This window comes from Genypterus blacodes, unplaced genomic scaffold (genome assembly GCF_046128005.1).
Source record: "Genypterus blacodes isolate CSIRO-AG114 ecotype Tasmania unplaced genomic scaffold, CSIRO-AGI_Gbla_v1 ptg000028l_1, whole genome shotgun sequence".
NCBI classification, from domain to species: Eukaryota; Metazoa; Chordata; class Actinopteri; order Ophidiiformes; family Ophidiidae; genus Genypterus; species Genypterus blacodes.
The window spans coordinates 2,919,420-2,980,367 of NW_027466841.1; the positions used below are offsets into that span (position 1 = coordinate 2,919,420).

At 44.3% G+C, this 60,948-nt stretch overlaps 6 protein-coding genes across 7 annotated transcripts in view; all 6 read right to left on the bottom strand.

Moving 5' to 3' along the window:
* The window catches only part of pde4a (phosphodiesterase 4A, cAMP-specific), a 35,490-nt gene extending 27,254 nt beyond the window's left edge, over positions 1-8,236 (bottom strand). Inside the window, exon 1 of the mRNA XM_076143933.1 lies at positions 7,926-8,236. Coding sequence (XP_076000048.1) covers positions 7,926-8,221 — 296 coding nt within the window. The 5' untranslated portion in view covers positions 8,222-8,236. The remainder of the gene's footprint in view (positions 1-7,925) is intronic.
* A 10,486-nt stretch (positions 8,237-18,722) lies between these two features.
* On the bottom strand, positions 18,723-26,855 carry raver1 (ribonucleoprotein, PTB-binding 1). The gene is made up of 14 exons (XM_076144297.1): positions 26,496-26,855; positions 25,583-25,649; positions 24,616-25,085; positions 23,175-23,366; positions 22,959-23,079; positions 22,769-22,869; positions 22,107-22,185; positions 21,599-21,774; positions 21,458-21,515; positions 21,238-21,371; positions 20,952-21,023; positions 20,730-20,861; positions 20,552-20,620; positions 18,723-20,453 (listed from the first exon to the last, which is right to left on the bottom strand). The coding sequence occupies exons 1-14, from the start codon at positions 26,817-26,819 to the stop codon at positions 20,307-20,309; spliced, it is 2,142 nt and encodes a 713-aa protein (XP_076000412.1). The 5' UTR covers positions 26,820-26,855; the 3' UTR covers positions 18,723-20,306.
* A 332-nt stretch (positions 26,856-27,187) lies between these two features.
* On the bottom strand, positions 27,188-36,585 carry tyk2 (tyrosine kinase 2). 2 transcript variants are annotated; one of them, XM_076144065.1, is made up of 24 exons: positions 35,984-36,585; positions 35,454-35,656; positions 35,229-35,352; positions 35,004-35,136; positions 34,649-34,812; positions 34,180-34,564; positions 33,897-34,082; positions 32,951-33,108; positions 32,740-32,857; positions 32,428-32,611; positions 32,205-32,320; positions 31,938-32,108; positions 31,763-31,850; positions 31,428-31,555; positions 30,834-30,969; positions 30,306-30,457; positions 30,038-30,185; positions 29,859-29,944; positions 29,447-29,636; positions 29,086-29,204; positions 28,796-28,968; positions 28,577-28,694; positions 28,355-28,465; positions 27,188-28,265 (listed from the first exon to the last, which is right to left on the bottom strand). In XM_076144065.1, exons 1-24 carry the CDS (start codon positions 35,989-35,991, stop codon positions 28,122-28,124), a joined length of 3,543 nt encoding a protein of 1,180 aa, XP_076000180.1. In that variant the 5' UTR covers positions 35,992-36,585; the 3' UTR covers positions 27,188-28,121. The 2 variants fall into 2 exon arrangements, with proteins under 2 accessions (XP_076000180.1, XP_076000179.1); XM_076144064.1 differs by having other exon boundaries at positions 29,859-30,185.
* A 112-nt stretch (positions 36,586-36,697) lies between these two features.
* On the bottom strand, positions 36,698-40,019 carry LOC142993383 (hsp90 co-chaperone Cdc37-like). Its single transcript, XM_076144066.1, has 9 exons — positions 39,927-40,019; positions 39,633-39,755; positions 38,437-38,718; positions 38,133-38,238; positions 37,934-38,049; positions 37,692-37,814; positions 37,421-37,603; positions 37,274-37,345; positions 36,698-37,109 (listed from the first exon to the last, which is right to left on the bottom strand). Exons 2-9 carry the CDS (start codon positions 39,738-39,740, stop codon positions 36,969-36,971), a joined length of 1,131 nt encoding a protein of 376 aa, XP_076000181.1. The 5' UTR covers positions 39,741-39,755; positions 39,927-40,019; the 3' UTR covers positions 36,698-36,968.
* On the bottom strand, positions 39,716-41,305 carry cmc4 (C-x(9)-C motif containing 4 homolog (S. cerevisiae)). Its single transcript, XM_076144067.1, has 3 exons — positions 41,188-41,305; positions 41,021-41,080; positions 39,716-40,939 (listed from the first exon to the last, which is right to left on the bottom strand). Exons 2-3 carry the CDS (start codon positions 41,076-41,078, stop codon positions 40,794-40,796), a joined length of 204 nt encoding a protein of 67 aa, XP_076000182.1. The 5' UTR covers positions 41,079-41,080; positions 41,188-41,305; the 3' UTR covers positions 39,716-40,793.
* Positions 41,306-41,502: 197 nt separating this feature from the next.
* LOC142993570 (hemicentin-1) lies at positions 41,503-59,297 on the bottom strand. The gene is made up of 22 exons (XM_076144353.1): positions 59,083-59,297; positions 57,671-57,961; positions 57,263-57,586; positions 56,757-56,978; positions 56,018-56,248; positions 55,649-55,912; positions 53,471-53,737; positions 53,210-53,365; positions 52,221-52,433; positions 51,487-51,729; positions 50,589-50,790; positions 50,058-50,070; positions 48,473-48,650; positions 47,438-47,719; positions 46,673-46,999; positions 46,325-46,576; positions 45,901-46,061; positions 44,010-44,133; positions 42,911-43,177; positions 42,480-42,812; positions 42,052-42,306; positions 41,503-41,968 (listed from the first exon to the last, which is right to left on the bottom strand). The coding sequence occupies exons 1-22, from the start codon at positions 59,138-59,140 to the stop codon at positions 41,961-41,963; spliced, it is 4,671 nt and encodes a 1,556-aa protein (XP_076000468.1). The 5' UTR covers positions 59,141-59,297; the 3' UTR covers positions 41,503-41,960.
* Between the last annotated feature and the right edge of the window lie 1,651 nt (positions 59,298-60,948).

Sequence of the window (60,948 nt, forward strand, 5' to 3'; positions counted from 1 at the left end):
TAGCTGCACATGAATATGCAAGTGCACGCATGTAACATGGAGCGATAAGCCACTGCAGCGTCATCCTGCAGAGCTCAAATCTAAATATCAGTCCGTTTCAGTGAAAATCTCCTCCGCAGATTTTTGTGATTTGATGAAGATAATTAATGATTCTGCAAAGTTTCAGACCTTCAACTGCTTTTAAAATGTTATATTATCACAGCAGTGTGTCTGTCGTCTTGAAGTTTAAAACTCAGCTCCTGAAAAATTTGAACTTACAAGATTTCCTCCAGCAAACGCACACGACAGTGAATAATTGTGCAGCGGTTTGGTTTGCTGCTTTCTAAATGAATACCCAATGAAACATTTAGTGGCAAAATTAGAAAGCCCAGTGTGATTATTCTTTCGATAGCAACCACACTTTCCTCCGGTCCAACTCACACGGCACCAGTGGAGCTGAGTGAAGCAATGTGACGGTGCATGTGAACGTCTCCGAAGGGGCCCTACAGTGAAGGGAGCAGCGGGAAAGCTAAAAGGTTCCAAGGGAGCGGATCAGATTGGCTGAACCGTCCAATTTCCTGTTGAAAGAGAGCAGTTAACGCACAGGGAAGGAAAGAAGCTACAAGATGGAGCAGATAAGGGAGCGTCTCAGTGGTATTTATGCCAGTAGGGGGCAATGGAAAATGTCCAGACACAGGACAGGTTTAAGTTGAGCATGATGACTTTGAAGCTGAAGGGAACAAAAAATGTAATGTCCACATATGAGGACGCAGGGTCTCGGAAGGTTCAATTTCGGATTTATGTAACATACTGTGTGCTATGTACCAAGACTACTTTACAAAATGGTCTGCAAAGAGCCTGTATGGCCCTGGTGGCATTTGCAGGGAGTGAACAAGAGTGTGTAGTCCAGTGTGTCCTCTCACTCTCTGTCAGAAGTGAAACTGACAATCTGACAGTAATTTTGGGAGGGGATGAACTCCTGAGGCTGTGGGTCAGGAGATAAGTCTTCCACTGCGTTATCTCCAGCTGCATCGTGTCATCCCTTTCGTCGCTGATTTGTTTCGAAGTTTCTGATTTTGAACCGGGCTCTCCGCGTGCTCCCTGTGTACCTGGCATTTGTCTGGCACAGCGCGCTTCCCGCTCAGCAGGAGGTATTCTATTTGTTCTTCCTGCTGCAGTTTGCACACGAGGACCCCTGTGCTGACACGCGGCTGACGGCGGCTTGTCACTCAAGACAGATCACGACCCAGACAGCCGCCTGAAGCACATTCCTCCCCTCAAAGCATCACAGGGACGACTTTCATGACTCAAGTACCATTTTGAAGTACTTGAGTTCCATTCCACGCAATTTCAATTTCAATTTCAATTTCAATTTCAATTTTAATTTCAATTTCAACAGAGAACTTTTTTCGTATCATTTCATCAGAAATGCTGCACAACTGGGGGTATTGTCATTATTGAAGCATTAACATCTACTGGTTAATGTCAACGCATCCATAATTTAACACTCTTAACAGCGGCCATTCTTCACTGCGAGCTGCTAACACTCGCTTTGCTTTTCAATTCTGACTGTTACTTGTGCGTGGTGGTATTCGTACTCCAATAACGGATCTGAGTATTTGTTCCACCACTGTCCAGCAGCTTTATGGTCCCTCTCACCTACTCAGAGGCGACATGGACACAATAATCTTGTTCACACATTGCGAGAGAAGCTCACACAGAATGAGCATCACATTACAGTTCCCTCTCTCAGCAGCAAAGGAGTTTGTCTTAGGTGTGAAAGACTACCACTCATTTGAATACACCACGCATTCTGACATTTAATTCCTCCCCGACTCTCAGCGATGAAGTCTCTCTCTGTCTCTCTCGCTCAGTTTAAAGACGATGACTTCAACATAAAAAAGGCTTTTCCATTTAATGCTGCAGAAATCAGTTATTGGAACGGGGGGGAAATCTATTGTTATTATTATTATTACAATGTTAGAGTGTAGTAGGCAAGCTGTTCCCTTCCTGTTGTTCCCTTTTAGAGTACGAGACAAGTCAGGTTTTCCTTCCTCTTTAATTGCGGCTGATTGCCCGCCGCATGATGGAGGTGTTTGTGTGTGTCTGCTGTGCCCTTAAGGACGATGATTTTCAAGAGACAGCCGCAGCGTGAAGGATAACAAAAGCTGAAGAAAAAAAACAACGACTCGGGTGGATCGTAGCTTTAAGGAAGAAGAATACAGGAAGCGTGGAAGCTAGGGCCGCGCACTGTCAGTGGTGGGCAGTTCATTCCACTGCTGGGGATATGATGAGATTTGTGATTCAGATGTGGCTGTGCGAGCAAGCGATGATCTCAGCGGACAAAGGGAGGCAGAGCGGGATGGGATGATGGATTTATGTTTGGAGAAGCTGAGAGCTTAATGCAGCTGTAAGCAAGAATGAGGCTATGGGAGAGGATCCTAGAGGCTTCGGGGAACATGGGGAAGCACAAAGAGCAGAAATAGAGATGGAATCAATACTCCCCACTTAACACAGGGATGGAAACAACAACTAGAGGAATGAAGTGATCTGAGACACTGATATTAAAGGCTAAAAGGGGATTATTAACCAATCAGATAAGAGGAGATACCGACATGAGGATACTGACATGTTCAAAGATGGAAACACATTTAAGTTATTGTAGAAAAGGCAATTGAAAGGGCTGGAATAAAAATGCGACTTGATGTTGTATATATGGAAAGTAAGCATGCCGGGCGTCAGGAAGCTGTAGCTAACAGGTGGAGTCGTTGTGTTGAAAGTTGGATCTTTACCGTTATGGCTCATTTTGCTTCCTCTGGCCGGGAGCACTGCCCATCCACACTTTCCAAAAACAAATGGCGCATGTATCATCACTATAGACAGAAGAATTGGACTGAAATGAATTAAATGGCCGGCGCTGCCAAGGTTTCTAGTCTCTTCCCAAAGCACAATGACTGTGCCGGAGCGAGGGAGGCGGAGGAGCGGATGTGGTTACCAACGGAGCCTGTGATAGCTTGAGGGCGCCTGGGATGAGACAGAGCGAATCGCAAGAGGCGAGGAAGCACAACAAGGGTCCTTGGACATCCCCTTCAAGCCAACAACCTGTTTGGTGTCAGCGATAAAGGATCTTTGAGAGATATTACCTGGAATCCCCGGATCAGCCTGAGCCGAGCGATACCGAGCAGCGTTCCAGTACATGAAATGCCTCCAGACACCAATTAGAGCTGAGAGCACAATGCATCCACAGAGGAGTGCAATCTGTAGCTTAAACAGATGGTTTCACTACACAAATGTGCTAAGAGGTCTATTACTTAACACTAATAAAACACAGTTGCGGGGGTAATTCATGAACTTGAAGTATTATCTGCACGTGTGATTAGAATCCTAGATTGCCTAAATGTAAACCTATGATGGGCGACATAATACAGCTGTAGTGTTAATGGAGTAGAGCTGTACCTAATTATGATCTAAATTATTGTGGCGGCCGGCCAGTCGCCAGGCAAAACAAACCAGCCCTGACAGCAGCTTGGGACAGAAAGAGACGAGATGAGTGTGTGAAGCGGTGTGTGATGGAGGGAGGTTTTTCGGTCGGAAGTCTTTCAGAGGATTGAACAGGAAACCGGAAGTGCTGCAGTTCAACGGGTGGCCAGAAAACGCACACGCACGCGCGCACACACACACACACACACACACACACACACACACACACACACACACACGCACACACATATGCCAGTTATGATGCACATCCAGTGGGTATCCACTACATAATGAAACATTTGACAGTCGGGAGCATCAGTGACTGTGTGCTTTGCCTTTTTGGGTAAATGAAATCTATTCTAGAAACGCACAAAACAAGTAACCATAGCAACAGAACTGCGGGGAGAGCTCTTATTTGTTTCCATGTCAGTCATTCGTTTACGCATTCGTTGGAACTTCCCAGAGCATATTGGGTATGTGACCCGATGACTGATACGCTGGTATTAGCACGATCTGACAAGACGGCCGCACAAAAGACACGTAGAGTGGGAAGAGGAGGCAGTCTGACAGTCCTGGGGAGGGGGGTGCCACTAAGTCTGCCATTTTGTGGGATACATTATATGGACAGAAATAGACATCTGCGAATACTTGCAGACAATGATTCTTCCAACAATTACTAGGCTACTCCCAGAATCCCTCTGGTGTCGCCATCCCTCGACGGGCGATGGTGGAGGAGAAGCTGCGTTTTCAAAAACAAGTGTATCAATTACAGTAACACAGTACAAGCTGCCTTCGCCTGAACCTCGTCCAAAGCAATCTCACTAGCATCTCTCGTGGTGATTGAGTTTCAAGACCACCAGATGAGGTCGTGACTGGCTTGTTGGTGACTGAACGGTCTGCAGGTCTCGAGACACTATAGGCCCCGACAACCTGGTGGTCTGACTGCAGACGGCAGAGTCGGATCAATTTGCTTCCAGAGAACATCTCCTTATCACCGGAACTCCATCTCGTTCCTCATCTTTATGGCAAAACTGTACACCAAACTACCGCTCGTGCTCGTCTGTCTTTTGCAATGTCAGTTCCGGAATAAAACCCTAAGATTTTCCAGGACATTCAGTGCTTGTGAGGCCCGGCGAGTGTGTTCTGTGAGAGCAGATGTGTATGGAGCTGCCTTTCCAACGCTCAATGCAACTTAGCCCAGGGCTAAACACAGAGCTGCTGGATCCACATAGTTGTTCATAAATCTTGATAAATCCTGAGAGGAGATGAGGCATCGGGCGTCCATGCTTCTGTTCGACATACGTAAAGACAAAGACTATAGAGTCTAATAAGTGAAAAGAATGAAGATGCTACAACGGAAATCCTCCTGATATGAAAACATAGAACAAGGCCCGTGGCAATCTATACAGGCTACAGGTCAGACACTATACTCTGCACAGCCCACTCACAAATACCTCCACACACACACACGCACACACATAAGCACGCACACACACAAGTGCACACTGCTCATGCCTTTACACTTAACTCCCATCCTCCATTCCTCCTTCCTTCTTGACCAGTGTGTAGCACAAACACCCACAGACATTCATTTCATGGATGTGCCGGGGCATGTATTCTGCTCGCACACACACACACACGCACACACACACACACACACACACACACACACACACACACACACACACACACACACACACACACACACACACACACACACACACACGCACATACACACTGTGGGAGCCAGTTCTCAAAATTGACCATGTCGGGATGGAATTAATGTTTCTCTCTCTCTCTCTCCCTCGCTCTCTCTCTCTCTCTCTCTCTCTCTCTCTCTCTCTCTCTCTATGCCCTCTCATGGTTTGCCGCCCACAGTTGCATTACACATTGGACTGGCTCGGAGCACGTCCTGGGGAATAAAACACAAATCAGCCGCCGCTCCTGTAAAGCCGGTCTTGGCTCGGCTCCTAGGGCCCTGCTAGGAAGGCCGTCTGTGGTGTGGAGGAAATGGGAGAGAAAAAAATAATGACAGGAAAGAAAGCAGGACCCCCACAGTCTCCTGGGTGCCACCACACTCTCGGGGACGTGTTATTAGATTAATAATCGCTCTACCTATGGCGCTGCCGCTGTGGTAGAGGCACGTTTGGCCTTCTGGAGCCGCTGGGGGATGGTGGGGGCGAAATGAAAGGAATGTTGAGATGCAAACAGGCGAATACATAAACTAACTCTTCCAGATTCGCATAATCAGGTGGAACATCTGGGGGGAAGCTACACAGCTGACACGCATGAAGAGGTCACACTGAGAGGAAACCTGGAGAACCAGCATGATACACTCCCACTCTAATCTCTCTCTTTCTCCTCTCACTCCCTCTATCTCTCTCTCTCTCTCTCTCTCACTCGCTCTCTTTCCCTCTCTCTCTCTCTCCCTCTCTCTCTCAAAAACATGTATGGAACATATGGGTTCTTCCATGATTCACTGGTGAAGATACAGCAGGATGTTAATCAAATCTGCTTCATTAACCCTGCGTTAACCAATCTTTTATATGTATATGTATATGTATATATATATATGTAGAAACAATTCATCAAATGATTAAAGAATGAAGTTGAGTAACAAACCCGCCGTGAATTGTTACCCAACTGTGCAACTTTATGAAGCTTTTAACACGTCTTAGCTCAGCGGTTTGTTTTTTACGGCCACACAATTACAGTACTCACTCCAATCAACCCCCGTTTCCAACAGAAGGCAGCCGTGTCCATTAAAAAAGCAGCGATAAGCCGAGCGCACCAAGTAGCAAATGGCTGACAGACAAAGTTAATGAGTTAGTGGAGAAACTTTAGCAGCCAGCAAGACAGAAAACCTTTTTTACTGGAGACCAAAAAAAGCAATGAGAATATTGATCGTGGTTACATTCATCAAAAGGACAGAAACATGATTCCACTGGGTCAATAATGCTGCTCTGTGTCTGGTGAACGTGTAAGGAGGCAATATTTCTGTACCGTATGTGACGACTGTGTGTGTTATTGTGCTTGTACTTAGATGTCGCTATCGAAAACTACTTATATCCTGTAAATTGATTTTGCCTTTTAACCTCAGCCTCCACCCAACACTTACACACACACACAGACACACACAGACACACACACACACACAAACAGGAGTATTGATGGGACGTCCATATTCCCTGAAATAAAGACCAGGACCACAGAATGTCCACTGAGGGGCGCTGTGGTGCTGGGGAAACAAAAGGGATAGGACGGAGGATAGTTACACTCCTTACCCAGAGGAAGTCCCTCCCCACCCCCTAGTGGATATAGCACCTAAAAGCAGTCAGTGGAGTAGCAAGTGGCTCACCTGGGAATGGAGTTTCACTGCAAACAGGGAGGAGACTGATAGAAAAACACTACAAATTCTCAAATAAAGGTGATTTTGCACAAAAAAGGACATGAAGGTACGGGTAGATATGTAGTTTTTGTGATGATAAATGAGGATGATGATGATTTTCAGAGCCTTTATCTTCAGTGTGAATGTTCCAGATTCATTACTGATGCATTCAATGGAATTCTGACAAAAAGTTCAGGAGAAAAGTTGTATTTTTCTCTTCAACCAAGCTTCCAGTCAAAATGAAAGGGACTCGATCAAACATCAGTCTCACTGCATGTGAAACTGACACTAGATTACATCACATGCACACAGGGATCCTTACAAGCGGAGGAATGAATTCTAAATTGAAATAATAAATAATAATGAAAGATATTTTGAAAAAGCATTTTGTTGTGAATTATATAACCTTATATTCTACAAAAATGCAATATCTCTGTATTACCGACAGGGGGCACATCAAGCACAACCAGTGGTAAGCCTAGCACAGTTTGAGAACCCCTGAGTGAGCGCTACAGGCCAGTTCATCAGGGTGACTGAGCTTGTCAACAGGCTGGTTTGAACTTTGCCCCCCTGATCGCTGGGCCCCTCTACACCCCCCCCTGCTCACAGCTGATAAAGGCCTGGGCGTGAGTGTGTGCGCGTGTGTACGTGTGTGTATCTCAGCCTTGCACGCACCAACGCGCCCACTTACACCATTTACACGGACTTTGCCTGCGTCTCTTATCAACTCGCATGTGACACGTGGACGCTGTTAAAACGTTACTGGTGTTTGCAGACGCGGGTCCTGCCCTCTGACTGGTTTGCGGACTGGTTTGCGCCTCAGACCCATCACACACACTGACAGGAGCTATCCAAAGACGCATTACGCATCAGCACCGGGAGCCCACGCGTCCCGCCTCTCGGCACACAGCGCCTCGGCTCTGTTAACCCTTCAAGCGCACTGCGTTAGTACGCATACACTCTAATGCCCCCCCTGCCGTTTACGCACACGCCTTGTGGGCTGATAGAAGCTATTATTGGGCCGTTTGGCACGTACACCCCCTCCTCCCCCCCCCCCCCCCTCCCAGAACCAACCTACCGTTTATGTACGGCGCAGTTCCCGATGGACGTGTTTGTGGTCCCGTGGAAGGAGGACGGCCAGGACATCCGAGACTTCTTCAGCCCCGGTCGGTCGCTCGTATCCACGGCGTCCGAGCGCTCCATGTGCCGGTGGTGATGCCGGTCGGTGTCGGAGTAGCCCCGGTGCTTGATCTTGATCGGGGTCCGGGGTTGCCTCCATAGATGCTGCGGAGGCTTCAGGGTCGCCTGTCCCTCCCGGGGGACAGGGAGAGACAGGGACAGGCTCTTTTTCGAGCATGGTGGTGGTTCCATCATAGTGCAAAAAAATGAAAAGATCCCTTTCAAAACTTACGAATCAACTATTATGGCTGTGTTGTGTTTATTTCAAAAGCGGAACCACTTCATGTCCGTTGCCCGCCACTTGGTCTCTCTGCCCCCGTAGCGTTGAAATCAAAGTGACCAAGTCCAGTACAGCCCGGATCTGAACGGTGTTGACTGAATAACATCAAAACAGCGTCCGTCAACTATCACAGTGCTGACAAATCACCCGAAAATCATCAATTTCATTGTCTGGAGGTGACAATTAAGTCTCAGTTTAGCCCAGAATCTCCTCCTGGCCGTGATCCCCATCAGCAGGTCCTGGTCTTGGTCTTGGTGATGAGACTCTGGTCCTGCTGCTTCTCCTGAAGTTTGACGCCTCGTCGTCCATGGCGGATGAGTGGATCGATCGATTTGACAGAATTTATTGCTTTTTGATCAACCTCGTATTGCAGAGACACAGAGCGACGCCGCTGGCTGCTGTTATTGCTGCCGTGTGTCTCTCAGCTGAGCAGAAAATCTCCCAAGCAATTTCCATAAAAGTACTCAATCGATCACGGCTCGTGTGGAGCTACGGCACCTCCGCGCACACAGACCCCGCAGAAGTCTCTGGTAGCTCCTCCATGGAGATGTTGGATCCAGTGTGACGCTAAATGAGACTCAGTGTCCATCCTTCCTCACTGAATGATGATCTATGGAGATGGTTGCTGGACACATATATCCCAAAAAACACACCGATCCTCTGCTCCTTCCGGTCTCTCTCCTCTCCTTTGATGTTCTTTGCATCATAAAATGACACAGACTGATAATTGCGGAGGTTCTGTGTGGATCATTGTCAGTGTGGATCTCCTCATCCTCCTCATCCTCATATGTGCTGGAGTTCGACGGCAAATATGAGCTTCACCACCACCACCACTCTCTCTCTCTCTCTCTCTCTCTCTCTCTCTCTCTCTCTCTCTCTCTCTCTCTCTCTCTCCCTCTCTCTCCCTCTCTCTCTCTCCCTCTCTCTCTCTCCTGGTAAATCCAGCCTGATGGGGTGGGTGGTTGGTTCTTGGTTCTCCCCAGGGGATTTGTCATCAGAGGAGGGGGTTTGAACCCTTTTAATCTGCTCTTCCTTTTTTTTTTTTTTTTTTTTTTGTTCAAATCCCCTAATCACTGCTGCTAAGACAACAAATTGCTTAAATGATGTCACAAATGAATTTCCATTGTCAATTTGTCGCCTCTGCTTGAAGAATACAAGTGCGTCTGAAGGACTGAGACATGAGGGACACGACTGAGCACACAGAGCTGCAGCTGCACTCACACTGCTGCAGGTTCAGAGTCGGAATTCCCACCAAAGAGACCGTTTATATTCATACTGGAAAACACATTTGGGAAATTACATTTCTGACAATGTGACAATTTGCTGTCTGAGAATGCAGCCGACTTTGTAGATTAAGTGTGATGGTGATGATATAACACCAGATTGCACCTTGGGGAAGTTCAATTACTATTTTAGTGTTGCAGGTGAAATTGAAAACCTACCCTGTGCCTCTTAAGCCTGCACTTCCTTGCAATATAGGAGAAGGCAATTGTCATTTTCAAATTCTTTAAGCTCATGCAGCTGTTTTGTATATATACACATCTCAGTTCATACAACTAATGTCCAGCAGCAGTTTTAACAGCATTCCATTTAAATATTTTAAACATATTCATCCCATAGCCAAGGCAGCATGAGAATCATAATCAATAACAGATTTCCTTGATATTTGCTGGAGACATATGCAGCCCCTCACAGATAACATTATGTCTCCTTTAATTGATGTCAAGGGGAATTAAATGCACATTGCGCAAATCAATGTGCACATTCATTTGCATCACCACGCAACAATAACCGAACTCTGACAGAAATGAAGGTAGGCATAATGTTCGCTGTGAGTCTCTGCAGGCTGAGGTGTATTACAAAGTGTCAAGATCTGCAAGATTTCCATGTATTAAAATGAATAGAAGATGGGGAGATGTGTTTAAATGAGGTGCAATAGTGTGGGCAGTACCTACAGTATATGTGTTTCTTTTATTACAGGGGGATGTGTCACTTTAATTGCTAATAAATCCTCCACTTCACTTGCATTTTCTAAAAATAAAGTTTAAATTGCAGTAAAAAGAGCAGTCCTGGGCTGTCTGTGTGCACGGTGAGGAGCTGCTGCAGTAGGTGATGCTGATACTGGACTGTGCTGCTTATGAGAGCACTGAGCCACAGCAAAGCAAAGCTCTCGTGATGTTCTCATGTGGCATGAGAGGGTGATGGACTGGGCTAATAAGAGTCCAGGGAAGGCCTCCGAGTCAGACCACAGACAGCGAGTGAGACCAGGTGCTTCAGGCACCTGGGAAAGACGCCTCTCAGACGCTCTGTATGCGTGACACACATCTAAAGATGAGGAACACACTTGCAGGACGAGAGAGGATTCATAGACCTGAAAACATCCTGGTGATGAAGGGCGTCGGCTGGGCTGTGTGTGCCCCTGCAGATACGGAAAACAGACAGATTGACGTCTGGATATAAATACTATAAACTTTTGAGAGCTTCTCTATCGGTGTGTTTACGATCCACCCTGATCGCTCTGAGGGAACAATGCTGCGAATAAAATTAAAGTCTTGACAGGTGGAGAGTTGTGAAGGATTTGACGCCTCTACGTGCGGCGCCGTGACGCCCACAAACACATCAAGAAGGACACACACATAGAAAGTTGCTTCGCTTTGCACGAAAGGGAATGCATGAATAAATAATGAGGCTGAAGCAGGAGTGTGTCACTGGATATGAACACGGTGCATATTGCTCAAGATGCCACTGCGGGGTCAGTGCAGCATACCAATGATACGCTCCAAAAGAATTCCAGTCCTCAAATCTTTCATCCACCTCCTGTTCAAACACTTGGAATTCGTTTAAATATTTCTCATACATCGAAAGTTGGAGTTATTCATATCCAAGGCTGTAGTAAGCAATGAAAGAATTCGCTTATCTCAACCTGGCTGTGTCTGATTCACAAGACAAAACCGCTTTTGTTTTTAATCCAGCACCTGAAGTTACATTTGTATGGCGACTTCAGAGGAGGAAATGAGCTCAGGTAGCCTATTTGGGGGAGGAGCTTATAGTGTGTGAGTAAGGGAGTAGTCTTTTTGAAGTCGTTTTATAGACACACGGTGCTTCATGACAGGTCTGCACGTTTTTTGATACTCCGATATATGAACACACTCGCCTCATTGGGAGCTGAGAATGATAATATGACCTTTAAGGCTCCGATGCTGGATCGTGTCATGAAGGCTCTGTGACACGAAGTATAGCTTACACACACACACACACACACACACACACACACACACACACACACACACACACACACACACACACACACACACACACACGCACGCACGCACGCACGCACGCACACTTGTCAAATCTGCTGCATATGGATCCAGATTTCCACATTATCATTACCATGATCAAATGAAGGAGTCAGGGGGGAGTCGAGGTGGAGGTCAGGGACGATCCACCCATCGGTGAGTGAGTCAGACGAGTGGCAAAGGGAGCCTCCGTGCCTCTGTGTTTAGTGCAGCGCTATGGGAAAGCAGGGGCTCCTCTAGAAATGAACTGATAATCCATTATTTTGTCAGCGGCTCCTGAAGGCATCGCTCATTTTCTCTGCCCACTCTTAAGTGCCGGGTTGAGAGATTGAAAGTGAAGAGAGGAGAACGTGACCAGAAAGACTAGGAGCCTCACGTAAGAACACTTGATGGTGGAACACACAACTGACCAACTAGAATCCAATTTTAATCAACTAAAGGAGGAATTAGAAGAGTAATGAAAGAGTGTTTGGTCAAAAAAACACCGTTTCCTTTTCATCCATCCACTCAAGCAGGTGATGTGTTGGTCTGGTGGCTGTTTTCTTTGCTTGTTGGCAGGAAAAGTTTGCAACCACTACTAATGAAACTTTGGTTGAAGAGTTATGGTCAGGACCAGGGGCGGAAAAAGGAACTTTATACATTCTTGCCAAATATTGTTTATGAGTTTACCTTTATGTGACCTCAGATCATCTCTCCCTTTCTCTCAGTGTGCGGCCTGACCATCCTGTATGTGTGTGTGTGTGTGTGTGTGTGTGTGTGTGTGTGTGTGTGTGTGTGTGTGTGTGTGGAGGAGGGGGGGGGGGGAGAGGTAGGTATGTCACTGAAATGGAAAAATAAATGATAACACAGAGTCAGAAGCAATCACCATGCATCACAAGGTTTCTAGGTTACAGATCTATCTTCTATCTCTCTCGTAATTATCGTCCGGGAGCACTGGAGTGACAAACCTGCGAGTCTGAGTGTGTTGTTTTGACACGTAAACCAGGTGCTAGACTAATGCAGGCAGCGACTAAACAAGGTGATTACATGGTTCACAACACCCCGTCGTTCAGTTGCGTCTCCCCCTCGTCGAGTCCATTTCTCCTCCAACTGATGTCCAATAAAACCACACATACAGTCTGACGTTCATGCTGGTGTCCAAGAGTCTCACAGCACAGAAACAACATGATATGATGAGATGAAGTCTAGGGTCAAGTAGTGCAAAGCTTAGGATATAGGATATCTTTCAATCTACGGTTAAACAGTGAAAATGTCATTAAGACGGCAGCACTCAGGTCAGTTAACCTGCTTCAACAAACAATCCATTTTCTTTAGAGGACAGTTTAACTGGACCATAAAGTCCTGCGTAACACACAATCAGCCGTCAGTTTTGGTGCGCAAGAGTGACAGAGTGAAAGTACTCATGCTGATCGATAGCGCCGTGCTTCTCACATAATTGAAAGAGTTGAAAGGCTGATGTGAAAACTCAGCTTCGTCCATCAAAGACGAGCAGAATATATTCAAGCGATGCTGGGGTGCAGCAGCAGCAGCAGCAGCAGACGCTTTGGCTCAGGTGAGGACATGAAGCACTGCAGTGGAGGAAGAACATTCATCATTTTGTCTTTAAAGCCAAGAATAGGCTTAATGTTTGCAATGTTTCTGTGAAGCTAAATAAAATGAGTTAAATATTGCAGGCTGAAAATGTCAGGCTGTTACGTGTCAATAGCTATTTTATGCTCTTTCGTTCTGCGAGCCGGAGCGTATTGATGTTGCATATCTAATGTGCAGGCCAGCGCTCACGACCCAGTGCTGCTGTAATGATTTAGAGGAAGAAATGGAGGCTCAGACTTGTGCACGTCCATATATCGTGCATGCACAAACACAAACACACACACACGAACACGCACACAGATACACACACGTGACGTAGCGAGGCCTAGAGCATGATGTCGTGATCGTTGCTCTGGATCTTTAGATGTTCTGACTTGCGTGCAGTCCAATAGCAGCCCAGCTTTCATTAACGCCGGCTTCAGACCAGCCTGTGTGTTATTAGTCCAGCCGACCTCATTTCAGCTCTAATGTTACTTTGTTTGTTTCCCTGTTATAATGTGAAATGAAGATAAAGGGTCTACCGTTGAGTTTCAGCTCTTCAGGGCAGCAAATTCTGCTTCAAATCTCCTTCTGTCATCGGTGTTCAAATGGCGGCTCGACCCAGAATGACCACTGACACTATGTTATTGGATTAAAAGGTTGTTTTTTTAAGGTAAAATTCGTCAGCGTTTCTGTGGGAGAGAACCGAGAGGCGACCTGGACTCTCTCGGGCCTTGGGAAACCCAAATGGAAATATCCCTGGAGTGATTTTCCCCTCTGAGGAATTCCTCTCTGGAGAACAATTCTGACAAAATTCATGTATGTGATCCAGTTGCTTAATCAGAAGGTGTTGAGCACAAAGGAGCCCAGCAGACAGTCACAGAGGAACATCATTCTGCAGCTGCACTGTCAGACAAAGTCTTTATATCCCCGGCTTGCCACAGAACAGAAACGTTTAGAAACCTTGACGAAAACAAAGCAAAGAGCGACTGGAAGCCTGCGTGACCCTGGTCATATTTTTCTTTGGAACTCCAATATAGCCTGAAAAAACATTAACATTCATGAGTCTGCACTACACCAGCATCAGCAGCGTAACCTTTCAACGTGCCCGTGTTAAATTAAAGGGACTTAAAATGTTACTCTGGAAAGGTGGACGGCATCAAATCATCCGACTGTTAGTGGGGTCTGATTTATACATAAAAAGGCTGGAAAAAAGAGAGAAAATGGTCAAACGGAATAAAAGATATGACCTCAGTGAGCCTCAGTGCAGAGTGGAGCGCCACAGTGCGACATGAGGGAGAAACACACTCTCCATGCTTCCTGTCAGACACACCAAACGGCTCCCTGCATGAGGGAAAATCGCATTCAACTAGATTCTGTACGTGCCTTGACTACGTGTATTTGAGTGAAGAGATTCTCCAGCCAAACCCAAACATCCTCCAGAGTTTCCCTGTTCCCCCTGTGCACAGATGGGGGGGGGGGGGGGGAGGTCGTCTCTTCCTCTCCTGCAGACCTGCGGACCGTCTGGCCTCTGGCCCCCGAGCAAACGTACGCATCAGGGAAAATACAGCCTCTCCTTCTGCCAGCCGAGCGCCATCAAATATTAACCCACACCTCCCGCATGACAGTGAGCAACAGTCTGCAGTATGCAAGACAATGAAAAGTAAATGGAACAGGCCATAATTTGTGTGTAAGTGTGTGTGTGTGTGTGTGTGTGTGTGTGTGTGTGTGTGTGTGTGTGTGAGTGGTTGACAGAAAGAAGAAAGGAGGATGTTCTGTGCATGTTCAAGGGTGATTGTGTTGCTGTACCATGTAATAGCTTTTTCAACAGGCTACCAGGTGATTTGTCAGTAGCTGTTGGTGTGTGTGTGTGTGTGTTGTTGCAGCAGTGGGGTGGAGCATCACATGCATGCAGGCTACAGCAAACTCACACTCTCAATTTGCAAATTCTAGGCGTATAGCAATAGCGGACAAACATGTAACAACACATAAATTCACAGTGATCCCCGGAGACAAACAGTATCAGAAATACACAAGCAGAGCCGCCACACCCTCTGACGTGTTCTGCTGCATCAGGGCTTCACTTGGAGGACAGCCACCTCGCCGAGCGCCACCGAGACCTCAAATGACACGATAACTTGATTTGAGACCTTCTCATAAGTGGTATTAATGACTTAGCAGAGCTAAAATGGCAACTGGAGATGAGAGTCAAGTGTCAGACTGACCGCAAGATCATTGTGTCTCCCCACATCTGCTCCCGCAATGCACTCACGGGCCACTGAGGCCAGATTTACTGTAAGATCAGTGCTGAAACACAAAACTCTATTATACAGAAGAAAGCAAATCAAACATGTCAGTCTTTAATGGCCTGAATAGAATTTTCATGATGAAATTAATTCCATTTATATTCATAATGTTCCACAACAAGTGAAAATTATATGATTTATGTGTTAACGAATGCAAATCTTTAATGGCTTAGGAAAACATCAAAGTTTGATTAATTTGTTGTTTAGCAAATGGGCAGCAGTCACTGTGGGAGTGACAGCAGGTTCCAGTGTCATCAGTTTGTGTGGGGCTTGTGTTTGTGTTTACAGCGCAATCGTGCTTTGTGTTTTAAGGCCTGCAGCCTTTGAAATAGGGACGTATGAAAATTGAGCTTTGCTGTCACACTCGGTCGGGTTTTACAATTCCGCCCCAGCTGTTTTAAGAGCCAACGCTGTCATCCAGAGTGACATACAGCGAGAATAAATTACTACAGCTGCACCACCCCACATTATAAGAAAGCAGCAACAGCGGTGGGCAGCGGTCAGAGACCCACAGCGGCGCTCTCAGGATGAATGCCGGAGTGAGAGATGGGAGACGAGGAGGGAGACGGGAGGTGAGAAGGACAAAGGTTTTCTAGGCCTCGAATCTATTGCTTTTGGCTGATAAGGTCTCTCTGTGTGTCTGTGTGTGTCTGTGTGTGTGTGTGTGTGTGTGTGTGTGTGTGTGTGTGTGTGTGTGCGTGCTGTTTAAATGCATTAGTACAATTCACACCTCACAGGGGGAACATTGCTTTTATTCCCCATAACCGGGAATGTTTCATTTCATTCTGCCATACCTCTGTGATGTATACAGTTACAGAGGATCAGCTGGGAGAGAGGCAAACTAACAGCTTAAAGATACCAAATCTCATTTCAGGGGGGGATAAGAGTGCGTGCACAGGCTCAGAATTTAAATCCTTAGTATAATATAATCTTGTTTAGATGTAAGAGCAAGAGTTCTGTGCAATCTGAGTGGATTTCCTCTTTGAATTAAAGGCAGACAAGTCGCTCTCCCCTGGGCTACCAAGAGGTTGGATGTTTTATAGACTGTTTGTCACACAGGGGAGTGGGCTGCTTTGGATGACTAATCCGGCTATAAACAGCTCTTGTGCCATACGCTATTTGGTTACACGTTGTTGCTCTTACGCCAATGTAAGGCTGTAATAAATCAAGTGTTCACAGTGAATTTGTGCATCAGGATAACAGTGAATGTGCACATTTAAATATCACGCAGGCGACATAAAACTCATGTCAGCACATGTGTCAGAGCCGTTCTATTTTTAATTCAACAGTGTAAATGTAACTTTCCTCTGTGTGCTGTTTTTGCGTGATGCGACAGTGGATCTGCCTTCACGGCTCCTCTTCTCTCCTCGCAGTGTTTTGGGGGAAGAAGAAATTAAATATAAATAAAATGGCAGGTTTCAGCAGCATTCACCAGCTACTGTGCAGGGTGACTGTGTGGGCGGATATATGAAGCGCAGAAATCTAAATGTGTCTGACACGCCGTCCACTGAGCCCCGCTGGAGCCCGCAGAGGACTCTGGGTAGACAGGCTGCAGGTATGAGAACATGCATCAGGGGTGCTGGAAGCGAAGGCGACGTATATTGAAGAAATAAAACCTCCTGGCTGGAAGGAAGAGGCGTGGAAAGAACAACAGCAACACTGCTGCCTTCTTCATCATGTCTCATTGTCCAGGTTTGATCCAAACAAACAGCTGTTCTGGTTCATTCCTAAGAAACCAAATATACAGTAAAGTAACATCCTCTCTCGCTCTGCTCCTTGATGCTCAGCCCACAACAACAACAACATCTAATCAAAGCCCTTCATCCTGATTGCTGCTGAGAGGAGGGAGAGGAGGCTTCACCGGCTGCCCCTCATCGCCTCCGACTCAAATTTGAACGTAATCAGGCCGGACATCCATTTTCATTCTTCAGTTGCGTTCTATATTTGTTGGGTTGTGTTTGTTTATTTGGAAAAGCAGCTAATTGCTCCTGCACGCAGCCCAGTGGGCGTAATGAACCGCTGTGTGTTGTAATCATTGACATCTGTCTGCCAGGGCCGTAACGTGGACTTCTGTTATCCCATTTCGATCAAATTTGGAGAGTAGGAGAGTCCATTCACATAGGCCACGCCTATTTTTTTTATTTCCTAATTTTTTGTCATCAACCATCACATGTTAAATGTTTGGTCCAAGTCAGATAAATGTTTTAGCTTTTTGATATTTGTTACCGTTTTGCTACAGTTCGCTGCTGAAGTTGAGTGGGCGTGGCTTATTCTGAACAAAGGCGCTACATCTCATGAATAAATAAGTCAATTAGAAACCAATTTTCTGTACATCTGCTCAAAACTACACCGGATAGAGGAGTTTGAAAACTCTTTCCCCCACAATCATAGACGTCCAACCCACAGCTGCACATCTCAGATACAAACACAACCACCAACCTGCTAACACACAACAGAATTAAATCATCCAGTGACAACTTCAGAAAGAAGTTTCATTCTTTCTTCACCATTTTTTGTGTCAGTGCACAAGTGTTCTTTTCATGGTTGGTTACTGATTCAATAATGCAGAACACCCTGGCTGAACAGCTGTGTGTGTTTTGTGCGTTCATTGGTTTAATGTGCAGACTAAAATGTCATAATCACTCCAGCGCACTTATTCTTTGTTTACTTCCAACTCCCTGCTGTTCAAATGGCTAATATGCATTTTTCCATTTAATCAATTTTGTACAAATGCAATGTTGTCCCCATCTGTAATAAATGCTGTTCCACTTTTGAGTAAATCACTATATTCTTCCAGCGGTAAAGATTTGTGTTGAATGAATGAAAAGGCTGTTTTATTTTACTTCGCCATGTTGGATGTTTTAGCTCCGAGTACTGCGTCATTTTCCTATGTTGAACATGGTCTTTTGACGAGTCAGTGAAACTTGGATTACAAGTCATAAACCGGAGCGTTGGTGCATTGTTGCATGCTTTACACTTGTTCACTCGCAAGCCGTCTCAAGGTTTTTTTATCTGAAGCTTGCAAGCCGAAATGAAATTCTAATTTAGCAAAATTGTCATCAAGGGCCACTGAGGAAAACGCGTCTGATGGTTTCATTTGTGACACAGCAGAACGTTCAAACCCTCGAGTCTGCCGAGCATAAAGAGGAAAGATTCTGCTCAAGGAATGGTTCAAAATGAGCAACCACACACACAAATGCAGACGGTCGCTGCGTCTTTTAAAGTGATGAGTTCTTCACAACTTGAGATTTAAATAACATTTACTTGCTCACATCACACATACAGAGAAGCACCATGGCAGTACAGATGAGGACTAGCAGGCAATATGAACTCCTGATGATCGAACAGTAAAGCTGCATCTCTTGGTCCGTACGCAGCATCAAGGTTACATCCACTTTAAAAAAAAATTTAAAAAAAGCACAACGAGCAGCAAATTCATTCAAAACAGCAGAGTTTGGACTCAGATTCCTCAAGCTTAAAGTATTGACACGGCAAATAACACATGTGGTTGGAAGCCAACGCGTGGCAGCATGACGTTACAGGAAAAAAGGGAAAATATAAACACTGTTAAAGGCTCAAGTGTCGTCATGTTTCCTGCCATGAGTCAGAGGTAATGCGTTTATCACAATCAATCCGTCAACCACAAGCATTAAGCAGGGAAAAAAAACAAAAAAAACAGACCTTAATATGAATCAATCAGCTGCTAGCTTCCATCAGCACATCCTCACACTCCCACTAGAACACACACACCATTCAAACTGTCTACAGCAGCAAACTCCACCGAGTTAAACTTCCTGCTCTCATGGCACAAAATGTCCAATGAGTCGATTCAAGAGGCCGCTTGACAGAACACACACAGAAAATATTCAACCATCTGGACGCATGTTGGAGGAGCCTTGAACGTGGCAGGTAAATACAGGTGAAAACAGTGTGTGAGACCTGTGCCCTCCCCGAGTGACATCGCTCAGCACCCAGTGTAGAGAACAGAATCCAGGAGTTAAACCAGGCGGAGGGTGAGAACCAACAGACGAAACGACGTGGAAAAGTTAAAGCTTCAGAGAAGATTGTGATTTGGTTGTTTTAAAAGAGGGGGGGGGAGGAAAATAAAAAAGGTTCCATTCCCAAATACAGAGAGGGGTGCACACAGCTGTCATTGCTGGATGGAAAGCTGCATGTCCACCAATAACGAGGCCTGAATCACACACACACACGCACAGACAGACAGACACGTACGTACAGAAAAATATACACAAAATGTACAACCTGTGGGAGGAAGTTAGGACAGAGAGAAAGAGGGGAAAACATTCCACTTAAACCTTTGAACTTTTTACATGCAAAGAAGTCTTAGATAAAAAGTTTGGTTCAGAGCTTTGATATAACGTTTGGCTGCTTTATAGTTGCACATCCTTCCTCCACGTGCAACTACACACATGCTGGGTAGGAATGTCAGACTTTAACTGCAGCTTATGGCCGCGATACTAAACAGGCCAAACTGGAGCTCTGAACCCACGGCACACACAACAATGAGAAAAAAACGCTTCCAAGAAAAGATTGAGAGCCAATTAACCATTTTTTTCTTACTGTACAAGTTATTCCACATAAGAACTTCATAAAATTTAAAAAAGTAAAAACTTAATTTACTAAACACACTGAAATCATATATACAAACAGGGGAAAAATAGCTCCCATTGACCCGACCGACACGTGACTGTCCTCAAAGCACCAGGCTGCTGCCCTCAGCCGCCTCCACACGGCACTAGGAGGAGTTTTTAAAAAAAAGCCCGTCCACCTCATTGAATGGAGGAGGTTTGGCCATTTAGCTCAAGTCAGAATATACGCTTGCGCTTAAGGTAGGAGTCTGCATAATGGCCGCCAAGGCCCTGGGAGTGCTGGCCCACGTACGGTCCCTCCGGGCTCGGCTCTGGAGACGGGATGAGGCGGGAGAAGACACGCTTGTGGCTACCGATGGGAGTCTGGAAGTGAGAAGGCACAATCAACACTTGTTTGCTGGGGAAAAGAGGGAGATCGGCTGCAATGGAAATGCAAAAGTTGGAAAGAGGCAGATAGTTACCCTCGCTGCAATGTTCCCCAGGCCTGGAGGGAAGTTACTGCTGTGGCTCACTGGAGGCATTCCCACAGCCTGGCAACAACAAGCAACCGTCAGCTACCATGAACACTATTCTTGGGAACTTTGATAACCGATAGAGTTTGGTAAGAAAACCGGCTGGTCATGAAAGCCTGGTGCTCACCTTGTTGAGCTGGGTGGAGGTGTGGCCGCCGTTATTCGAGCTCTCGGGCTCCGAGCTGAAGTATGACACCGGTGGGCTGTGAGCGAAACTGTACTGGGAGGTCCGCTCACCAAAGTCCTGCTGCTGAGAGAACTGGCCAACAGGAACACACACATCACAATTTCACTACCAAAGTCACGTTTCATTACATTAATTTGGGGGCGGTGAGCCACAAGACTTTACCTGCTGTCCAAATCCTGCCCTGGCCCCCGTGTCAAGGTTCTCCTGCTGCTCATACAAGTGGGCCAGAGGATCCTGAGGAGAAACAGCAGATGGGCGTCAGAGCCGATCACGTCGTGCAGTGTGTGTGTGAGCCAGGAAGCAGCAGGGTGTACAAAACATTGTTTACCAAAAAAAAAGAAAAGGTAATCACTCACTCAATGGAACCCTATTTATCACGGCAGCGTTGTTGCTAAAAATAAACATTCCAGCCTCTCATACGAGGCTGCAGGGGGATCATAGTGGTTACCTGGTGCAGAGGAGGATTAAATGACTCTGGATAGCGTAGGCTGTAATTTGGCTGTATGCACTGGTTCATGTGTTGGTTGGACACATTACTTAGCGTAGGCCTCTTCCTGTACGGGTGGGGTCTGCAGGTCCCTCCTGTGATGGCAAAGGGCAGACGGATATGAGTCGCTTAAACCGTTGCGCCGGAGATCGATTGCAGATAGAGCGTCCCGTCGCCTCACCTGTTGGGTAAGCGCCGCCGCCCAGGAAGTCTTTGTGAGGATCGCCGAGTATGGACACCTGAGGGAGATATGAAACATAAAACGGTTGGAAACGAGGCGGACGAGACAAACAACTTGAGCGGTAATTAGTTGAGACCTCACCCCTGCTGCTGTGAGGCCATCTGCACCCATCAGAGGCATAGAGATGCCCTGCAGGGTGGGGGAGGGAGTCTGGGGGAAGGTGCACACTGCCGGGGGAGACTCCTGCTCCCTTGACGGGCCTCTGCCAATTGGCGCCAGCTTCAGAGGGGCCAGGGCGTCCATCTGAAGGCCGAGTCCTGGAAGAGCCACAAAAGGCGCCGATCAAGGGTTTGCAAAAGTGAACCGAGCAAGAACGTTTCTGGTGCAAATTCACATGAAGTCGTTATTTAACTACAAACACTTTACTTTTGACGTTTTTTGAGCCACCAGTATTTTACATCAAATTTCATAGCAACGCGTCCTTATGACGTCTACATGGTCACATTTCACACATCGACCAAAACACCACCTCTACCCATGTAAACAAGCAGTGAGCGTGACCAACGTGCAAAGATGGCCACATACGTTTTAGCATCGTAAGCAAATGCAAAACACACGGTCTGCGGCTGGAGTTGAGCCAGCGCCATACCTTGGGGCAAGTCTCCGAGCAGATGGCCGCCCTGCTGGACGGGCAGAGGGGCCAGAGGGTTCTCCCCGATGAGTCCTGCCTGCTCGCCAAAGAGGAGAGAAAGTTCAGTGTCACTGCTGGGTCACAGAGCCGCACTACATCACACACACACTCATCACCACCACCGGGGCTTACTCACCACATATGTAATGATGTCTGTACAGAGTAGGTATTTACACAATTTATTCGGCGCACAATGGAGTAGCACACCCACCACAACACTCAGCACCACTCAAAGCACACCCCACACAAACACACACACAAATCCACTTTCCTAGACGGAGGTTATAGGCACCGTTTGTTTCTTTTTTGTTACCACCCCACAGCATAAAAAAGATTGGGACACATCCATCTTCCTCTAGCTCACGCACAGCGACAAACACAAACACTGCTATCACTCACACAAGGCACTAGAGGGTTCTCTTTATTGAGCAGCACCTGAGCCCAGAGAAGATGATTTCCCAGAAAGGCTTGCTAATGATAAAGAGTGAGAGGGAAGAGGAGGAGGAAGAGGAAGAGGAGGGAAAAAACTGTGAGTAGGAGAGGATGAATCAAAAAGGCAGGCAGAGGTGTTAAGAGGAACGAGTCAGCGCCAAGGCAGAGGAAGAGAACGGCAGCAGCACCTGTTGGGCCTGGGCTTGGTTCTGGAGGAGCAGCTGCAGCAGGGCCGCAGACAGAGCCGGGTTGGCCAACAGCGGCATGGCGGGGGCCGCTCCCAGGAGGCCTGCGAGCAAAGATCAAATCAGGACGCCGTCGTTTCACAGCCAACATGAGCTCGGGTGTGGCTGAGGAGGAAGAGGCGGAGCTCCTCACCTTGTTTGTGTCCATGCGTCAGCGGGTTGAGCAGCATCTTGAGGGTGGCAGGGTTACTGAGGCCGGTGAGGATCTGCATGGCTGTGGGATCAGGGAGAAGACCTTTACCTCGATTCACCGCCTGCGGGAGGGAGAAGAAGACGGGTAATCAGTGCGACAGCCGAGAGGTGAAAGGGAAAATTATACCAATGTGGCAGCTAAAGGAGGACTCGGTACCATAGTTTGGGCAGCAATCAGAGCAGCCAGCATGCTCCTTCCGGGGGGGCCGGGGGCACAGAAGGACACCCTGATGTGTGTTCCGCCCAGAGGCCGGCCATCAGTGAGCCGCTGCACCTCCTCAGTCATTTCTGCTGTGGCAAACTCCAACACTACAAACCGCCGGAAACTTCCATCCTGTCCTTGAGCCAACTATGAGTGAGGAAGGGGGAGGGGGTGTGTGTGAGAAAAGACAAGACAAGTTCAATACACACAATGATTCAAATTATGGCTGCAAGACAACACACACACACGATGCAAACTGACAGACAAAGACAACTCGACACAATTCATTATGCAACACAAAAGCAGTGCCACCATGTTTCTGCAATCTGTGACTTTCTCAGAGTACATTTATGACACAAAATCACAAACCCTTGAAATGTAGTGAATCACTCAAAATTCATGTGAAGACACTGAAATGAAAAGTGATGGGAATATGAGATAAATGCAGGCAGGGGAAAAAGTAATATTGAGAGCCATCAGAAGAGGATTTAGACTTCAACTGCACATTCGCCCCCATCTCCCATATTGACAGGGACAAGCCCAGGGATGTTAGAGTCACAATCAGCACTGGGCCTTTTATTTGCCATCAGCAGTTAGAGCCTCATTTTATAACATTTCACAACTTTATAAGCTGCACAACAGCAGCTTCCCTTACACGAACCTATGACGTTTAATCATCAACGCCTGGGTCCTCAAATAACTGGAAAAGGAAAAAGGTTCTACTATGCATGTCGCGCTCAAAAGGGGACACCCGCCTCCGTCATTCCAGAAAGGCCTGCTGAATGACACCACCTGGGAGAGTCAGGCGGTCATCGCCATAGAAACCAGCCCACTGCTATAGAAACTTTGAGTGGCCACATGAAAAGCGGGGTAAAGGTGAGAGCTCGGTGATCAAAAGTCATCCCTTCCATCCGTTACTTGGCTTTCGAAACATTGGGCCTTTAGTGTCACTTTGTAATCCGATGCACATGTCAGTACAGATCCTGCTTTTGTGCCGGAGAGCCCAGTAAACAGCTTAGTGCACACACTAAGCAGGTGTAAACGCATTACAAGTTATTAATAAGACTAAAAGTTGATGTCGACAGAAGATAATGATGAATGAGGTCATTTTAGTGGAAGGTGAATCATTTTAAGCATAAAGGATCCTTGTCGATATGAAAGTGAACATAAGAATATGGTTTTGATAATATGGCAACGTTATAGTTACAAACTGAGTCAATAAATCCAGGCCTGGTTTAATCTGTAGAATTATTCCAAAAGGATGTCAGGTGTGGAGTGAAAGGTTGTCTGCTGCCTGCAAAACAGAACTACACAAGCTGTATTATTCTGAGCACAATGTGTGGAGAGCAGTCGGTGAGTGAATGTGGGGCATTCTGTGATGCTTGGTGAATCTGACCTGGCAGAAGACTGGCACATGGGCATCAGCCAGGGAATTGCGGAGGTCCTGAGCGGTCAGCAGGCTCGGGGGCAGGCGGTCCACACACAGGCACTTTGAGTGCAGCAGAGGGTACGTGAGGGAGCCGACCTCGGTCCAGTGGACATACAGCATGCGAGAGCCCAGCTGCTTCCCGAGGAGCTCTGACTTTGCCCTTGCTGCCGAGTCCTTCTTCATGTACTCCACGAAACCATAACCTTTAGAGTGCCCGGTGGAGGCGCTGTACACCAGAAAGCAGCGCTCCAAGTTGCCAAAGGGTCGCACCAGCTCCTCAAACTGCTGCTGGGTGTATGCACAGGGCAAATTGGCAATGCACAACAGAGCGTCTGTAGGCTGCAACTGCACCGAGATCTCCCGGTCCCGCAGCAAATGCTGGTGGAACTCCTTGATGGCACTTTGGGCCTGTTCTCCATTGAGTAGTGTAACAAATGCTGAGTGGACAGGGGGACAGAGGAAGAGAAAAACATTTGAGAGTGTGACATTTGTTCAGTTAGTGATAATGTAAAAGAGGAACGGCTGTTCTATGGAGATATGGCTTTGACACCACTTGTTGCCCCTTCAACTACATTCCTTGTTTGACTTCTTCAGACGTGCTTGTTTGTGCAGTGGCTGACAAAAAAACTTCAAGATTTGAACTGATTGATCAACATGAAAGGCAAGTCAAAGCTAAATTAGAGTTGTAAGATTACCTGGCCTTCATGTTTTACATATTCAATGTGAGACACTTGACTACTAGGATCTGTATTCTATAATCAAGCAAACATTTGTTACATACATTGACCTTTGAGCAGAGCACACGTACAAATGTTACCCTACTGCAACCAAGTCAACATTTTAAGTCGGCATGCATCTCTAAGTGATTGTTGGTCTTCAGAGACTGGCAGGGATCTGTCTTAACACAACACATGGGACAACCTGTTACACCAACCTGTGCCTTTGTATTTGTCCACAAAGCAGTACTTCAGGTCATAGTTGCCCAGGAGCTCATGAACCTCCTGTAATATAAGGAAAAAAAGTGTCAACATAAACAGATAAAATAAAGGGCCACGTGGTGTATTGAGGCTATATTAACTGACTAAGTTCTACCTACTGGCAAACGAGGAACGAACACCTGTGGGGGTGCGGGGGAGAAACACCTGACTCATTGTTGTAGGAAATGTAGTTCGCTGGTGCTTTGCCCATTCACACGCGGACGTTGACGCTGTCTAGCACTTTCTGAAACGTTTTGTCCACGCACCTTCTACCTTTTGTTCGAGTGCAACATACATCTCGAACACCGGGTGACCCCCGCACACGCTGACACAATGGTACCGCCCGTAGGCCCACTGTTCCCCACGAGTCAGGCACGTTCCAAAAAAAACAAAAGTGGCAACTGGACATGAACAAACTTTTTACTAACTTTTTAACATTTAACTTGAACTCGTGGTAACTAATGTAACCATTGACAAACTCTAGCAGAGAACCCAGAACACGAATGGTGACGACAAAGGTCATGAAAGAGGCCTGAGTCAGTAGGTCATTCAGGCCACAAATGGCCATTGTTGACAGCCATCTGGCGAGTTGGCAATTTCCATATCGTTGGCCACATTAGCCCCGTGGCCAAACAGATAACTGAAACATATCACAGGATACTGCGGCTCAATACCTGTGGGACAAGAGTGTTAACTTTAAAACTTTTAAAATGAGCAAAACATCTAATCACGTCACAAAGATAGACGGTAGTTAAAGGACTAGCAGCTAAGTTGACTGTGGTGCATGGCGGCGTGTTGGAGCTAAACCACCTCGCCAATCAATCAATCAATCGAGCCGTTACACCGAGCTGAATGGCGTCTCACTCATACCTGGTTGCTCACATCGGCCGGGAGGTTTTTGATGATAATCTTCCTGCGGTTGTAGAACTCTCGTCGTGTCCTCTCCAAGCGGCTCTCGACCTCCTCCGGGCTCAGGGATGTCAGGTCCTCGTCGCCCCTCCGTTGACACTCGTGGGCCGGTGTCTCGTCCTCTTCGCCGGGCTCGGGTTCGGCATGGCGGCGGTCTCCTCCGGACATTGAGTTTGCGTGACCCGCAACGAGGTCGCACTTTTCCTGAAGCGGACGGGCGGCGAGGCTGAGCTCTCCTTCGGCGTTTTCCTCTCTGCCTTCGGTACTAACGGACACGGCAGCCATCACTCTGCACGGTGAAAGTCTCTCCGCCTGGAGGCTCAGTCTGATTTGAGCAGTTTAAACAATACACACATGGTCCAAGCGCCGCTTCTGATTGGTCCAGATAGGCACGAATAACGTACGAAGGCCGGGGGGGGGGGGGCGGAGCTTCGGGAGTTCTCTTCTTACAAAACAAGTGCAGCTGAAATGAGGCGTGTGTGATTGAGCTCACCGCTCTCCATAGTGGCCCAACAGTTTACTCATCTATTTATTTATATTTAAAACAACGCTTAAAACGTGCAGGTGTCTGCCACAATTGCAATGTCTTTGATTCAGCTGACATTTGAGCCAAGCAAAAGTGACACACGTTGATAAGCTCATGTGCACAGATTTATTTCTGGTATTTTGCAATAAAAGGACATTTAAGATGAGGTTATTATTTCAGTGAGCATTGTATGAAAGGGTTAAGTCGAAAAATGGTATTTTATTTAATTATAGATTCTTTTGGTTTATATACAGGACAAAACATGTACACAAATGAAACAAAAAACAAGGTAATGATGCAATGTTATAGGAATTCTAACAAAGTATACTGATATATGCAAATATATATATATTGTCAAAGACATCAGTTGTGGATAATGGTTGCTCAATCTATATCTTTTTCCCCATAATGTGGTGAATACCATCTAAAAGTAATTAAGCCATCATTTAGTTCACATTTGTGTTAATGTTAAGTGCTTCCATCTACAAAAGGTCTATGCTAGACTGATACATAACTGAAGGCAGCAGGCTTTGCGCAGCAGAAAACAGTTTTGGCTTGCATGTAATACATACTGTTACAATAGTAGCAAAGTGATGATGTGTACATAAGCAGGGGCCTGTACTACCAAGGCACATCAGCAGATCTCTGCCTTGTTGCGGATGCTGGCTTGATAAAATCAGAACCAGTGCGCAATCAGGCTTGACTGGTATTACTTGACTGGTATCATGACGGGAGTAATTACCAGACTTTGCTCACGCCGGCTTTGGCATCGTGCAAGCTCCCATAAAAGAGGGAAGGACTGTTAAGACTGCAAAGACTAGAGACTATAGGAAAATTGCGGAACAGTTGCGTGCAGCACATGTATTTCACGTCAGAGCAGTGTGTGTATTGTCCTATTTTTATTATTCTATGTGTAGTATATTGAGACATTCCTGTTAAATGCACTTTAAAAAAAAGTTGGATCATTACTGGAGTGTCATTACTGTATCTTGCTGATTGAATATAATTGACCCCTTCACCTGGCTTCATAGTACAGACCCCACATCTTCAGAGGGCTCCAATCAACAAATTTGGGCCAAGGAGAAATTCATATTAGACTGCCAGTCGTATGAGTGGCGGATTTCCTCAATCTTTTCAATGAGGGACTTGAATGATGGCCGTTGTGCAGGGTCAGCATTCCAGCAGTGATCCATCAATACCTTCACCTGTTAAAAAACAATGTCAGTAAGGAAAAACAAACTTTTGGAAAAGTGAAACGGGACATAATATAATAATAAATCTAATGCTGTCATACTTCGTGTGGGCAGTCCCGGGGGCAAGGCAATCTCCTCTGCTTCTCCAACAGCTTTATGAGGAACATCACAGTCATCTGTCCTTGGACCTGTCCCATCATTTCAACAAACTTCTACGAAAAACAAAGTAGAGTGTATTTCACAATTAAAACAGATTCCAGATTTACTAAATAACATGGACATGCACGTTAAAGCTCATAGTTAAAAAGCCAGTGATGACGTACTGTTGGAGGGCTTTGTCCGGTGTCACAGCGGGTCAGGATCTCATACAGCGTAACGCCAAAGGACCAAATGTCAGAGGAAAAGGAAAACTTACTCTCCTTCAAGCACTCGATGGCATACCTACACAGAAAGAGGAAGAAAATAACAGTTCAGTGTTCGGCATCTAGGAACAAAGCATTTAAAGCATCAGAGAAGCATATTCCAGCGCTGCATGGACTAACCAATACACCGGACTGTCTCCATCTTCACGGACACGGTAGTAGATCTCTCCTTCGGGGATGTATTTTGTCAGACCAAAGTCTCCAATCTTTACCAGTGAGTGATTCTCCACTAAGACATTCCGGGCAGCAAGGTCTCGATGGATGTATCGCTTCAAGTGTAAGTACTCCATCCCCTTTTTCGAGATAATAGTAACACAACAAGAGGACGAGAGAAGTGAATCAATGAGTGAGGGGGCATTAAAGTGATAACGCACATGATTAGCAGAAACTGGAAAAACATCTAAACTCACTTGACAGATCTGCTGGGCAAAGAGAAGGCACTGGGGCACACCGATCTTATGTTTGGGAAGATACTCTCGCAGACTCCCCATAGGAAGGTACTCCATTATTAGTTGAACCACTTGGCCTCCTGCCAGTGAACAACACAGCAGAAAGCAATGAAACACTACTTTACAGCCTGTACAAAATGTTGTGCTTCCAACAGGGCATCACATTAATTCAGAGGAACAGCAGGTACCAAAATGATCCATTCCCAGAATTACTTTCTGAGCACAAGCAAACTAATAGAGAGGTGCTGACCAAGCAAATGCTGTGTGTTCATGTACTTCAGACAGATGGCCCAGAGAAGCCCGATGACAGCTGAGGACTCACCCAGCTCAGTGCAACAGCCTTTGTACTTGACAATGTTGCTGTGATAGAGGGACTTCAGGATCTCAATCTCTTTAATCCAACCATCAGTAACATGGCCCCCCTCTTGTTTCAAAGCCTTCACCGCCACACGCTCTCCTGTGTTATCGTTGGCCGGATCATACAGGTAGAGTGTCACTTTCCCAAAGTGACCCTGAAGACGGCACAAAATTAGTATTTGTTTGAGGATAAAGACTTCGAGCCTTCATTCATACGTTTAATACTAAAGATGCCTTGTATGCGGGTTGAGAGCCACTATTTCATGCAGTTTAGCTGGAGTTGTACAGAAAAAACGGTTTGTTTACAGACTTTGATAGTGCTCACTGGTCATAGGGGAAAAGTAACACATAACTGATGATGTGATATAAGAACTTACCTCTCCTAAGTCCTGCATCCATTTCAGATAGCGTTTCAGGAACACGCTGGGGTCGGAGTCAGGGGGAGTCTCATTGGGTGACATATCTGGGATTGAGCACACACGCCAAACATCAGTCAGCAAAAACCCTAATAAGCTTTGGAGGATATAGAAATTAAAAAGTGCAAGTAAATACCAACCTATAGTGGATTCAGTGAGCTCTCTGAGGATAATGCGGAAAGAGGGCCTCTCCACAGCTTCGTAGGTCAAACACATGCTGATGAAGCTAGCCAGCTCCTGGGAGGATGGCTCAGCTAGGCGACCCTTTAGCTGGTAAAAGCGTTCCTTCTGCCAAAAGGAAAGGAAAACATTCAAGGTTTACACAGAGATTTGAATGAATACAATGAACAGGGACGGCTCGTGGCTGTCGGATGGGCACTAAGGGTTATAGCAGTATATTGGAACTACCTCAGGCAAAGTGCTGCCACTTAAGGGAAGGTCACCATTGTTGCAGATTTCCAGCAGGGTGACACCAAAGCTCCACTGATCGGAAGCATCCCCGATGGGTGCTCCGCTGTCGACGCACTCGGGGGCGATCCAGGGGATTCGCTCAAGACGCTCTGCAGTGTGGAGACATAACAAAGTGAATAGTGTTCATTCAAACTACTCTTCTCTTTCCTGTTTTTTGAGTGTATTCAACATTAACTAAAGCAACTAAAGCAACCAAACAAATGTATTTGCATCCAAAATAACACTCACCAGGATCGATACATTATAGTTACTTGTTTTACTGGAGGGTTTTTACTTTGGACAACTTAAAAATACAGAGCAACCATGAAAGTAAAAGACAACAGGAAATGGGTCACGGGAAGTGGTTGATGAGGTTTCCTGCTTCACTGATTAAAATACAAATAAGGCAGCGAGTACACAAAGTACAGAAAAGCTGAAGTTTCTTGTGCGGTTGAGGCGTGTTATGAGGCGGCTGCTGGTGCTGACCTTCTCTTGAAAGTACATTCATCGCAATTCCTGGATCGCTCAGTTTGACGAAGGGAGTGGTACCAGCTTCCAGCCCACGCCGTGCCACCAGGATGTTCTTAGCACACACATTTCCATGAACAAGCCGTTTGGTCTCCTGCCATGACCAAAATGATTCGGATATTAAGTCAACATACAAAGATTTTAAACACCACAATGGTCAGAGTGTACAAGATAACTGCACTCATAATGATAATATTAGACTTATGAACTTATTCTCAACTTATTAACCCTTCTGAATACATTGTAGGGTTACAGTTCTGTCATCACAATATTTGAGCTGTTCATATCTTAACTTGCAGAATTCAAGTTAAAGTGCGGTCGGACAGATTGAGTAATTTCCTGCCCAAGTGTAGCAGCTCTGACTAAACACTGGTGTGGTTCACACTAGCTGCTGGAGACAGTGGAGACATCAGACAAAAAGACCAACCATCAATCCCCCAAACAAATTATTTCATCCATTTGTTCTATAGAAAAATAATGGGGGTGTCTTTAAAAATAAGAATATATGGAGAACAGCGGTGCAATTAGTGGCATACAAGAGGGTGAACTCACAAGGTAGCTTAGTGCACTGGCAAGCTGCTGTGCAACAATGAACTTCCATTGAGGAGTCACTGATGCTTTTTCCCTGCGAAGGAAAACATCCAATGGACCAAACTCCACAAATTCTTCCACCATGATATCTGTACAGAAAGCACATGTGGGAGTTAACCTCATTGGCATCATAAGTAAAATGTTCTATGCATCTTCTTTACAGTAGAAAATGTGAGTGTCAGAGGTTTAACTACACACACTGTTCCAAAGTGTGACAGGGGAAGTATCAATAGAGGAACTCAAACACCGCAATGTAGAAGTGAGACATTCAAGGTGAGTTGTGTTGCTTCTCTTACTTTCAGATCCTTTGACAGACACTCCGTGCACAAACACCAGGTGATTGTGGGAAACCTGACTCATAAGACTTGCAGTTTCAAAAAATGCCTAGGAACAGAGAAAACAAACACTAAAGGACAAGTGCAAAAACACATGGATATTCTTAGTGGAGAGTTGCCTCGTATGTATGCTTACTAATGCAGTATCTTTGTGGCCTTGGTCGAGAATCTTGAGAACCACTTTGATCCCTTTGCGAGCAGCGCAGTTATTGTTGAACTCATCGTCTTCCTCATTCTCTTCTCCGTCCCATGTCTGCAGACGTCCTGAGTAAATGTTGGTCCAGGTCCCACGACCCAAATGCTGTTCCTGCTCAATAACACAACATCCACCAGATCAGTCAAAGAAGCAAAAACATAAACCTGGTCAGCAGGAATAATGTAGATGATTGTATGGAGGTGACACCTGAATGATCTCTCTGTCCTTGATCTGGTGGAAGCGTAACTGGGTCATGTTCAAAGACAGGGAGTTAGGATGAGGTTGATCTAAACCTTGCCTCATCACCAGAAGGTTGGACTGCTCTGAATCACACAAACACATTGATTTCAAAATACACTGAAAGACTGTATTTTACGGTATATACCGCAAAGAATGAGGCCAAAGGGGAACTAGATAGACAAACACAAACCTGTTGCTTTGGGCAGGCAGCATTTCCGGACAATAAAGTTGTCTGCACCAGACCGGAGCACAAAGGACTTGAGACTGTCTGTGAGCTCCTTCACACTGGAGAACTCTCGGTCCCAGCCCTCCAGACAGAAAGCTGAACCTTTATGATGGATCCTAAACTGCTTGTGACTCTGTGCCGCGCCATTCTGTGAGAGAGAGAGAGAGAGACACACACACACACACACACACACACACACACACACACACACACACACTTGTAATTTCGGACCAATCTAGCGCCACAGTAATGGTCAGATAAGAATGTAAGAATTACCTCGTTACTGTTCAGGATAGCCAGTATGATGCGCTGATAGTCAAAAGCACTCCACCGTACGAGGAAAGCTCCCTCCTCTGCTGCCTCCTTTTTCAGCCTCAGTAGCACAAAATCATCACTGGAAACATACCAGAGGTGTGATATAATGCAATGTGTTTCATTATAGCCTGTGTGTGTGCGCTCATGTGCATGTGTAAGGGGAAAAACTCACTGCATAGGGCCATGCAGTCCATTTGCTTCACTCAGCACTACCCTTGGGGGAGCCACATCATGACAAAGATAGTGGTGGGCGTCTGCAGTCAGCCGGTAGTATCCATCTATGAGGGAGATGAAGGAATGGGCCTCCTGGATGGAGCTCATCTGAACCTCCTACATACAGAAACACCACCAGCTTACAATCACTACTCCCACATACAGACACATACAAATTCAAAACATATTCAAATGCCCAAAGCATACAAAAACCCAAAGCCCATAGAAGCGCAAACACACAGCATAAAACTGGAGAGAATAGAATGTGTCTGCTTTAGAGGGTGTAAAGAACAATGATAATGATGTGGACAAATGGACAACAGCAATGTACAGAGGGAAAGTATTCAGTCCCCTTCCATTCTTGCAATGCTCAGCTGTAGGAAGAGTCTTACTGCTGCCTAACATCTTCCATCTCAGAGCTCTCCAGGCAACTCCTTTGACCTCATGACTCTAAAATGGCCTTATATAGACCTGTGTGCCTTTCAATCATGTCCAAGCAATTCAATTTACCACAGGTGGCCTCCAAACAAGGTGTAGAAACATCTGATACCTCAAATTATCGACAATAATTGGACACCGCTAAGCTTAACTTAAGTTTCACTGGGAAAACTTCTGAACAATTATATCAATATGACAATTCTCTATTTTATTTTTGATAAATAAGCATATTTTTTTAATTTTGTTTTTGCTTTGTCATAACAGGATATTGGCTGTAGATTTCTGTGTGTAAACATGAATTTGGAAGCGCTATAAAACAATCAAATGTGAAAAAATGGAAGTAGGGGTCTGAACACTTTGTACGCTGTATATCAACTAAGACTAATGTATTATAATTAGACTACATTCAACAATTGAATTAGTGCATTACAGCTTTTACCAAAAAAATAATAAACAAGTGCACTCACCATGCAGTGATTGTCCTGAGTACTAATGGACACATTAGCTCCAGTGATGGCAATATGAATTATTTCAGGGAAATCACAGAAGGAGGTCCATTCATTAGGAGTGTTAGCGTTTGGTTGGCTGGACTGTTGTTTTGTTTTTCTCGTGGAGCCCGTGTAATCGTTCCTGAAGTAACTGTTTGCCTTAGCCTAGGGAAAGACATTAGATGCATAAAAAACAAATCCACACTACCAGAAAATACATCATCAGCTTCATAATATGTACAGTGATTACGTTCTTATTTACCTTTTGACCAGACACTTTCCTCCATTGGATCCCTTTGGTACCCGACACAATTATTTCGTGAGTGGCCGGAGCTCTAAAGTCATCTTCCGAATCACCGTGTGCATGCGTAGTGCTGAGGTAAGAGCTGCTGCTGCCCCCGCCGCCATCTTCCCTCAGTTTCAGATGTGGCACAGGGAAGATCTCGGTGCCAAAGCGCGGTGCCAAATTCTCAAGCGTAGAGACGTATTTATACATGATCTCCTCAGAGCTAAAACGTCCCGTATCCACTGTGTGATGTTGGAAGGAGCGCACAAAGTCTGCAAACACACGTTGGATCCTGATTTTGGTCAGGAAGTTGTCTTTGGAAATGTGCTTGGCGAAAGACTTTGGAATGCAGCGTAGAAAGCTGAAAGAGACAAATTGTAATGCACTATCAATTAACCAAGGAATCAAATGTAAAGATTGAGCCTATTTGGTGTCTCAACTATACCTGACTTTTTTGGACACCTCTTGTAAGGTACAGTTTGTGTGCATCGCCTGGTGTAAGAGATGAAGAACAGCCATTCCTAGGCTCTCGTTTTTGAAGCGACTTTGCTCGTCCTCTGACTGTACCTCTTCCATTGGAACTACTTCATTCACAAATTCATATTTAGCCTATTGGAGACACACAGGGGTGTAACATTACACATATAACGTAAACGTTTTGTTTTCATCAAAACATTTGTACATAATAACAGAGGTGGCTAGATCAGATGTCACTTAATATTCATTTTGTCTGTCATGGGACCACAGCGTAGCCTAACAGTTTGAAAACAAATTCCTATAGAATTTGCACATAAACAAACCTGGGAGAACAGGTACTCCAATGAGGTAATTTCAAACAGAGGGGAACCCCCACGGTTTGTCCCAGAGCGCAGAGCATAACGGCACACAGTCGACTCCCTTTCATTCAGCCCATGCCAGTTCCGAAAGTAAAACCTGAGGGGAAGAAGGGAACAGTGTGTATACCAAACTCTCAGTGCCTAAGATCTGCCCGACCATTGTGGAATCACAGTGCAACACTTGCTGACCTCATACGGTAGTGAAGTACATGATGGGCGTTCTCTTCTGGTCTGAACGTGTGGTTTGGGCTGTGCCAGGAGCAGGTGTCAGGATTGTAGAGAGCAAATAAAACATGAAACAGAGGCGTGATCCCTGAGGAGAGACACGGAGGTTACACACGCTCACAACCAAACACGACTCCAGCAGGTGAGAATACTTACACATCAGCAGTGATGCAGTGTGTGCGGACTCACCTACAGTCTCGGCAGCAGAGATGCACAGCTGCTCTGCTGTGACCACTCCATCTGTGTGGGTCAGGTATCGATCCCCTTCCTTAGTCCAGAACAGGTACACATGAATGCCTTCACCCTGAGGAGGCTCACACACACCTGGGAACGCCCCCGACTTTGTACTCTTGGACCACCTGCTTCTGGACATGGCTGGGACAGCTGAGTAACTGATGAAACACATACACACAAATTACACTCATGTGTAAATAAGGCCAGAATTAAATATAAAATGAACATACTTCATCAGAACAGAGTGACACCGCTTGTTTTCAATGAGCCGCTCTTTTATAAGAACACATTTCTCAAAGGCCTTCCGGGTTACTTCCTGTCTATTGTTTTTCAGTATTTACGACAGCAACGCTTTGGGGCGCTGAAGCAGAATAACACAAGATAAAATGTACATACGTCCAACTAACATGCACGTCCTCGTCGTATATCGAGAGAAATACGTCAACAACATCTTTCTGTAAACTTCACACAGCGCGTTCCAGTACCTTGCCATCTAACGACGGGCGGTGGCGGTGACGACCTGTTGTAGAAACGGTTTAGAAAAGTCTTGAAGAGAAGCGGCCGGTCATTCCTCGGGTGTCTCCCTTGCGTGAATCCCCCATCGCCTGTCACGACTCACATGAAACTGCGTGGAAACAACCGCTGTTCCCCGAAACCAACGTGACCACGCCCTCCATTCAGCGCGCGCACGTACACAGTGTGCTCGCTCGCGCTCACACGCCTAGTCTCGTCTCTTTATAGCTCACGTACACACACATAGACACAAACACATACACACACACACAGGCACGCACGGACGGAAATAACGTCATCGTTTATGAAGCTAGTGCAGGATTCTGTCACAATCCGGTATTCTCAAGAAATTTGCTTCACTCAGTTCTCCTTCATGATGTAACCCTTTAGTTGAAGTGTCGGTGAACACCTTCGGCTACAGTTAAGTGTTAAGTGTTTAATACTGCAAAACATGTTATTTCCCAGAATAGGCTCTTCTGACCTGTAACTCTGATTTGAATGCTCCTCACCCTCCCACTTGCTGCTTTCTTAGACATAACCAGTGATGTCAGCTGACGAGTTGGGGCTGCTGAATGTTGCGTACGGGTTGTTGCTCTATCCCAGCAGAGTAACATATTGCCAACTACATGGATGCGTTTCCTTGACAATACATACACACAAACACACAAAGAGGCTGGTATACTATATAGGCATAAATGTAAGAATACAGCTTTACTAGTGTCCAAACAAATAAAAGACTTAAGAAACACAAGCTGCAATATCAATTCCAAGCAGGCCTTAATGATGCAACATTGTTGTGCAGTTACGTGAATGCTATGACAAATCCCTACAGCCGGAGCTATACATCTTTGAGAATTTTCATTGTTCATGACTGGCAGCAAACTAGTCATACACATAGTAGAGTCACAATACAGTGAATACATTTGTAAAATTAACAAACATGAAGATCAAAGTTGGTCATTCCTTTTGAGTTTCTTCTGGCTCCTGTTTCACCTCCTCATAGGTGCCATCGTCCCCTTTCTCGTCGCCGTCATCCGTCTTGGAGTTGGGGACCCACAGCCCTGACTCTATGCATCGCTTCATGTGAATCTTTGCCTCCTACATGGTATCACACAATCACAATTATTAACTGAAGTCAAACTCGGATACCAGATAACCACACATTTATACATGCATTGTATAACTAACATGGATTCCTTACAGCTTCTATTGTACACATCAGCTACAAACAATGCCTGACCAAGATGTAAACATGAACCTACCGTTGGATCCATTTTGCTAATAGCTTCTTGTAGCATTTGAATGTCCTTCTCATCAAAGCATTTCTGCATCTCCTGCAATTGAGAATATAACTCAGCGTGGCATCAAAGGAAAATGGCTGAATGCTGTGGGCGCTGAACAGGACTTACAGCTGGCAGGGTCTCGTATACTTCAACTGGATCGAGCCCTCCGGGTCCTAAGCGCTTTTCTCGCTCCTCTTCCTCGTACTCCTTCATGGCCTTTTCTATGCGGATCTTTGCCCTGCCACGAACGCGCTCCTTGAATGACTCCAGTTCATCGTTGAAAGCCTCCTGGTACTGCTGGTCTGCCGTCTGCATCGTTATGAATCCAGTGAACAGTTGCGTGAGCTAGTTAATGACCCTAATGTACTTTCTGAATCATATTGCGTTTGAAAATCACCTTAATCTTGGCAAAGAACTGACGGAAGCAGCCGCGGGGGTCCACCTTGAGGCTCTTTGCCAACTCCAGAATGAACTGCATGACGATGGTCTGATGAGCCACTTGCTCCATCAATGCATGTTTCTGTGGGGAAGATTTGTATGCAGTTGAATCTAACATTTTGACAGACAACTGAACATATACAATATAAGATGATAACTGTGATGCAGAAAATTTGATCTGCGGCCTGTTGGAACTTCTACCTCCTCAACTTCAAGGTCAATGCACATGATGACCAGGTAGTTTGCAGTTTCTTCACACACTAGATGCGTGTTGTCGGAAAGGTACTTCTGGCTGTCGTCCCAACGCCGCAACATGCCTGAAATGAGAGTACGGATGAAGGGCCTGAAACACCTTACAACATCCTGGAACATGCAGTAAAGAATGAAACGTGACTCTAACCAAAATGTTTGATCTCCTTCTCATATTTCTCCACAAAGGTCTTATGCTTCTGCTCCTTCTCTTCTTCAGTCTCATCGCCAGTTTCTGGTTTGACATTGACGACGCTCTATGGACGACACAGGGGCAAACAATGATCATGAGACTCCTGTGAATTGTGAATCATGGATAATGAAATTAAAAACACCATGTTGTCCAGGTGTCAAATCATATTTTAGAGTATCACCAATAAACAAGGGGACAAATGTAAGAAACTTCAGATTTCGCAAGGGAATGTATCACCCTCCCTTTCCTTAATCCGTCCTACCTTGCTGAATCCGTCCCTGCTGAGCGTGTCCACGTTCCACGGCATCTTCTTCTCATCCCGGCGATGCTCGACCAGCTTCTTCTCCATCTCCCGCTCCTCCTTTTTAATTTTCTTTTCGTCTGCCTGGGCTTTGCTTAGATCTGCTTTGGTTTCATTGGCTGTTGAGATAGTCAACTCTTTCGTCTTCTTCTGTGCTTCTGCCAGCTTACGGCGGCTATCATTGAGCGCCTTCTCTAGATCCTCCCCTTTCTTTTGATACTCTTCCATACGATCCACACGTGCCTGATGGGCAGATACATCATCATTCAGTTACAATTACAGTTATAAGAGTTACGTGAGGGTCACACTATTTTAAACAGTTGCTGTGTCTCAATTCAGGCTGACAACAATGATCAAAATCAAAAGATCCTCCAAATGCATCCAGTTGTGACTGAAAAGGGGTGAGCTGCTTCCTTTTCCAGAGTATTCCCCAGTATGAATGCAAACGACCTCTGCAAAATGAATTTACTGCACTGGTCAATAGTTTAACTGAGCAGTCAGGCAACGGTTGTCGACCTCAGTAGAAGGAGTGTGGACTGGCAGCTGGACAGTTGCCAGTTTGCCTCCGGAGCAAGGCTTGAGGAAGGCTTGAGGAAGGCTTGAGGCCCTTAAGCAAGGCACCGAACTAGTAAACTTCTCCAGGCACGGCATCAGGGCTGCCGTGTGCTGACCCCTCTGAAATGCATGTGTGCGTGTTGTGAAATGTAAGAGGGCTGAGGTGTTTGCATGTGAATATCTTCATCAGTCAGAAATATGCAACAATGTTCATATCTGCTAAGTATTTGTGTTACAGTGATCAAACAATGGCACATCTATAACTTGTACCAATCTAGCTGATGGAAAAGCGACTGTATGATGTCACAGCTAAATCAAAGCGGGTGCACTGGTGTCAGGTGTCCATTATGGGTCAATCACAGTCCATGATGGAAACTGGGGAAACATGAGCATCCAGAGTCACCTTCGCTGCTCACGGTCTGTCCCCGAGTACCAACAGATAGGAGTTCACCAAACGTCACTTTATCTATTTCTATTCAATTGCAATTGAATTCTGTCGAAGGTAAAACAGATTTGATTTAAACTACCAGGAAACGGCGAAGAGATGGAAGTGGACTTGAAGTGGATATTAAAACGTCGCATGTTATATATTACATACGTACCTGGTGTCTCCATCTGAACAGACTGGGTGTGTCGATGTTTGGGTGTGTATCGTCTTCATCATCTGACACCTCGATGTGGTCCCACACGCTGTAGTCTATCCCAGACATTATGCTAGTGAGGAACTAAAGCACAGCGTTAGCGTCAACTGTTACCCGACTGAGTTAGTGGGTTGAAAGTAGCTAACCACAATCTTTACTTCAAAAGAAATGCATAAGAAGCGCCTACTGGTCGGCGATGTAAACGTTATATATTGTACAATGAGGCGCGTTTGACACAGATTGAGGTAAACCTACCTAGCGTGTGCTAGCCAGACTGCTAGTTTCTAGAAAGAATTGCTGCAAATTTCCTCTGACGTCAGCACGTCGCCCCAACCGCACAGACGTAAGGCGCGCGAGAGCAGCTTCCGCTACGCTCTGCTCGTTTAAATAACAGCACGCGCCTCGTCTCTCTTTACTCTTATCCCCTTTTATTTATTTAGATTTTTTAAACGAAGACCGTGACTGTAAAACGGCGTGTTTTAAATTATGCATTAGCTAATTTATTATTCTATTTTATATATTTTTCTTATGAATGGTTAAGTTAATGGAGTCTTACAGGAAACCAAGGCACAGAGACTTCATATCAACCTCGTCTCGCTTCACTCTTCAGCAGAGATGTGTTGCGTCCTTTAAATGTTTAATCAGTCTCATCACTGTTAGTTCGATGACACCACTTTGTTTCTTTAATGACACCCATTTTTTGTTTGATGACATCACTTTTGTTTATTTATGTATCCTTAAGAGTTCGGCGCTGGTCTAAGCTTCCGTTTCCTGACCGTACGTTTGACTTTATAATGTATTCTTTTCGAATGAAACATTTTAATTTTTCGTCGTGAGAAACGCTGTTTGGCAGATTTACGCAATAAGTGGCACATTTATTCTGGAGAAGAAGCAAGACGGGAAACTACAAGCATAATGATGAAACAGTATGATTTGCATATTACAGAGCTTCTAATCTACACAGTAAAGTGACCCAATTGACAGTAAATGTAAATGTAGAGTTCTTATATAGCTGATTTAAATATATACCGAAAGATGTGTGCAAATAGTGGCGCTTCTTCTCTTTGAACATTGATACAATATCACATCTATGTAAGTTGTTATTACAGTAGGCTTCAGTGTCTATGTGGCGCTGTGGTTCTCTTCCGCAGGTTTGGGCTCCGTGGTGAAGCCCGAGCAGCACACGGAGCTCCCGGCGGCCTGCGCCTCACAGCAGCGCCGCATGGCCCGGATCACGTCCTCACACATGCTCTCCATGTATTTATTAGCTGCAGCAGAGGAAAGCGGGTTAACTGACATATCTGTGATGTACAAACACGGTGTTGTGTGTCAGTGAAGGCACCGTGCACCTTGTAAACACGTCTGGATTGCGCATGCCTGCTTCTGACACGGATCCTTCTGTGGCATGTCTGAAAGAGAGCACACGCGTCCATTATGTTACAATTATCCAATATTGTCTCGTACTGAGGGACATTCATGTTAGTGCCTCTATTACTGACACCAGCCCGGCTCCCACCTTCGTCAGCTCCGGGTTGTTGGCAACAGCATTAAGTCCTACATTGAGGTCATGGACGTAAGCTAAGCTAACGTTAGCCGTCAGTGGCGCCTCCTCCAATGCAATGTTTTTGTCACGTGACGTGTCGGTAGCCAATCAAATAATCGGTGAAAACTCCAAACAAAGCGACAGCGATATCTGGTGGCTATAGTCCACCACGCAAGTGTGTCAAAAGGCAAATGATTTACGTTAAATTATTGAAATGTATAATTATCATGGTCATTATTATATAAAGAAGACGAATTCTAAGAATAACATTTTTATTCATACACACAAGCAAATTAAGAAACATTCATATTTACAGTGACTGCATGTGTTTAACATGCTGCATTGATTTCCAGTATTAATATTCCAACAACATTCTTTAATGTAGTTGTTACTGCTACATCAAGTGTACACATTTGCAAGGTAGTTGATAATCTAAGTCTTATCAAAATACAATATAACTTAACTAGGTTTCTGAAGACAGGATATCACGTGGCTATATCCTAATCCACCACACTACATCACATTCATGTTAGAATACTGACAAATCAAATGACAGTTATGAAAGTATTACATTAAGTAAACTTAAAGTATGGTATATTCAGGTATTCTGATTATACAATTCTCTTAAATATTGGTTTAGTCATAATTGTGTTGTGGTTTCTTTCTCCAAAACAGCAATTGTGAATTCGGTGAATTCTTCTTGTATGTCCATTGTAGTCGTCTGATATCGTCATAAAATCCCCTGTTTAAACACCTGAAGTAAAAACAGCAGAACATCCACTTTAGTACACAGCATGTCAAAAGTATTTGCAACATTGCACTTCATACTCCGCTTACCTTTGGTCTTTGCTTTGATGATGAACTGCTTGCTCTTCTTGTCCAGCTTATTGGACGCAGTGCACGTGTAGGTCCCAGGGAGCAGTGAGGCGGAGGTGAGAATGGCTTCATCCTCCATGCTCTCCTGCATGGAATGGGAGGATTGCCAGCTGTAAACAGGTGTGGGATTTCCTGTGGCAGTGCAGTTTAAGGTGATATCAGCACCTGCTATCAGGTCAAGCGTTTCTGTTTCAGGGCTAAGGAAAGAAGGTGGATCTAGAGAAAAGATCACAGGGATTAGGTGTTGCATTATGGCTTGCTTGTGTTGACCAAAATATACATAAATATATAACTATTACTCAGCCATGCATGTGTATCCTACTGACTCAGAGGTCGGAACAACTATTATCATGTAAAACGGCTTCATGACTTGAATATTTATGACTCACAGTACACAGAGGCATTAAGAGGCTCCGAGGTCACAGTAGGGGGAGGCTGGGGGCCCTCTGGTCCGAGCTCCAGCTCTGCCACACACCTGTACTGCACTCCATTATCAGCTTTGGTTGGAGTGATCAGCAGAATAGAGGAGACTTGTACAGGTGAGGAAGGTGTCAGCTCAGAGAAGGAGTGGTTATAAACCTCAGTTTGGCTCCTGTACCACCTCAGGGTCAGGTACTGAACGGGAGCAATATTCTGAACCTCACAGAGCAGCTGGTACTCCTTTCCTTCCACCATGGGGCCAGTGTGGTTCACAGGACTAATGGAGACGCTATCTGGAGTTTCTAAATGAATAACACAGGGCTCATGTGGGTCAAACATAAATAAATTCATCAGTGGTGATCCATTTGTACATTTAGCATTGACACAAGCAGTCACTCACTGTACAGGACGATGTTGAGTTTCTCCTCACACTGTCTCGGAGCGGTAAAAAACACCCCGTAACAGATGGGCTCCTCTATCCAATCGATGAGACTGTCTACCTTCCACTGGACGGACAGATCCTGCTGAGTGTGAGCCGCTCCGATCACCGATTCCCAGCCCAGGACACGGACCGGGCGAGTGGCCTCACAGCTGACCGAAACTGGCTCCCCAAATGCCACCACAACCCTGGAGGGTTTGAGGAGCAGCGAGCAACCATCACCTGACACTGAAACATACAGCAGCGATCATCCTCCCATCCTCCACTCACAGTGCTTCCACATTTACACAAGACTGTCGCTGCCTGTTATGTAAACCCTGTTGTAACACACCAGAAACATAAAGCTCCTTTCATTCATCCAGAATAAGTCTAGATTAGATAAATCTAATATCCCTGTAATATCTGTGTTGTGTCTATAATGAGTTGAGAGCTATATTACATAATTCTAATTATGTCAATGACTGTTACGTACTGAATAGGCCTATTTATCCTTTATATGACTAAGCATACAGTTATCTTGTGCAGTTTAAACTTGTAGGCATACACAAAGGCAAAATACCACCGACTGGGTCAAAACCACGGGTGGTGGATGGGACCCCACCTTTTCTCTTGTTGCATAACCACAATCAAATCAATAAATTCAGCAATTTAAGGCCACACATCAAAGCTTTGACCCCACAACTACCAGAGACATTCAGTATCCTGTTCGGGTGAGATGGAGGATAAACTTTACAAAATGTATAATGGCCACTGTTGTAGTTTAGAGACAATTGAGAGTTTGTTTAGACCTCACAAATATAGAAAGCAAAACATCATGGATTTTAAATCACTGCAACAAGAATCCGGCCTTGTAAAGGAATTAAAACGTGTGACCATCTTGTTGCCTACGCGGATGGTTGTATTGTTCCCGTGCTCACCACTTTGCCCACCTTCTCCATTTACCACTACATCACCATAAGGAGACATATGTGTTCCAAACAGCATTGACAAACTTAACACGATACACAAAAGAATCATCTTACCCGAGTAAAACATGCAAAGCACCATTATCCATTTTAAAGAGCCGTTTCCCATGTTTTTCGTGGCGAGCCGTCGATTGAGAGACGGGAGAAAGAGAATTCCAACTTGGCTGTGCTTGGCAACTCTGCAAGTATGTTGGAACAAAAGGGCTCCCTCCATCCCAGCTAACAGTGGGGGTGGGGGTGGAGGGTTGTAAGGGGGAAAGAGGGAAATTTGACAGGTGGTGAGCTTCTGAAAAGAGGTCCCGTCGCAAAGTTTAAACAGGAAGCTGCAGGCCCTACAATGTCCACAGATTGTAAAAGTCCATCCAGAGTAAAATAACAGTAACACTAAGCTCCCCCCACATTATGTTATGATTAAGACATAAGAACAATACATAAAAACACTTATTTCATTAGGCTGTTAACGATTCAGTGGTTACTCTGTTAAGTCAAGCCTCGGGTGCCATATTGTACCACTGTCAAACTCCTGCTCCTAGGCTTGTGTGCTTGTGCCTTTTGGTTTGCTTGTGGTTGTTGTCCCAAGGTTTCACACTTTGTGAAGTCCCAGCAGCCAAACACTGTTGGTTTTCTGCAGCTTGTAGCTTGTGAGACTCACACTGTGACCAGAATGCTACACAGCATATCTGACCACAACCGTTGTGACAATGAGCCAGTAATCAGATGTGTATTTATGGAATGCACAGCTGTGCAGACTTCACTTTCAAATTGCCACACTCACAAAGTTAGTTGTAGAAATAAATTCAGCCCTTGTGTGTATAATAAAACTTTCCTCCCTGATAATTTGAGCAATGTCCAGTCTGCCAGGTTGTTATAGCAACTGTCAGAGCATACCATACACAAACAGTGTTGGCTGCCAGGACCTTCACTGGGAAAGACAGAAACATAAAGAACACTTTGAACATAAAGCAGACAATTTTAGAAAAAGAAAGCAGGTTTATATTGGAGGCAGGATAACAAAAGATCTCCTTTACATTCACATTGTTCAGCACTAATTAGTATGGCAGTCTCAGCACTGTATAATGTATGCCAGATTGAGGGGGTGGGGGGTGGGGGGGGGGGGGTGGACAGAATGTCCAAGGGGTTGACAAAAAGTGGCAGGCAAACATAGTAAAAGACAAGTTTGACTTTGCCTCAATCAGTATTCAGCCCTACAATGCTATTGACAGAAATGTTGGCTTGATTGAACGACCTTTAAAATGCTGCACTTACAATACATTGTAATTCAGTTCAAACATTTTCGATGGAATTCATTAAAAACATTTCGTTATCTTACAAAAATGCAAATCAACAAAAAAAAGCCTTTTGCAAACACCGTTACAGTACACATACAGGACTTTATGTCTAACATGAATGCTTAGGCACATCGTCACATTAACATCAACTTACAGTAAAAGTATGGCCACCAGTGCAAATTATACAGGGAAAAGGAACAAAAGAGCAAAAAAAAAAAAAAAAAAATCACACTGTAAATTATTTCACATGAAACAAACAAAATGTATGCTGAGATAATAAAGTACCAAAAATGAAAAAAAGAAAGAATAAAAGCGTACCATTCGAGCCCATAGCCCTTGGAGCTGTATTATTATGTGTCAAACAGATCATGCCTGAGTGGATGAGAGAAGAAGAGAGTCTCCTGAGTGTTTGATGCTCTGTGTTAGTCAATGTGTGTCCTGTGTGTAAATACACTGATTGACAAAGAAAGAAACACACAATTTGTTAATATTTGTTAATGCAGTTTATCCACCGATCCCCAATTTACCTTGTAATAAACGTTATTGTTGTTAGATCATTCATGTGTAGTGCATTCTTAAAAAGGTACTGTGGTCAAAAATCAGCAAGTCCTAACATTTCATCACAGCACAAGAGCCATAAGAAGCAAATGTTCATTTAAAAGCCATGCAAAAGCATGTAATTAAAATAGTTTCATACAGGTCCTGATGAGGTGGGTTGTCCGCTAACGTAGCCGCCTTTGCTGCATGACAACGTGCCATCCTTGGTTCCAAAAACACAATAACCAATGAAGATCAGGACTCCCACAAGCAATGGCACTCCAAGTATCACTGCAAATGTGGTTCGACTTCCTGTCGTTCCTGTGGGAGAGGAGAACTTTTGTTACATTGTCTCTCTCACCTCGTGCGTCAAGACCGTCTGGTTATGCAACAGATGAGTTTCTCTGTTTGTGAAAAACTGCACATGCCAAAATTAAAATCAATGTAAAGAACACAGCCACTAAAATTCCAGCAGTGGTTCCAGGTCGACCACCTGATGAAGAACAACAGCATGAAGAATAACGTGATTAATAACACTGAGTGAACAACACAGCTGAGAAACCGCTTCAGAGACAATGTCTTACCTCGATTTTGAGTGATAAAGAACTGCTTGGTTTTGGAGCCATGAGCATTAGATGCTGTGCAGTTGTAGACACCTGGAATCAGCAAGCGGGAGGTCACGGTGGCTTCATTCCCCATCTTCACCGATGTGGGATTTGGCCCCTGCCAGCTGTATGTAGGCAGGGGGTTTGCCACAGCGGCGCAGTTTAACACGACTTCATCATCAGATGAAGTATCCACCGTCTCTGTTCCAGGCTTATTGAAGGCTGGTGGATCTGAGTATATACATATACAAATACAAAAAAAACAGGGAGCATTAAAAACAAGCCTGAGTACTCTGATGGTAATGTTAACACAATATTAAAACTCACACAATACAACAAGTTCATGGGAGTCTGATGAGTTGATGAGAAGATCTGGTCCAAATGGCCCGAGGTTCAGTTTTGCTGCACATGTGATGTGAGCGCCGTTATCCTCTCGACGGGCAACCATTGTGATGTGATTTGTCACATTTTCTGGTGATTTAACGTCTCCTTCAATTTGGTTAGTGGTAACAATCTTATTGCCTCTATACAAAATCAAAGAGACGTTACTGACTGGTGCAACACCCACAATGTCACACTTAAATTCGTAGGACTGGCCCTCCAAGACGGGGCCCTGCTTCCCTGTCTGAGAGACGGACACACTGTCAGGCAGTTCTGTAAGTGGAAAAAAAAAAGTTGAATATATTCCTGACAGTAATTACACCGCAAATGTGAATTGTGAATGTGAAAAAGTAAAGATATTTGAAGAAAAAGGATCATATTTCATTCAAATCTGATTTCTAGTGCTGCATTTGCATTGGAAATAATGTCACTGTTCTTCTCGCATGTTACAGGAAAATCAGACTTTGGGGAATAAATAAGAGAAAGTGACAGGTAAGATTTGAACTGTGTTATCATTATTTACCACAAATTCAATTCACAGATGACTCACAACACATCAAAACCTATGCACATTTGAAGTTTTTAAGCTTTTGAGTGAGACATTTCATGTGCACAGAGGAGAAATCCACAAAAGTAACTTCAACCTCTTAACTTCAATTGTCAGTCCTGAATGATGAGAGCCTACAAGTGCCGAACTGGAAACATACTTACTGTAAACGGTGACGGATGCTTTTTCATAACACTGGTATTCATCATCATCACCAACATTGATGAAGCATTTTGGTTCTATCACCCAGTCTCGTAGGGACTCTACTTTCCACTCCAAAAACACAGCCCCTTGCACCAGTCCTGTGCCTCCATATGCAGACTCCCAGCCCATCCCCTCTGGTCTTTCGACTGAGGTGCTGCAGTTGATTGAGACAGGGTCCCCATGCTTCACCACAACACTAGGGGGACTCAGCTGAACAGGACATGAGGCACTCACAGGCTGACCTACAGGAAGACAACAAGATTACAGCCTCAAATGCAAAGCTTCACAAAACTGTTTCTTACTGTCTTGACTTTTTGAAGTGACCCACTGTTGGATTGTGAGAGTGTTTTGTTATCTTGCCTGTGTTTTATCCAAAATGAGCAAAACAGCTTCCATGCAGTTATCGTGCAGGGAATATAGGAATGATATACATTAGACATTATGTATGCCTACTATATATAATATGACTACTGTAAATGTTTGTTAAAATTCAGTTTGAGGTTAAACCTTGTGTGTAGACTTGTTTTGTAGGGGGTGTGGCTAAACTGTTTCAATTAATAAATAGAAGATGTTCCACAATTCACTGAACGAATCGGGTGATGTCGTTAAACAAAGACATAACCTTCGTTGTGTCTGTGTGTTGGTCCTCCTTGGTCCAACATGGGTGTGATTAGTTTAGTAAAAGTTAGAAACACTAAATTAGTTGCTCGGCTGGCTGATGATAAGACTCATTTCTGTAACTATGTAAGAAAGCTTGCAACAGGTAAACCCGGAACACTGAAGGTATTAAGTGAAACAACAAACAAAACAAATCCTTCAATTTCACTTCAGTCGGGACAGCCAAACAAAATGGGCGTTGTCCAAACCGCTTTCCCTTTCAGTGTGATACAATTTCAGTGAACGCTGTGTGGTACTGAAAAACAAATTCTAGATTTGGTGATAAGTGTTCCAGTTAAAGTCGATCTTGTTAGAAATGCACACGACAGGTAATTTACCTATGCAAGCCATCAATCCACAGATCATCAACAACCACGTCATTTCCCCACAGCTTCTTAGTGTTATAAGACGATAGACTAAATATATGAACTTTGTAAAGGCAGCGGTCCGGTGTGGTCGTTTCCTGTTTGACGTCCTTTGCTCCAATGCTGTAGACGCACCAGAATGCCTCGCTATCTCTTAGGTTAGACTTTAGCCGTGCTGCGTTCACAAATCCTCGTACATTTCCGCTGTATGGTCTACAACGTTAAAGTTCAAGCATTGAACCAGAAGATGACCCAGCCTTCAAACTCTGATGTAAATATAGTGTTCATGCTGTCAGCGTCACATTTTGGCCGCACGGGTATCAGAAAACATCCACTTGCCGTGTCAAAGATACCACTTTATCGATGCGTTTCTTGAAACGCGTTATCTCCAACAGCAGTTGAATGCACCATGATGTCACTGCCTCTCCGCTTGCAAAACTTGTTACTACCGTTTGTGGGGGCAGTAAGAGTTACAAAATGTTACTTTTCATTTAACTTTCAGATACTTTTTAGCATGCACGCGGAGCACAATCACCCGTCAGACATTATGCGTTTGTTATTTCCTTCATTCTTACTCAAGTTTCTCCTTAAAAGATGGAAGCCTGTGTTGGTAGGTGGGGGGCTCTAAAGATATCTGACCCCGTGGGGACCGACTGATGCGCCTCTTCACACTCTCTGTGGTTAAATGTTGGTTAATTTGACATAAAGGTACATCAGGCATCGGTGGTGAAAAGAAAATACAAGATTTATTCAGCTTCACTACTTGATCTTCAGCTGCTTGTGACCTGAGATGACTCCTAATTGTATTATTTAATTAAGAGCGAACTAAACCACAACAGCAACAAACATGTAGTGTTCGTATCCTCATCACCCCTTAATGAATTATCACCAAAAAGCCCAGATTTTGATAATAAAATAATGTTTATCACAAAAAATGTACAGCAGTATTCACAAGTACATAAAATGGTTCCCCACAGAGCAGTCATCTTTTTGGGGAAGGACAAAAATACAACCATCTGTCCCATCATTGCAGTTTTTTACCTCATCAAACATCAAGGTACAGGCATCTTTTAAAATCTTAACAGCTTATTGCCTCGCTTCTCGTTATGTAGTCCGTTTTGCACGCTAGACTGATACATCGTTGCTGTTTCCAATAAATAAATATCAGGTAATAAAACATCGCTTTGAATGTTCAACTCCAATCAACACTTGCGATAATGCCTGGAGCCATTCATACAAACAGAAGCGTTGACAATTCATGACAATTCATCCTTTTAAGCTCAGAGTCTGACACAGTATGGCACAACAAAGGGGCCGGGAACAGACTCTGAGCCACAGACCCAAAAGGAAGTGCACAGTGGCTAAGCTTATGAAGAAATGTGAAGGGACCGCGGGCTCAGTGGACTTGGTATGCACACGCTCAGTGTCCATAAATGGGGCACAGCTGGCCTGCTCTTTCAAAGTCACTCTTTCAGGAAGCAATGGAGCAACAGAGAAACACTGCACCTCCTTTCGGTGTGGTTCTGTAAAAACCACATCAACACTCTCCTAGTATCACCTGGAACCGCGTACTAAAAACATGTTTGCTTTGTAAAAAATAATTTTTCACAGATCTGAGTTTGTGTGTTGAGATTGAGGGGGCAGAAAAAACCCTCAAAACTCCAGGATGCAGTCATGAAACCAAAAAAACAAAAACAAAGGGTTATAATCACATTAGATTCCCTTTGTGCTCCATTTAGTGCTCGTGAAAAAAAGTCTCACACTCTCTCACACAAAGTCTCACAAATTTTGAGACCTTGCTCCTTCTCTTCTTTCCATCCAGTGAAAACAATTACAGTCCAGTAGCAAATATGGCATTTGACTTCATAATTAGGTTAAACAAAATGTAAAAAATAAAACAAACACTGATTATATGTGGGATATTAGCTGTGAGGGTAACAGAGTCCATAATGTTTGGGAGGACTGAGAGATATTTCCAAAGGTTCCAGTGTCAAACGGCTGCCAGAGTGATACTCAGCCCTGTAACCACTGTAGTCTCTGGGGTCAAAGATCCTGGTTCAGATTGGTCAGCTATCAGCAGATGTGCTGCTAAGGCAGTTTACTCATAGGGAACTGATAATCCAAGCCATTGTGTGCTACGTTTCCATTCAGGGTTTTGAGTTTGGGGTTTTTTAGACTGTAACGGCGCATCTTGGTGTTTTTGTAGTAGATTGAGTAGATGAAGACGAAGATGACTGAGATGATCACTACTGTTACTGCCACAAATCCAGCTATGAGGGGCAGGTAGTCCTCTGTAAAAGCAAGCAAACAGGCAATCTATTAATTCTGCTAAACGTTCTCATGACCTAATTCAAGTAAATCGCAGCATTTCCTTCAAATTTCCAGCATTTCATTCACAAAATACTCAGTTTCCACTAAACTATCTAGATGGAGATGCAAAAATTAAATAAGTCAAGTTTCAAATCTAATCTATATTTAGACATACAGTAAAAGGAGGCCAAATGTTTCAGCATCAGTAATATGAGAGCATGCGAGTACTTTTGATAATACCGCCAACACAGAACAAAGTAAGTCACTGTATAAATAGTAGCTGAACATTCACAACGAAACTTACCTGGGCATTTTGCTGGCGCTTTGCCATGCCCTGTCCTTTAAGTTTCCAGTTCTGTGTTTGAATGATGATGATGTTTGTCCATTTTGAAAGAAATACAGACGGCAGGATGGAGTCCCACGATAAGTCTATCTTGCTCTGCTGGCTTTTTGCATCGACTGCAATACCGCATCTACTTTATCTTACTTTAAATTCACACTGGTGAAATTAATGCAAAAGTAACCTGTGAATATTTTTATATAGGGGAGCAAAATGCGATGCTACAGATCCATTTCCCCTATTAAAGCACTTTTTTGAAAGAATTTTCTTTTTGCCAGAAGTTCAAATTCTTCTTCTTGAAATGATAAAATGCAGATTTGAATGAAAGTATAGTTACCGTTTAAAATCACCTCCACTTCATGGAGGCTGACGCCGGCTTCATTAGTGGCATTGCAGGTGTAGATTCCTTCTTTATTTGCGGTGATGCTGCCTCCAGACTCATGGGACATTCTTTCTGAGTTGAACAGCCAGTGGATACTTGGTGGTGGGTGACCCTCAGCCTCACAAACAAGGTCTACATCATAACCTCTGAACAGTGGGATTCTCTTCGGAAGCTTCTCGGCATTAATGATGGGCTTATCTGTTGAGACAAAGAGGTGGGCAGAGTGGTATGAGATCTCTTCAAAGGGACTATGACCCATTACACATTTACGCATTTATTTTGTAACGGCTTCACATATCTTCTGGGGAGAGACAAGACTCATTCTAGTGATGTCTCACACAAGCATGTTGACATTCAAGCCAGCTCCCTCTCGCATGTTGAAACATCAAACGCTTTTATCTCTAAAAATAATCCTTTTTTATCAAAGCCTACATTGCAGTTTTGGGGATAAACTGCAATGTTGCAATGTAAACTGCCTTTAAGGAAAATGAATCGGACTAACACACAGATCACTAAAATACTGTCATATTACTGTGATACTGTGTATTCAAATACACACATGAACTGAACTTTTGCTGCTCTCTGTTCCGCAGCAACCGACTTTAAGCAAATTATCCTGCATTCCAACAGTAAGTATTGCTCATTTTACATATAAGGTTTATGAAAAGGAATGAAGAATCCATTCTCACAATAGACATAGATGTTGACAGTACTGGAGTTCATGGTCGGAGGCAGCCGTGGTCCCTCGGGTCCAAGGTCCAAACGAGCCTCACACCTGAACTCTTCTCCGTTGTGCCTTCTGTCCACAGTAATGTTGATGGTGGACGACACATTGACCGGTATCTTCATTTTGCTGCCACAGCCGTTAAGGTGAGGCAGACACCCAGTCACCTGCAGAGTGCCTGGACATCAAATAAACATTTTAGCAGGGGGAAGAAAATAAAGTTCAAGTCAATTTAAGCATTTCACATTGTGCTGCGTTATGTCTGATTTAAGTGGAGGACAACTTTTGGAGAGTTTGAATCAGAAAATCAGTAGATAACACTGAGAGAGAGAACACACTCATAATTCAACATCAACAGAAGTTAGGATTTTTAATGTATTTTAATAGGGAATGGCTGAAAACCTTGGGTTTTATAGTTGCGCTATCTGAAAAAACATAACAGATTTGAAATGCTGAACAAGTGCCTGAAAGATTGAAGCCCGAAGGCCTGAAAAATGCTTTAATGGTTTACCTGTATCTGAATGAATGAAAGAGTTACAAGGGCCTTAAAATATGACGGGCCTGAAGGAAATGTGAATGTACTTTAATAGCGAATGCCTGCAAAACCTTTTAAATGGGAAGCATTTAGGTGCCATCTGAAAAACCATGTAATATGTGGAAATGTTGAAAGAAGCCTGAAGATTTGAAGCCTGAAGGCTGAAAAATTTAGCCACATTTGTTTATAAACAACCGGTGCAGCCAATTATGACTGTTCACTGATTACTAAACATTTTAACACAATGCTTGAGTCGTTAGACAAAGAAAGTATATCACCACCAAGTATATACTGTACTGCAGGTAAAAACAGTATCTGTAGTGATGTTTTTTTGTTTTTACTGGAAATGTTAGCGGTGACAGATTTTCCTGGCCTAATCACAGAAAAAGGGAGACTTTGTGTAAAGAAATGTTGCCCACCATTGATCTTCATGGTTTCATTGCCCTGGTACCACAACACAGTGAGGCGTTCTACAGGAGCAATGTTGGTAATGTTGCACTGCAGCTGGTACTGCGTCCTTTCATCCACCGGGCCACTATCATCCACAGAATGGATGGAAACACTGTCGGCCATTTCTGGAAAGGCAGTTTTATGCGAGTTAAAACAAACATTAATAATCACAAAAGTTAAGAAATATTTTCAGACTTGAAGACAGTATAATATAAGTTTATAGTACATACTGTACATTGTGAAGTCAAGAGCTCTAGTGCATGTTGAAAGTCCTTCAAACGTGGCAATACAGACAGGCTCTGCATCCCAGTCTAGGACCTTGTTGTCAACAAACAGACTGGTGTTATGGATGACTGTTCCACCAATCTTCCAGATAATTTCCTTGACATTGGGGGATGCAGTGGGCGAAGGCAAGCAGGTTGCAAGGTCTAGAGCTTCATCATATGGTACCACCATAGTGTGTGGAGTGATTTCGATGGGGCATTCAAAGTTGGCACCTGTGGAATGTAAAGCGGAGGAATGTTGGTCCAGCCTTTCCATACACATCTATCATCTTATCGCAACATTTCCTTGTCCAGTGATATGAAACACAATTGAAAAGTCACGTGTCTGTAGAAGAAAAGCTCTGACTCAAGAGGCAACAGGAAAAGGGTCAGGAAGGATACCCCTCCCTTCAAAGTCTGCACTTGTTGATTGCTAGTCTTTGCGTTCAGTTTTCCAGGATCCATATCTAGATGAGGTCCCTTAGACTCAACTTTCTTTTGTTAGTGATCCATCATAGAAACTATAATACTAAGACAAGCTGGGATAAGTCTGTCAAAAGAATAATCGTAAGTGTTATTGTTATGGTGCTCAGTGTATATATAACATAAACAGTGTCAAATATTTCCCATAGAAGCCTAGATGACCTCAAAGCGTTAAATAGTGTCAGAAATGTTGCAAAAGCACAAAACTAGATCAATCAATTTACATCTCGACTGGAGAACAACTACAGTACTTCTCGACAATCTTCACTAAGACACTTAACGACTAATCGGTTGATTACTCGACAGTGAAAACAATGATTGGCGGCAATCCTGGTCGCAGAGCTCCCTTATGATCGGAAATACTTTACAACACACAGATAAAACAACATATAACATCATACATTCGCCATTAGCCTTCACAATCTAACTATTATTTCTGGTTTTCCATTCAAGATCAAATTTGACATATATGACAACATCACGCCTCATACATTCCATACTCTTTCCAGCCTCCCTTCTAGTGTTGTTCCTTGTGTTGACTTCCTCGTCTCTCAGCAGGACACATAAATAGATTACATATGCCATTTTATCCTCTTAACCTTAAATATTCCCGTTAGTTCGCCTCAAACATGCAAGAAACGCGTCAGAAAGCTGCAGCTGACTTACTCGAGCCTGTCCCGTTAGAAAGCAACAACAACTCCAATGTGGAAAGGAGAGAAAGTAGACGAAAAGAGTTTCTATCCTCCATTTGGAGTGAAGTGTCGGGGCCTTTCTGAGCAGCCGTGGCGGACCTGAGTCACTCTGAGTGCCGCTGTGCTTCCTGCTCTTTACCCTCCTGCTTCATGGAAGAACAGCGGCGGAAACTTGTTCACTGTGTGGGGGGAGAGCTAAGCTAAGCTACGGCTACTGACCACCGGAGGAAACGGCCCTCCCCCCACAACACACACACACACACACACACACACGCACACACACACACACACACACACGCACGCACGCACACACACGCACGCACACACACACACACACACACACACACACACACACACACACACACACACACACACACACTATAAATGTAACTACATATGAACTCATAGAATTAGTTGCAAGTTGTGTAAACTGTGTAATGAATTTAACCTTAATTCATAAACTGGATTAAAGTCGTTGTTTCACAAAACACAAAGAAACTCAAGTCTTGTCAACATTCTATAATCAAACTAAGCAAGTCACAAGTCTTTAATTATTACATAATGTTCTAATTCGTGCCTTAACATTTCCCCCCAAATTAGGGGAATTTATTCATTTCCAGTTCCTTTAAAACAGCTTTGAAATGACAGGGACTGTGACTTCATAAGAGCATATGCTGCTTGATTTGTGAGCAATAACACATCTGACAAATAATCTCACATTTCGTAAAATGAATACATTTCCAAACTAAAATGAGTCAGGTAATCATCATAGCGGCATCATATTGCTCATGACATTCCACTGCATTGTGGACACTTAATTAGACAAAATAATGTAATAAGCCGGCTACCAATAACTTATTCTAACATTTACTCAAGGATTTCCTGCAACCAAGCCAAATTCCTTGTATTTAAATACTCATTTGCCTTCTGATTACACGATACTAGTAGATATGATATATTTTGACGTTACCTGTCACTGTGACTGCAACTGTTTTATACACGTTTCCTCTCTCGTTCCAGGCGTAGCACGTGTATACGCCCATGTTTTCCGCTTTGGCGCTGTCGATATGTAGGACGGACACTCCATCCTCGCTTTCCTCACTCATGTTAGCTGTCCTGTAATAACTCCACCTATACTTCGGCCTTGGGTTGCCCGTGGAGGAGCACTTCAGCCCCAAGGGAGAACCAGCCTCCACTTCAGTGTCTTCAAGCTCCACTATCTCAGTTGGTGGATCTAGAGACGACATAGGAGTCAGACCAAAAGAAGTTGCACTAAGTAACATTTAGGGATCATTTATGCTACCATTAAATATTTGCAGTTTTTGTCAGAGCCACTCACATAAGACGGTGATGTCCACGACCTGAAGGACAGTAATGTTATTGGTTGTGGCAGAGATCAAGTACTGCCCTGCGTCACTTCTTTTTAGGTTCACTGGAGGTCCTGCCTCCACTTCTCCATCTTTGTACCAGGTCATCTTGGGTTGAGGAAAGCCCTGAACAGTGCAGGTGAAGTTGTGAGGAGCATGTTCCACTGCGGTGTAATTGCTCGGGCAGTTCAGCTCTGGTCCATCTGAAGCCATTAAAACAAGACTCAATGAAATAATCAACTTCCAATTCATATTTTGTCATTAGATCAATTAGATTTGGCATGTTCAGCACATTTTCCCTCTTATAAAATGTGAAATAAATAAAAACAATTGAAAGAGAGACCCAAACAAACTCTTACACTGTTCTTTGACATAAGCATAGTACAAAGGGAAATTGTGACATCTTAATTAAAAGGTTATCTCTTGCATTTTGGTGCTAAATGAGTTTTGCACATAAACATAAATCAGTGAAGGATGCTTGATGTTCCTGTGGGGTCAAGTTGCAGGAATTCCGCTCGATCATGAAAGCATTAAAGCTCTGTATCTCAAAATAGGACTGGGGGAGATAGACCACAAAAATAACAATAATAAAAATTTTAAACATTAACAAATGATGGAATAAACTGAGGGTTGCTTGGTAACCTACAGTCCAAATATGAATGCTTCCTGCATCTCCGACTTGGGCTAACGACTGCATGCAAAGATACTCACACAACACGATGACGTTGAGATCTCGGTTGACAGAGACGGAGCCTTCAGCTTTAATGGTGTACAGCCCTGTATCTTCCCTTCTCAGAGGAACCGTAGCGTTTACAGGCTGACCAGCTTTCCACCAGCTGAATATGGGGAAGGGGTTTCCGGTTACATTGCATTGCGCCTCCAAAGTCTCCCCTTCCAGCAAGTCCAACGCGGAACATTTGATATCGGGCCCAACTATGGGGGGGTGGGGGGAAGAGAAAGAATTAAATCCATTTGCAGTCTTAACTCAAACTGAAACTAATGAAAAGCAGCTATGACACAACTGATGTGGCAAAAGAACCGCCTGACATATTGGTGCTTTCCAGATTTAACTGTGACAATCAAGGTGCTTTTTGAGTCTTGTTACAGCTGTATGTATGTGTGTGTGTGTGTGTGTGTGTGTGTGTGTGTGTGTGTGTGTGTGTGCTCTCGTATCAAGTCACACGTGAACTTTGTCGCCAGCAAAATGTCTTACTTACAGTTAACTGTGACAGGATAATATGATGAAAAGAATGAATGATTTCCTTTTGGTCCCAGGTTCATTTCAGCTTCACATCTGAACTGAAGGCCGTTGTCGAGTCTTGATGGTTTAAAGGTATACGTAGATCTATGAGTCAAAGGTTCCTTGATACCCTTGTCAGCAGTCAGCATGGGAATGATGTCATTTCCCTTGTACAACCTCAGAGTGAGGCTTGCGATCGGTGCTATATCGTGGATGACGCATGTGACGGTATATTGCTCCCCTTCCCTCATCAGCCCAGTGGGGTCGGCGCTGGATACAATAGTGACATTTTCTGGGAATTCTAGACACAGAGCAGAGATTATTGTACATACATAGGTGTGGAACCATCCTGCATCTCAAACAACATAGAAAAAGCAAGACTTACTATAAATAACAAGTGGTAGTCTTTTATGGCACTGACTGAAGTCCGCTTGATCTGGGTATTGCCTGTTCAGGTAGCATTGGGGAGAGACTTCCCATTGTTGGAGACTATCCACCTCCCAGATTACATGCTTGACCAGCATCAGCCCTGTGCCCCCAGATGAAGCCTCCCAGCCCATTCCGTCGAAAAATTGGCTGGATGTTGTGCTGCAGTTCACGAAAACGGGGTCTCCATATTTCACCACAACACTGGGGGGGTCCAACTCAATAGGACAGGCGACAATGACATGTAGACCTACAGGACATGGGAGTGCACATTCATTTGTCATATTCTTAATCTTGCCGCAAGAAAAACACACATCTCACATTTGCCTTTTGACACTGATGCAAAGAGAGGATATGTTCAGTAAGTACACCTCCCGTGAGGCGTTCACAGTAAAGCTTTGTCAAAGGCTCATGGGAGATGTAGTTGTTGCCAACAAAGTGATCATGTGATGTTTTAGCTTGGTTTAGCTCAGATCGATGAAAGAAATCCTCTGTAATTCACATACTGATCTGTTTAGATGTTAAGTGGTGAATGACTTTCATTTAATTTAATCCCTCATCACTCTGTAGTATCACCACTATCGTACAGCCACTGAGGGGACACAGACTTTCTTATCTGCAGTGTACAGAGCCCTAATGTTTTAGGCCAGGGGCTAAAATCACGTTAAACGTCATCATTAAGGCATTTAAATCAATGAACATTAATTCAAAGTTCAAAGTGATAGTTTTGTTGATGGCTCTCTCTCTCTCTCTCTCTCTCTCTCTCTCTCTCTCTCTCTCTGTCTCTCTCTCTCTCTCTCTCTCTCTCTCTCTCTCTCTCTCTCTCTCTCTCTCTCCTCTCTCTCTCTGGGGACTTCCAGCCTATTCATCTCAGTGGGAGACTCAAAAGAATGTAACACAGCCTGCTAGTAGTTGCGCAATAACACCATCGTTAAACTAGAATAAGAACGCTTAATTAGAATCACTTGATTCTAATTAATTACAGTCTTTAATGTGCCTGATTTTACCAAACACAGATTAACTTTGACTGATCTGACATGTTTTTTCTGGCGTCGCCCCCCTGTGGTTAAAACCAATTTCTGCACCTTTGGCATTTGAATGACAGCTTTTGATTCAGCTTGTCGCTATTTCAGTGCAGATTTTGATAAAGAATCCTAACGTTCTTCGCTAAAATAATTTTATATAAATAATAAATTCATTTCTATATCAGAGTTAAATCTTGTATTTCTGAGATTCACTGCATGGTCTGAATTTCATTCATCAAAATATAACGGCGTACACAAACGCAAACGTAGTTGTTGAAAAGCATTGTTGGAGGAATGCGACTTGTGGAATTGGTAAAACAAACGTTAAGTAAGGAAAACAGCCAACCTGTCACACTGAGGAAGAACCCCACGACCAGTCGGACAAATGATGTGCTGTCACTCATTTGAGGACTTCTCTCATTGGATTAGTTGCCTTTGTTGTTGTTTCTGTCGTTTGTCCGTAAATAATCCAATAAATAATTTACAATCCAGCTCTGCTCTGAGGCGCGCCTGGTGCTGCGAAGACCTCTACTGTAGTACAGCGATGATGAAGACCTGAGAGAGAGATATAGAGAGAGAGAGAGAGAGAGAGAGAGAGAGAGAGAGAGAGAGAGAGAGAGAGAGAGAGAGAGAGAGAGAGAGAGAGAGAGAGAGAGAGAGAGAGAAAGAGAAAGAGAAAGAGATAATTCGCTGGAACTGAAACAAGTATTGCACATTAAGTTGAAAATACTTTTGATAATTAATCATTTGTGGTTTATTTACAGTTTAAACTACAATACAGCTTATTAAAACAGTAACACACATAGTTTGATATACTTGTTGGTTAGATTTACACACATACTTAAACAATCCACTCAAAAGTACTTAAATCAAATCTGAAACTTGGACTTGCTGAGCTGAGTTGATATTTAACTAAATGATATGAGTCTTTATTTTCAGTTCTAAGAACATTCAGGGACAATATGTACCAAATGATACAGGAACATGTTTGTGCCCTTTCATTTTCGGGAAGAAGTGAATGTGAACTCTGGAGTTTCCACATGACCACCCGTATTTACATCCTGTTTTTTTTTTTTTAAACAACTTGCAATCATTAATTTCAGGTTTATGAGTGCAGGATATGGCTCCTTATAATGACAAAAGGCTGGATTGAGGGTGAGGGATGCCTGAGCGGACGAGGAAATGCTGACGATACATGCAGGCTGTGGGAGGCTGCAACAGCTCCGGCCAGAAATAACAAATGTGGAGGCTGAGACGCTTTCTGTAGGAGGACATCAAGAGCGTTCGGTGAACCACATTATATTTGTAGCTGTATACAAACGCTGAGATCATCTGTTTTCACTGTGATTCCAGTCGCCCCTGTTTTCTTGATAACGTACAGTAACCTCAGGCACACCGACAGCAAGTGAGACTGCTGAGAATGAACAGCTGCACTCAGCAAGACGTCTTTAGTCCAGAGTGGGTCAAAGGTTATTTGAACATTGTGTGAGGTGGGAGCAGAGGGAGAGGATAAAAGATGATACGCAGTGAGGGAGTTCCAGAGAGGAAAACAGGGTATTTGAGTTAAGAAAACAAGCATTTGGATTCTGGTCATGCTGCTGCAGCACTCCACCATCCAAATGAATTACCGGCACTGCTATGCCTCCAGTCTCACACCAGGAGTTTGATTCACTCTGTCATATCCGATTATACACTAAATTGAATTTTCAATTTGTTGTTGTTGTCCTCTTGCCAATTGTTAGCTTTAATCTCCTGATCTCCGCTGATTCTGCAAAGTTGTTGCATTATCTCCCGAGGGTGTTTCCAATCTCATGTATGCAGGATGTCATGCACAGAACGGCCTCTGAGAACTTTGTGGGCCACTTGAAGGCTTTCCAGGCACTCTGCTCGCATGTTTAAAGAAGTGACTCAACATGTGACAATTTATGCTGTAAAGAAGCTCAAGCACAAGCTGATGTTTTTCACTCATGATGCGTGACATCCCTTATATCACCATCGGATTATTGAGGTGAGATTTGAGATTTTTAGAGGGACCATACAGAAATCGGACGGCATCTGCACAAAAAGCTAATGGTTTTGTCTGTTTCTCTTAAAGCAATAGATAACGTCAATGTTTCCTTATTGTTCTAGATCTATCCTGCTGTAACACTAAACGATGATCTGATACTATGCAAGGTTGAAAAGTCCAGGCCAGAAATAAAGAAACAGAAAG

Coding starts and splice junctions, on each gene's coding strand:
- raver1 (XM_076144297.1), bottom strand. CDS start 26,819: ATGGCTGCCGTGTCCGTTAGTACCGAAGGCAGAGAGGAAAACGCCGAA. Junction 22,870..22,958: donor GACGCATGGACACAAACAAG/GTGAGGAGCTCC, acceptor CTTTGCTCGCAG/GCCTCCTGGGAGCGGCCCCC. Junction 20,454..20,551: donor TGGGGAACATTGCAGCGAGG/GTAACTATCTGC, acceptor TCTCACTTCCAG/ACTCCCATCGGTAGCCACAA.
- tyk2 (XM_076144064.1), bottom strand. Junction 33,109..33,896: donor CTCAGGACAATCACTGCATG/GTGAGTGCACTT, acceptor TTCTGTATGTAG/GAGGTTCAGATGAGCTCCAT. Junction 30,458..30,833: donor GAATGTACTTTCAAGAGAAG/GTCAGCACCAGC, acceptor TCCACACTGCAG/AGCGTCTTGAGCGAATCCCC.
- LOC142993383 (XM_076144066.1), bottom strand. CDS start 39,740: ATGTCTGGGATAGACTACAGCGTGTGGGACCACATCGAGGTGTCAGAT. Junction 38,050..38,132: donor GAAGGAGATCAAACATTTTG/GTTAGAGTCACG, acceptor CTCTCATTTCAG/GCATGTTGCGGCGTTGGGAC. Junction 37,346..37,420: donor TATACGAGACCCTGCCAGCT/GTAAGTCCTGTT, acceptor TCTCAATTGCAG/GAGATGCAGAAATGCTTTGA.
- cmc4 (XM_076144067.1), bottom strand. CDS start 41,078: ATGCCACAGAAGGATCCGTGTCAGAAGCAGGCATGCGCAATCCAGACG. Junction 40,940..41,020: donor AATCCAGACGTGTTTACAAG/GTGCACGGTGCC, acceptor CCTCTGCTGCAG/CTAATAAATACATGGAGAGC.
- LOC142993570 (XM_076144353.1), bottom strand. CDS start 59,140: ATGAGTGACAGCACATCATTTGTCCGACTGGTCGTGGGGTTCTTCCTC. Junction 57,587..57,670: donor ACTACCACTTGTTATTTATA/GTAAGTCTTGCT, acceptor CTCTGTGTCTAG/AATTCCCAGAAAATGTCACT. Junction 47,000..47,437: donor AGCATCCGTCACCGTTTACA/GTAAGTATGTTT, acceptor TTCCACTTACAG/AACTGCCTGACAGTGTGTCC.